Source organism: Salvia splendens, chromosome 9 (assembly GCF_004379255.2).
Source record: "Salvia splendens isolate huo1 chromosome 9, SspV2, whole genome shotgun sequence".
Lineage (NCBI taxonomy): Eukaryota > Viridiplantae > Streptophyta > Magnoliopsida > Lamiales > Lamiaceae > Salvia > Salvia splendens.
In genome coordinates, this window is record NC_056040.1 from 29989958 (window position 1) to 30062046 (window position 72089).

At 33.0% G+C, this 72089-nt stretch overlaps 5 protein-coding genes and 2 long non-coding RNA genes across 9 annotated transcripts; 3 read left to right on the forward strand and 4 right to left on the reverse strand.

Moving 5' to 3' along the window:
• Positions 1-9955: 9955 nt before the first annotated feature.
• LOC121747316 lies at positions 9956-13713 on the reverse strand. Its single transcript, XM_042141334.1, has 4 exons — positions 13559-13713; positions 10594-10802; positions 10208-10342; positions 9956-10112 (listed from the first exon to the last, which is right to left on the reverse strand). Exons 2-4 carry the CDS (start codon positions 10772-10774, stop codon positions 10066-10068), a joined length of 363 nt encoding a protein of 120 aa, XP_041997268.1. The 5' UTR covers positions 10775-10802; positions 13559-13713; the 3' UTR covers positions 9956-10065.
• A 3263-nt stretch (positions 13714-16976) lies between these two features.
• LOC121747342 lies at positions 16977-21274 on the forward strand. The gene is made up of 3 exons (XM_042141376.1): positions 16977-17628; positions 19177-19379; positions 20910-21274. The coding sequence occupies exons 1-3, from the start codon at positions 17512-17514 to the stop codon at positions 20962-20964; spliced, it is 375 nt and encodes a 124-aa protein (XP_041997310.1). The 5' UTR covers positions 16977-17511; the 3' UTR covers positions 20965-21274.
• Positions 21275-22710: 1436 nt separating this feature from the next.
• On the forward strand, positions 22711-28054 carry LOC121746865. 2 transcript variants are annotated; one of them, XM_042140815.1, is made up of 3 exons: positions 22711-22865; positions 24415-24617; positions 26166-26530. In XM_042140815.1, exons 1-3 carry the CDS (start codon positions 22749-22751, stop codon positions 26218-26220), a joined length of 375 nt encoding a protein of 124 aa, XP_041996749.1. In that variant the 5' UTR covers positions 22711-22748; the 3' UTR covers positions 26221-26530. The 2 variants fall into 2 exon arrangements, with proteins under 2 accessions (XP_041996749.1, XP_041996748.1); XM_042140814.1 differs by lacking the exon at positions 22711-22865 and adding an exon at positions 27918-28054 and having other exon boundaries at positions 23864-24617; positions 26166-26368.
• A 1050-nt stretch (positions 28055-29104) lies between these two features.
• LOC121746866 lies at positions 29105-36296 on the reverse strand. 2 transcript variants are annotated; one of them, XR_006039081.1, is made up of 4 exons: positions 35843-36296; positions 35693-35760; positions 35577-35624; positions 29105-29442 (listed from the first exon to the last, which is right to left on the reverse strand). It is a non-coding gene; the product is annotated as an uncharacterized LOC121746866 (long non-coding RNA). The 2 variants fall into 2 exon arrangements; XR_006039080.1 differs by lacking the exon at positions 29105-29442 and having other exon boundaries at positions 35245-35624; positions 35843-36290.
• Positions 36297-40900: 4604 nt separating this feature from the next.
• On the reverse strand, positions 40901-43124 carry LOC121749401 (protein FAR1-RELATED SEQUENCE 5-like). The gene is made up of 4 exons (XM_042143973.1): positions 43115-43124; positions 42517-42686; positions 41925-42433; positions 40901-41798 (listed from the first exon to the last, which is right to left on the reverse strand). The coding sequence occupies exons 1-4, from the start codon at positions 43122-43124 to the stop codon at positions 40901-40903; spliced, it is 1587 nt and encodes a 528-aa protein (XP_041999907.1).
• A 14240-nt stretch (positions 43125-57364) lies between these two features.
• LOC121747069 lies at positions 57365-58831 on the forward strand. Its single transcript, XR_006039119.1, has 2 exons — positions 57365-57934; positions 58361-58831. It is a non-coding gene; the product is annotated as an uncharacterized LOC121747069 (long non-coding RNA).
• Positions 58832-63098: 4267 nt separating this feature from the next.
• Positions 63099-66727, reverse strand: LOC121749402 (GBF-interacting protein 1-like). The gene is made up of 9 exons (XM_042143974.1): positions 66568-66727; positions 66222-66286; positions 66083-66134; positions 65645-65726; positions 64958-65571; positions 64570-64849; positions 64191-64428; positions 63661-64104; positions 63099-63488 (listed from the first exon to the last, which is right to left on the reverse strand). The coding sequence occupies exons 1-9, from the start codon at positions 66725-66727 to the stop codon at positions 63228-63230; spliced, it is 2196 nt and encodes a 731-aa protein (XP_041999908.1). The 3' UTR covers positions 63099-63227.
• Between the last annotated feature and the right edge of the window lie 5362 nt (positions 66728-72089).

Here is a 72089-nt window from a genome sequence, read left to right on the forward strand (position 1 = left end):
AGAAAAGGCAGTCTTAAAATCTATAAGACTTATATTATAAAAAATTTCAACTTTTTCTTTAGGGATACTCCAATCTGAGTAATTAATGGGTGCACGAATCTCATTACTTGAAACAATATTTTTATCATATTTCTTTTCAGTTTTAGTTCTTAACAGATTTACAAATCTACTGGCCATGAACAAACAGAGAAATAAGGGTTTAAAAAGGAGTTGTTTTTAGTAGAAAGAAGCTGGTCTCAGGGGAACACTATACGTGGAACACCTAAATTCAAGGCTTATCAACCGATTTACAAGCTTATCAAACCTGAATTCCAACGCTTCTTTTACTAAATCTAGATCTATAATAGACCTCATCTACTCAGCTTTGAGTTATATGACAAGTGAATATATGAAACCGATTAATCTCCATTACCGCCACCAAAATGGCTGATCATCTACATAAAAGAGAAGCTCAACGTCAACTCAAGGATAGAAAAAAATAACGAGGATACATTTCTCAAAAAAGATCTTAAGAGTGCGATTCATGCAAGAATGGATATATATAAGATATATATATATAAAAAAAACTCTTAAGATCTGGACTACGACTCAAAAAAAACTTTATCGATAAAGTATTAAACATCGAAGGCTCAACACCACAACTCTTCGATGTTTAATACTTTATTGATACAAGTCTGGACTATGACTAAAAAAAACTCTGGAGTCTAGAACGGAACGAAACAATCCCTGCCTCTGATGCCAAACTGTTACAACCGCCCTTTCTAGGGTTAATAAATGCATGTGGTCGCGACTAATGAGACTTTAAGAAAGATAAATTTTATATGGTTTCAATAAAGAGTTTGACCAAAATATTTAATATTCAAATAACAGAGGAAAAATCAAAGTAATGCCTTACCATTTAAACCCAAAGACAACGGTTATTAAAATAAATAATCCAACAGTAAATGGGGTTTAAAAACACAATTGTGAAAGGTAATAATATCTCATTGGAAGCGTTCAAGGGAAATAGTGGCGTCATGTATGAAGACATGACGACAGTCTAAGTTCAAATAAAAAATCAACAAGACTTCAAATATAGCTCAACACCCCCCAGCTCGTCGCCGCCTAACCTGCACATAAGGAAAACACATGCAGGGCTGAGTACTATAAAATACTCAGTGGACTCTTGCCGATAACACAGTTTATCAAAATATTTATCATTCCATCATCAAATAACCCTCGAGGATTTAGCTTTAGTAAGGCCCGAAGCACTAAAACATTTCATTATTCAAAATCACGACTAGCCAGCCAATTTCCCATTAACATCAACCATATTTGCACATACATGATATGGAATGTGGCCACACTCCAAGTCATTAGGCCAACTAACTCCAAAGATAGCGCACGATCTACCATAGGTATACACTATTTCAAGTAGAGTTTGCGGTCATACAAGGATCTGAATTCGATTTAAACAATACATGGCAAAGCCACTTCAGATAGGTATGATAAAACCAAAAATACGGCATGATAAACATATTCTCATTTTCATTCTCATCGATAAAATAATTAGGATGTGGTCCTTATTTAAAAGAAAGCCCACCTCGAGTGCCTAATCCTTAATTATATTCTTTCTCTTGCGATCACGATTCGCTTGTGAGAAATCACTTTTAGAATTTAAAATAATACATCGATCAACACAAGGAATCGAATAAAAAAAATAAGATGCATGCATCCTATTACTTCAATTATTTTATCGATCATAATACAAATTTTCCCAATTATAAACTTAGATTCGATTAGTTTTGGCCGCCCAATGCGTCGCGGCAACGTAGGCTGGCCGCTCACGTCCCCAACAATTTCTGCAAAAAGATAACTCGGCTCAAGAGGATTTAATTAGTTCCAATCCAACCCCAAATAATTATTTTAAAACAGCCCAACTCAAATAAAATTGGTCCAAGGAATAAACACTGGTCCAACAAATTGAACACTTTCAGTCCACTCAATTATTAGCCAACTGGCCCAACACAATTCAAATAAAAGAACAAGGTCGAAAAGCAAATATATTAGTGGCCCAATAATAAACCCATTTGAAAAATTAAAGGAAATAAAGATTTAAAATGAAAAACACCCCAATACACTCTCGAATCCCAAAACGCGTAACTTCTCTCTTTCTCAACTTTCTTCCCCAAAGCATTACCCAACTCCCATCACTCTCTGTCCCTCGGTTTCACTCACAATTTCCGTCAGATTCCAGTTCCCGTCGGCGTCATACTTCGTCGGCGAATCCGTGAAAGTTAAGCAAGCTTCTGATTTCGAAAACTTAAATTGTTTGATGGATTACGGGATTTAATGGATTGATTGCAGATTGATAGGCGATAGCAGGGACGGAACTAGAAAATTAAATAAGCTAGTGTTGAATTATAAAAATTAATAGTATTTCAATATTCCTTCTTTATTTATTTTACATATTTATAATTTGATGAAAATACAAACACATAATGAATATCAAATATAAAATTTAATATTTTTTTTTGCGATTACCATCATTCAAATTATAAAATTTGATAAAATTTTGGTAAGTCTCATAAAGTTTGAAATTAAAATATTAAATCACAAATTTTTGGAAAATTACCATCATTCAAATTATAAAATTTGGTAAAATTTTGGTCAATATGTTAAAGTTTGAAATCAAAATATTAAATCACAAATTTCTGATTTTTCCAATTATAAAATGTTGTCTGTTTTGATGATATTTAAAATGAAAAAAATATATCCTAATGAAAAAATAAAAATTATAATATAATATTATATTTTCAAATAAATTAACTAGATTTTGACTAAATTTTATCCTTTAAAGGATTACCAAACGTTATATAGTATTAAAATAGATAAACATAAATTGCAATAATATAGATATGCAAAATAAGGAGAGTGATCATTGCTAACTCATCATTTAATTTCTAACTACAACTAATTTAAGACCATAAGATTCTAAATCTTATGGCCTACAATTTGCATGTGTAATTTCGTTTTTCATTTTTTAATATTAAAAAGATAATAGCAACTATCAAATTTAAGGTTTATAAACACAATGTCAATATAGTGTATGAAATACATCAACACAAAGACATGACAATGTCAATACAATTTCATATTGACATTCTACAAGCATTGTATTGACATATTATGTGTCATGTATTGATATAAAGCTGTTAACGAAATTTATGAAATTTTTTGAATTTTTTTTCAAATTTTGACATCAGAACATATGCAAGTGAGATATCGTTAGAATCCTTATGAAATCCTTATGAAATTATCTTTAATGTGATATATGTTGTGCGAAAAAATAATTTAAATCGAGAAAGTTATATGTGTTTTAAAGTTATATGTGTTTTAAAGTTATGAGATATTTTTCAAAAGTTGGTTACAACCAATTTGTTGTAAATTGACCTTAATACCCTTATTGACATTTTTAGTTGATCGTATTGACCTTCCGTGGCTGATGATCTAGGCTCTTGATTTGAATATCTAATGACTATTATTTAATTATAGTTAGCAATTAAGTATTGAGTTAACAGTATAACACTCCCCTCACTGCAAAACAATTAGTTAAATATAAATTTAGTATTAAACTATAAACGAAAAAAATAGCATATAGAAGTAGTATTCCACATATAAAATAGGGCACAAATTCGGTTATATCACTATATTGTAAATATGTAATCTATTCCCAAATCAACTGAATTAAACATATCCATATTCTACAAATAACTTAAATATACAAAAAAGTAAATGTAAAACAAAAGAGGACCCGAGAAAAAATTCAGTGGTCTCAGTATATCACGGTGGAAAGCATACGTGGTATACCTTATCAATAGTATTTTGACATTTGGAAATATATATTTCTCCAATTCCAACTAGATCAATAATTTATGTAAACACTCTAAATATAACTCCACACTATTAATTATATGGAAAGTTTATACATATTCCATAGATAATACATGCACTTACACACTGAGGAGTGTTATATTAGTAACCCAGTACTTAATTGCTAACTACAACTAAATAACAGCCATTAGATATTCAAATTAAAGGCCTATATCATAAGCCCCGGAATGTCAATACGATCTACAAAAAACGTCAATAAGGGTATTAAGGTCAATTTACAACAAATTAGTTGTAACTAACTTTTGAAAAATATCCCATAATTTTAAAACGCATATAACTTTCTCGATTTAAATTATTTTTTTCGCACAACATATATCAAATTAAAGATAATTTCATAAGGATTCTAACGAAATCTCACTTGCATATGTTCCAATGTTAAATTTTGAAAAATTTTTAGAAAATTTTCAATTTTTTCGTACAACAACAAATGTCAACATGATATATAAAATTTGTCAATATAATACACGTAGAATGTCAATATAAGCAATGTGTTAACATTCTCAAAGCATTGTGTTGACATTCTCACAGCATTGTGTTGATATTTTCGAAACACTATATTGACATTTTCATCCAAAACCCTAATTTGATAGTTTTTTTTATCTTTTCGATTTAATTAATAAAAACGAAAATTACACGTGGCAAATTGTAGACCACAAGTTTTCTAAAATCATATGGTCTTAAATTAGTTGTAGTTAGTCATTAAATGATGAGTTAGCAATTGATCACTCCCATATACACACTTATATCCATAATCCATTAACGTTCATGCATGCAATGACAAGTATTCATAGAATTAAACTACAATAAGGCTGCGTTTGGTACACGGAAATGGAGGTGTGGAGTTGGAATTGAAGCCTTTAATTCCAAATCTAGTGTTTGGAATTATAAAAATTCTTAGATTTGAAATTGAATTCCAATTCCAGATCCTCCAATTCCACAATTTGAATTTCATATCGAAAGTAGTGGAATTCCAAATATTCACACACACATGCACCATACACTACACATATTTCACACATTTCACACACTACACATTTCACACACTACACACATTTCACATATTTCACACACTACACACACTTCACACATTTAACACACTACACATATTTCACACATTACACACAATTCACGCACTACACAATTTCACATACTTCACACACAACACACACTTCACACATTATACACATTTCACACACTATACACACTTCACACACTACACAATTTTCACATATTTCACACACTACACAATTTCACATATTTCACAAACTACACACTACCCATATTTCACACACTACACACGTTTTATCACACAATACACACACTACGCACATTTCACATATTTCACCCATTTCATACACTACACACACTTCACACATTTCACACATTTCACAAACTATACACACTACACATATTTCACACACTACATACACTTCACACACTATACACACTACACACACTTCACTCACTACACACATTTCACACACTACGCACAGTTCAAATGTGTGGTGTGTGAAATGTGTGTAGTGTATGAAATGTGTGAAGTGTATGTAGTGTGTATAGTGTGTGAAGTGTGTGTAGTGTATGAAATGTGTGTAGTGTGTGTGTGTAGTGTGTGTAGTGTGTGAAGTGTGTGCAGTGTGTGTAGTGTGTAGTGTGTGTAGTGTGTGAAGTGTGTGAAGTATGTGAAATGTGTGTAGTGTGTGCACTATGTATATATTTATCAAACATGTCAATTCAATTTCATATCAATTCTCTTTTTACCAAACATAGGATTTGGAATTGAATTATAATTCAATTCCTTCCAATTCAATTCCATAGAATTCCGATTCCAATTCAATTCCAAATCCAATTCCAATTCCAATTCCATGTACCAAAAGTAGCCTAATAAAATTTTAACTAATGTATACCGCTACTTGTTTTATTTTATTTTACTAGAACTATTTCTAATTTTTAATGTGCAAATAATACTATTAGAACTATTACGTAATATATATTTTATAAACTTGTCATTGTTTTGAAGAGAGTTTATACACATAATATATATTTTTTATTATTGTTTGGAAGAGATTTTTTTTATATACCTTTTAATTAGAATTATTACTTGTTTTATTTTATTAAATTTTTTTGATTGAGGATCACTATCACTTATATTATAGGAGTCGTATTTTTTTATATATATAACTTTAAATTTAATTGCTATTTTAAGTTTTTTCATGATACATTTTACCAAGAAAATAAGGACTAATTTAATAAAATACTACTAGCTGTTTTGAGATTATCATATTACAACTATTATTATTATTAACTATTTCTATAATTTAACATAATAAATAATAATCATATAATTAATGTGTCAGTTTAACGATAAAACAAACCAAGAACTATATGAATACTATAAATTAAATTAACAAAAGCAAAGATTCAAAATGTAATATTGATTTATTTTATTATTACACATTAATTGTATTATATGAATCAATTTTATCATTGCATATATTATGTATGAACCGTTAATTGACTTATATTATGTGTATATATGTAGTGTTTATATATGGAATATACAAAAACTTTTCCTATAATAAATAAGGTGAAGTTATATTTAGATTGTTTGGGGCCATGTATATTTCCATATGTCAAAAATTTATTAGGGCGACATACCAAATAAGATTGACACATTGATATTTTGGGAATTTTTTTTTAGTAGACCCATACAGTTGTAAATTAAATGCTCATAATTATTTTCCATTCCTTCCCTCATTCATTCTGTAAAATAAAACTTAAAAGATGCAGCTTAGTCGCAGCAGGGGCGACCATGGTGGGTACCGGCACCGGCCAAGTCCCTGCTGGAGCTTGAGTTCGGTTACAATTAGATGATTTCAAAAGTTGTAGTGGAATAGAGAGAGGAAAGATTATGCGTACAAAATTACCGTCTATTTGATTGGATTGAAACAGGAGCTTGAGACATTGCAGCTTGTGTAGAATTAAAAGTGTATATGTACACATTTATTGGAAGGATTAATCGATAGGATTCAGGTGCAGATTATGGATTACCTTGGTTTGGTTGAGAGTTTTAAATAGTGGAGTGTGTGTTGTATGCGGCGACTGGGAGAGTGATTAGGGTAGTAGAGGAATGAAGCTGAATAAATTGGGTTTGATATACCGTGTTTTGTAAGTGCATACTTTGGGGAAAAAGATTAGGATTTTGATTGGAGAATAAATTGAGATTCATATACCGTGTTTAGTAATTGCATAATTTGGGAAAGATTTGGATTGATTTGAGACTTAAATTCCTGATTGTAATTTGGTGCAGATCTTTTTGAAAAGAGTCTTTGGGCTCAAAGAAAAGGATTTAGGTAGGGTGGTATGATTTAATTAAATTAATTTGAGTTCAAGACACCTTTGTATTCTATTTAAATTGTGTAGTCCCCAATTTGTATTCACAAGATTGGACTTCTATTATTTATTTAATGTATCGTACCAAACACTGAATTGAATTCAATAAATAATTCTCAAGGAAAGGGATAATTAAATTCAACTTTTGATTTCACTATCACAATTTCAAACTCGTAAAACAAGTTATCTAGTGTCTTGGTAATAATTCCAATCATTCGAATAAATTCACTAAGCACCAATTATTCAATACGCCACATCATGGAATAACGAAATTAATTCAGTCAACGCACAGTCAAACTCCAAATCAAATTAGGTCACAAAAATATCAAATAACCATTTCACTCGTCATTTAACTCACAGACTTCATGACATTAAAAACATTAAATGTAAAATAAGTTAAGGTTAAAAAATTAAGGTTCAAAAAGTGGGACGTTACAGAAGAAAATAATGGTCCTCAATGGGTTGTTACATAATGCAACATTAATCTCTTGTTTGATTTTGAATTGGAATATGGATGAACGTCAACAATGACTACTACTTTATCTATCCCTTAAATTTGATAACACTTTGACCAGACACGAGTTTAAGAAATGTAACAAAAAATGAGTTGAAAGTAGGGGTGTGCATTTGGATTTCGGTTCGGTTTTTTGTCAAAACCGAACCAAAACCGAAAAACCGAATTTAGTTCAAAATCCAAATCGAACCGAACCCGAAAAACCGAAAACCGAACTTAAAAAACTGAAAAACCCGAACAAAACCGAAAAAACCAAAAAACCCGAAAAAATAAATATAATATTAATATATATGTGTGTGTAATTTATTTTATTTTATATATACTAATAGAATATTTATATATAATATAAAATTAATAATACATATAATATATAATATAGTAGAATTTATTAAAAGAATATACTATATATATAATATAATATAATATAATAAATTAATAGAATATATATATAATTCGGTTATTCGGTTTTTCGGTTTTTTTCTTCGCCCGAACCGAACCGAATCGAAAAACCGAAATAACCGAACCGAATTTCAAAATTTCGGTTTGGTTCGGTTCGGATATTCGATTTCCGGTTTTTTTGCTCACCCCTAGTTGAAAGGTTAGTGGAGAGTGAGCCATACTTTATTTATTAGTTTTATAATAAAATGAGAGTTGAAATGAGTTAATGGAATATAAGGTCCACTACCAAAAATGGTAAAAATGTGAAATCTGACAAATTTTGTGGTACGCTCGATTTTGCACTATTTTAAGGCCATTATGTGGTCCCGTTTTGAGTGTCAAAGTTGCATTACATGTCCATTATTTGCATATTTTATCCATTTTGGTTTTTTTTACGTGTTTTCTGAGAAATGTGCAAAATTGAGATGAAAAGGGGCATAAAAAAAGTCAAAATCCGGAAGCTGGAGCTGAAGCACAACCCAGCGGTCGCTGAAAACCAGTCTAGAAAGCTAGAAAATGTCCAGCGGCAGCTGGACCTGTTCGCGCGCAGCAGTTCTAGTTCAAACTAATCGCGATGGTACCTTAAACATATCAATCGGAGCTTTGTGGAGAAAATTATGGCCATTCTACCAAAGTCGCGCAATGCCGTCAAAGTGCTGAATTTAGGCGGAAATTCTAGGAAAGAAAGAAACTATTACCTTATTAAGCCAAATCTTTTCTTTAACCTATGGAGCACGAAATTTCCAACTTGGAGGACACTTTTTACCATGTTTAAATCTTTTTCAAGGCTATATATACCACATAACCTAATTCATAATAGACACACATCCATAGCCTCCAAAGTTGGGGAGCCCCCAAGGCTCCTCCTCCATTCTTCAACTCTAATTCCTCCATCCATCATTCTATCCACCATTCTTGGAGATTGAAGCAAGGCAAGAGAAGACTAAAGATTACATAACACATCATCTTTTGGTTTTGTTTGCTTTTTCTTTATGTTTTGTACTTTAATTTGCAGGTTTTGTTATTTGTCTATGAGTAGCTAAACTATAAGAATTCTTGGGATGTGTTAATAACTAGTATTAGTTTATATAATTCCAGTTTTTGGTATCCGTTTTGTTCATTACTTGCTTCTATTCTAAGTGTTGGATGATTTCTTCATGTTTGAGTGACACATTCTATGATGATCTATTAACTTGCAACATAATCGTGAGAGAAGATTTGCGAGTTAGAAGAGCTTAGTTGACGTTAATTGAGAGCGAGAACATTAAGAGTCTTAGGAACTTTTAGGAGTTACAAATCTAGGATTGACGCCTCTAATGTCTGTGATCTACTTTGTGCCGCATAGGCAATATTTATGTGACTCGTTATAGTTAAGTATGAACTGTGCTACGGTATCATAACTGTGTTTTGTGTAAACCATAATTGTGAAAGCTCTATCCTTGGAATTCCACTCTTTGCCTAATTTACTTTGTTTATTTGCATGTTTTATTTATTTATTTTTGCCTAGTTAATTAATCCAACCCAAAACTCTTGTTTTTCTAAATAGTATTTGACGCTTAGTACATGATAGACAGTTGTAATTATATTTCCTGTGTTCGATATCCCAATACTGACTTTTAACTATACTATTTCTACCTTGTATACTGGCAAGTAGTTGTAGTGTTAAAAAATAGGGAATCACTAATATACAAACATTACTTGATGATGAGTTGGGAACTAGTACAAGAATACTCAATGTCAAAACACTTATGAGGATACAAAGGTATTGTCTCAGGAATCCGTAACATTTAACCAATAAAGAATCTCTTCCAGGATTGCCATGGCAGAAATCCACCTGCACCAGCAATTGTAATAACATTCTCTATTTAATAATATTTGGAAACTATATCTTCTAAAACCAATCAATATCCATGAATAATGAATTCATACCGCAAGCAGGGCATCGAAAATAATACTTATTGTCCCTCAATACAAGGCCAGAGCCTCTACACACCTTGCAATTTCTCTGTTCCACAATTCTCTTGCTGAACTCAACCCCGGCCACCACAAATGGAGCAACACCCGCTGCACACCACGCCCGCATAATTATTTTGTTTTGTTTTGTTTAAATACTACTCCTTTTGTTCTATGTTAATAGAGTTATTTTTCTATTTTAGAAAGTTTCAACACAATTGGGTCATTTGTATTTTTAGCAAAAAGTAATCATCCGTCTTACTTTATTCACCATCCACTTAACAAACTATTCTTAATCTTCAAGTCGAAAATAAATGTTTCAATTAACAAGGAACACAGATAGTAACAGAAAAGAGAGTTACCTATAGCTCCAACCACAATTTGCCATGTTAGCTTGGGGTCGGAAGTGATGGCATCGTTCACGGTCACAGCCCTTGATCGGATTCGGATAACGCTGCCCGGTTTGTTTGTGCAATGACGGTCGATCTTGGGATTGACGATCACGATGGTCGAACTTGGGAAAATGTTTTGAGCACCCAACATCTCTCAGTAATGTATCGCCTTCTCACGCCTATGTCATTTTCATGTTAACATTCAGAGCCATACAAATGCCTGACGTTAAGATTACTCCACGTCGTTCTACTAAATCTATTGTCAAATTTATTTGACTAGAGGCTAAAACTTTTATCTTATTCTAACTTTGCATATCAATTTTAAAATATATTTGGAAATTTTTTAATTATTGGGTTGTTTCTAATTTTGCAACCAAAGTATTAATTTGTTTTAGTTCTTCAACCAATTAAAATTATAAAGTTGGCATAACTTGATAACTTATTTAGCGATATCAATCAAAATGATATCACAATATAGTCATCAACAGGACGTCATGTTATATTAAAATGAAATAATTTTATATAGTCATCAACAGGATGTCATGTTATATTAAAATGAAATAATTTTATATGTTGAATTAGAGTTTGTATTAAGAAAGAATTAGATGGATAGTAGTACTACAACAAATGAAATTATTTCATTTGTTATATGCAACGTCGGTGTGTTGCCTTGTTCTGGATGACGTTGGATAGTATCACTATATATCACATGATAAAGCCATGAAAATGACAAAGCTAAAACCTTGATTGACTGAATAATCAGAACCTATCAATAATTTAGTAATTTAAAAATAGATTTTAAAACTGATATACGAAATCTATGACAAAAATTTATCAATTTACAAATACATACTCCTATTTTAGAGGGAAAATTACTGAAAAAATTATGAAATTTGGTTAAATTTTGGTTTAGTCTCACAACTTTAAAATCAATCAAGAAACCATGATGTTTGGGTTTGATATGGCACCAAAAAAATCAGATAAAAAAATTTGGTTAAAATAACCTAAAAAATTATATGTGGAAGACATCATCTATGAACTAAACAATGTAATCTATTCATAAGTAAAAGGAAATCATTTAAATAAAAAATAATACAATATATTACACATATACGACCATTTTTTTCACCATGGAATATTGAAAATAACCCACACTTCTTTTTTGTACTAGCTTATATTAAAATGAACTAAAATTAAACAAAACTCTTATTTTTATTATTTTTGTACTTGATTTTACAAGATTATTATTATTATTTTTCTGCAATTTATCTTATTTTAAATGAATTTTTTATATATATCCATTACTACCTTTATCCATAAAAAATAAGTTTGCAATTGTACAACATGGTTTTTAATAAAAAACATTAAATTAAGAGAAAGAGACAGAAGAAAAAGTAGTTCAAGTGTAGACACTAACGAATCTAAATGGAAAAACATAACTATCTTTTAAAGATGATGATAAAATTAAATAGACTTTCAAAACTTTCGTGGCGCATCATAATTCATTATAATATGGCAACAATTTAGGCCTGGGTAAACGGTTCCTCGATTATCGGTTAACCGATAGCCGAGGTTAACAGTGTTCGGTCGTTACCAATTTTGTATTTTGATTGAAGTTGGTTAGTATGGTAACCGATCAGTTCGATTAATAATACCTGATCTCTAATTCGGTTTTAAGTTAGAACCGATCAATTACCAGACTAACCGACATCAAATATCATTAGCTTAACTCAAATAAAGCCCAATGTCCAACTAATTAGTATCGAACACTTAGTATAAGAACTCTTGATATTAACATTATCAATCAGTAGCACATGAATCTATATTATATCATAGCAAAATGAATATATAATATTCACTCATATATATATATATATATATATATATATATATATATATATATATATATATATATGAGCGTTATTGATGATGTGGCGAATTTTTGATGGGAATAAATGCAAGTAATAAATGATCACAACACGGGAAATTACGTGGTTCGATTTACTGAGGTAAATCTACGTCCACGGGAAGAAGAGAGGGCAAATTTGTATTGCTTGGTCTCGCTTACAGATTACAATACTGATTTGCTATAAGATTCAGGATCTAGAGAGCTTAACCCTGGTCTATCTGATCTAAGTTCTATTTATACATTCGAACTAAGATCGTGGTTTGCAGCCCTGGTAGTGGGGTTGATAACTGCTTAATACCACTAAATAGATCGTGGGTGTAATGGAGGTCGTGGAGATCCTGCATGGGTCCACTATCTCCTTGTTCGGTCGAATACTGAGACCGAACTGCTGAACTTTGCCGATCAGCTTTTGCCGATCTGAGAGTTGAGCTCGATTGGTCGGCTTTTACCGAGCTATAGGCTGTGACCGGACTCTTTGGTTGTGCCGAACTGATATCAGCTTTTGCCGATCTGAGAGTTGAGCTCGATTGGTCGACTTTTACCGAGCTATAGGCTATGACCGAACTCTTTGGTTGTGCCGAACTGATACTCTTTCTTGGGTTTTGGGCTGATGGGCCGTCACTGCTATTGGGCTCGCAATTATTGTTTAGTTGTTTAGTCCGTATCCCATCAGTTATTCTCCTATTCATCCCTTAGATCTTTTATTCTTCTTAATATGGGCGTTAGATCTCATTCATCAACGGGTCCAGATGATGTGCATTATTAGTCGGTGTGCATTATTCAACTGAAAATCTGCATTATTAAATGACACGTGACACCAATCTAACCGTCGGATGACAAAATCGTGGGGCTGAGATTAAATAGAACAAAGAACAAAAGATAAAAAAGGAAAGGAATACATCCCTATATATCTCTATGTATGTATATATATATATATATTTAACATGTCCAAATCCTACCGAGCATAAAACTCAATATTTCATAAATTTTCTAACTTCAAAAAACTAACTAGGATAATAGTCATACCTTGATTCAGCAACGAACGACGATTACATGTTCGATTCTCCTTGAAACTTCACTTCATATTAACAATGTTTAGTGTACTCATTCTCGAAGGAAAATGCTTAGTGTGTATTTTATCTTTATTTTCTGTGTTAGGGACGATTCTTGCTGCCCAGAAATAAGAGAAGGAAAACTAGTCCACTCCCCTTATGATTAACCAATGACTTATTTGTATGGCTATCAAAAACACACGTTGCACCACTTAAATTAAAAGAATTTTTTGTCAATGTGACTTGTAAAAAAGCCTACTTATCTTTTCCTATGTGTTATATTTATTTCTTGGATAATTTTAATTATTTTGTATATTTTATTTATCATATTTAATTTAATGATATACTCCTATATTTTCTTATTCTTCGTGTAGCAAAATAAACATTAAGAATATATATGAGATCTAAATCATGATTCCTTACGTATATATTATTTTCTCCTCCCACAAGAATAAGCAAGACTCGCTTATTATACGCCCTCTCCCTAGATTGAAATGATACCCTTTTCCGCCTCTCGTTTGCTACTCGTTGCTTACTATACAGGTTCAAAGGCTTGCCCTCTTCTTCCTTGTTTTTTTGTGTTTACTTGGATACACTTTTTTGGGTATCTTCTTTGGGTGTTGTTCTGTGCCGTGCCCATCTATGCCTTGGTTGTTTTTTTGTTTTGTTTCGTTCTGTTTGAGTACACTGTTGTCTTGAGGCAGCTTGTCTTGAGCAGCTTGTTTGGGACAGGTTTTCTGTCGTTGTTGCTCTTTAGTTCATCATTCTTCAATGTTTTAAGCATTTTTGTTTTATGAAAAAAAAGCATATGCACTTTGTGTTGGACACAGATTTTAATGCATAATTGATAAAATAAGAGAATTGTAGAAAGAAAAATTAATTAAAGTATTGTTTGTTGAAAATGAGTCTCCCTAATAAGATAAAAAAAGAGATCCAAAAAATGTTCTTGTCGGACAGACTAAAAATGAAATAATGCATATTCTTGTGGGACGGATGAAGTATATAAGTATATAACTTTTGCACTTATATATTTTAATTAAAATTAATTTATTGATATTTTAGTATGTTTAATTGATTTATAAAAAAGGTTAATTATAACAAAAATAGATGAAATCATTATTATTTATTATATACTAATATTTAGAAGAATAATATTATGAAAAATATAATTATGTATTTATGTCAGACCATATTTGTAGTTTACTTTATACTTAAACATATACATTATGATATGTTTGAATATTTATTCTTATTTTATCATAAAAATTTAAATTTATATAAATATAATTCACCACTTCTGTATGAGACTATAGACTAGATATACATCTGTCTATTGTTATTAGTAGCGCTCCGCTGACGCTGATACCGCAATGAAATTCTATATAGAATAAAGAAATATATCAAACAATTAACTTTTAAAAAAATAAAGATTAGTATAATTTTTAAATTAAATTTATTTATATTTTATGATTTTTAACACATTTAACTTTATTAATATCCACAAATATTTTCAATTAATCATTTCATTATCAGGATAATAAAAAGTTTGAAAGTGAATTATAATATTAAAATAAAAATTACATTAATTAGCGGGGTGTGAATAAAAAAAAATCAATTTACATGGATATAGGAGTAATACTAATCTTACACATCATTCTAGATATGGACTCCACAATCTAGTAACACTTATTATTTCTCTACTTTTTCCCTCCCTTTCTCTTACTTTCCTATCTCTCTTTTACTTTACCAATTATACATGGTAAATATCAAAACACTTATGAAGATACAAAGGTATTGTCTCATGAATCCATGACATTTAACCAGTAAAGAATCTCCTACCAGATTGCCATGGCAGAAAGCCACCTGCACCACCAATTATATCAACATTCTCGATTTAATTATAAAACTACATAAAAAACAATCAATGTCCATGAATGATAAATTCATACCACAAGCAGGGCATCAAAAATAATACTTCTTGTCCCTCAACCCAAGACCAGAGCCTTGATGTGAATGAAATTTTAGTCCTTCATTGCATTATCTTAACATACTTTTTAAGGTGAAAAATGGACCTATTTTGATATATTGTAGGACAAAAGATCAAGTTTTAAGAGAGAGAGGAGAAAGGAAAAAGGTCCAAATCTGATCAGTAATCAATCCTTCAAGATTAATTTAAAATGCTTCTACAAGTCCACCATTGCATTCACCTTCGAAAAAGCTTCGCGTGGATACCTCGCACGCCTCAATCGGAGCCCATCTATGCCTTGGTTGCTTACTCGTTGCTTACTATACAGGTTCAAAGGCTTGCCCTCTTCTTCCTTGTTTTTTTGTGTTTACTTGGATACACTTTTTTGGGTATCTTCTTTGGGTGTTGTTCTGTGCCGTGCCCATCTATGCCTTGGTTGTTTTTTTGTTTTGTTTCGTTCTGTTTGAGTACACTGTTGTCTTGAGGCAGCTTGTCTTGAGCAGCTTGTTTGGGACAGGTTTTCTGTCGTTGTTGCTCTTTAGTTCATCATTCTTCAATGTTTTAAGCATTTTTGTTTTATGAAAAAAAAGCATATGCACTTTGTGTTGGACACAGATTTTAATGCATAATTGATAAAATAAGAGAATTGTAGAAAGAAAAATTAATTAAAGTATTGTTTGTTGAAAATGAGTCTCCCTAATAAGATAAAAAAAGAGATCCAAAAAATGTTCTTGTCGGACAGACTAAAAATGAAATAATGCATATTCTTGTGGGACGGATGAAGTATATAAGTATATAACTTTTGCACTTATATATTTTAATTAAAATTAATTTATTGATATTTTAGTATGTTTAATTGATTTATAAAAAGGTTAATTATAACAAAAATAGATGAAATCATTATTATTTATTATATACTAATATTTAGAAGAATAATATTATGAAAAATATAATTATGTATTTATGTCAGACCATATTTGTAGTTTACTTTATACTTAAACATATACATTATGATATGTTTGAATATTTATTCTTATTTTATCATAAAAATTTAAATTTATATAAATATAATTCACCACTTCTGTATGAGACTATAGACTAGATATACATCTGTCTATTGTTATTAGTAGCGCTCCGCTGACGCTGATACCGCAATGAAATTCTATATAGAATAAAGAAATATATCAAACAATTAACTTTTAAAAAAATAAAGATTAGTATAATTTTTAAATTAAATTTATTTATATTTTATGATTTTTAACACATTTAACTTTATTAATATCCACAAATATTTTCAATTAATCATTTCATTATCAGGATAATAAAAGGTTTGAAAGTGAATTATAATATTAAAATAAAAATTACATTAATTAGCGGGGTGTGAATAAAAAAAAATCAATTTACATGGATATAGGAGTATTACTAATCTTACACATCATTCTAGATATGGACTCCACAATCTAGTAACACTTATTATTTCACTACTTTTTCCCTCCCTTTCTCTTACTTTCCTATCTCTCTTTTACTTTACCAATTATACATGGTAAATATCAAAACACTTATGAAGATACAAAGGTATTGTCTCATGAATCCATGACATTTAACCAGTAAAGAATCTCCTACCAGATTGCCATGGCAGAAAGCCACCTGCACCACCAATTATATCAACATTCTCGATTTAATTATAAAACTACATAAAAAACAATCAATGTCCATGAATGATAAATTCATACCACAAGCAGGGCATCAAAAATAATACTTCTTGTCCCTCAACCCAAGACCAGAGCCTTGATGTGAATGAAATTTTAGTCCTTCATTGCATTATCTTAACATACTTTTTAAGGTGAAAAATGGACCTATTTTGATATATTGTAGGACAAAAGATCAAGTTTTAAGAGAGAGAGGAGAAAGGAAAAAGGTCCAAATCTGATCAGTAATCAATCCTTCAAGATTAATTTAAAATGCTTCTACAAGTCCACCATTGCATTCACCTTCGAAAGAGCTTCGCGTGGATACCTCGCACGCCTCAATCGGAGCCCATCTATGCCTTGGTTGCTTACTCGTTGCTTACTATACAGGTTCAAAGGCTTGCCCTCTTCTTCCTTGTTTTTTTGTGTTTACTTGGATACACTTTTTTGGGTATCTTCTTTGGGTGTTGTTCTGTGCCGTGCCCATCTATGCCTTGGTTGTTTTTTTGTTTTGTTTCGTTCTGTTTGAGTACACTGTTGTCTTGAGGCAGCTTGTCTTGAGCAGCTTGTTTGGGACAGGTTTTCTGTCGTTGTTGCTCTTTAGTTCATCATTCTTCAATGTTTTAAGCATTTTTGTTTTATGAAAAAAAAGCATATGCACTTTGTGTTGGACACAGATTTTAATGCATAATTGATAAAATAAGAGAATTGTAGAAAGAAAAATTAATTAAAGTATTGTTTGTTGAAAATGAGTCTCCCTAATAAGATAAAAAAAGAGATCCAAAAAATGTTCTTGTCGGACAGACTAAAAATGAAATAATGCATATTCTTGTGGGACGGATGAAGTATATAAGTATATAACTTTTGCACTTATATATTTTAATTAAAATTAATTTATTGATATTTTAGTATGTTTAATTGATTTATAAAAAAGGTTAATTATAACAAAAATAGATGAAATCATTATTATTTATTATATACTAATATTTAGAAGAATAATATTATGAAAAATATAATTATGTATTTATGTCCGACCATATTTGTAGTTTACTTTATACTTAAACATATACATTATGATATGTTTGAATATTTATTCTTATTTTATCATAAAAATTTAAATTTATATAAATATAATTCACCACTTCTGTATGAGACTATAGACTAGATATACATCTGTCTATTGTTATTAGTAGCGCTCCGCTGACGCTGATACCGCAATGAAATTCTATATAGAATAAAGAAATATATCAAACAATTAACTTTTAAAAAAATAAAGATTAGTATAATTTTTAAATTAAATTTATTTATATTTTATGATTTTTAACACATTTAACTTTATTAATATCCACAAATATTTTCAATTAATCATTTCATTATCAGGATAATAAAAAGTTTGAAAGTGAATTATAATATTAAAATAAAAATTACATTAATTAGCGGGGTGTGAATAAAAAAAAATCAATTTACATGGATATAGGAGTAATACTAATCTTACACATCATTCTAGATATGGACTCCACAATCTAGTAACACTTATTATTTCTCTACTTTTTCCCTCCCTTTCTCTTACTTTCCTATCTCTCTTTTACTTTACCAATTATACATGGTAAATATCAAAACACTTATGAAGATACAAAGGTATTGTCTCATGAATCCATGACATTTAACCAGTAAAGAATCTCCTACCAGATTGCCATGGCAGAAAGCCACCTGCACCACCAATTATATCAACATTCTCGATTTAATTATAAAACTACATAAAAAACAATCAATGTCCATGAATGATAAATTCATACCACAAGCATGGCATCAAAAATAATACTTCTTGTCCCTCAACCCAAGACCAGAGCCTTGATGTGAATGAAATTTTAGTCCTTCATTGCATTATCTTAACATACTTTTTAAGGTGAAAAATGGACCTATTTTGATATATTGTAGGACAAAAGATCAAGTTTTAAGAGAGAGAGGAGAAAGGAAAAAGGTCCAAATCTGATCAGTAATCAATCCTTCAAGATTAATTTAAAATGCTTCTACAAGTCCACCATTGCATTCACCTTCGAAAGAGCTTCGCGTGGATACCTCGCACGCCTCAATCGGAGCCCATCTATGCCTTGGTTGCTTACTCGTTGCTTACTATACAGGTTCAAAGGCTTGCCCTCTTCTTCCTTGTTTTTTTGTGTTTACTTGGATACACTTTTTTGGGTATCTTCTTTGGGTGTTGTTCTGTGCCGTGCCCATCTATGCCTTGGTTGTTTTTTTGTTTTGTTTCGTTCTGTTTGAGTACACTGTTGTCTTGAGGCAGCTTGTCTTGAGCAGCTTGTTTGGGACAGGTTTTCTGTCGTTGTTGCTCTTTAGTTCATCATTCTTCAATGTTTTAAGCATTTTTGTTTTATGAAAAAAAAGCATATGCACTTTGTGTTGGACACAGATTTTAATGCATAATTGATAAAATAAGAGAATTGTAGAAAGAAAAATTAATTAAAGTATTGTTTGTTGAAAATGAGTCTCCCTAATAAGATAAAAAAAGAGATCCAAAAAATGTTCTTGTCGGACAGACTAAAAATGAAATAATGCATATTCTTGTGGGACGGATGAAGTATGTAAGTATATAACTTTTGCACTTATATATTTTAATTAAAATTAATTTATTGATATTTTAGTATGTTTAATTGATTTATAAAAAAGGTTAATTATAACAAAAATAGATGAAATCATTATTATTTATTATATACTAATATTTAGAAGAATAATATTATGAAAAATATAATTATGTATTTATGTCCGACCATATTTGTAGTTTACTTTATACTTAAACATATACATTATGATATGTTTGAATATTTATTCTTATTTTATCATAAAAATTTAAATTTATATAAATATAATTCACCACTTCTGTATGACACTATAGACTAGATATACATCTGTCTATTGTTATTAGTAGCGCTCCGCTGACGCTGATACCGCAATGAAATTCTATATAGAATAAAGAAATATATCAAACAATTAACTTTTAAAAAAATAAAGATTAGTATAATTTTTAAATTAAATTTATTTATATTTTATGATTTTTAATACATTTAACTTTATTAATATACACAAATATTTTCAATTAATCATTTCATTATCAGGATAATAAAAAGTTTGAAAGTGAATTATAATATTAAAATAAAAATTACATTAATTAGCGGGGTGTGAATAAAAAAAAAATCAATTTACATGGATATAGGAGTAATACTAATCTTACACATCATTCTAGATATGGACTCCACAATCTAGTAACACTTATTATTTCACTACTTTTTCCCTCCCTTTCTTTTACTTTACCAATTATACATGGTAAATATCAAAACACTTATGAAGATACAAAGGTATTGTCTCATGAATCCATGACATTTAACCAGTAAAGAATCTCCTACCAGATTGCCATGGCAGAAAGCCACCTGCACCACCAATTATATCAACATTCTCGATTTAATTATAAAACTACATAAAAAACAATCAATGTCCATGAATGATAAATTCATACCACAAGCAGGGCATCAAAAATAATACTTCTTGTCCCTCAACCCAAGACCAGAGCCTTGATGTGAATGAAATTTTAGTCCTTCATTGCATTATCTTAACATACTTTTTAAGGTGAAAAATGGACCTATTTTGATATATTGTAGGACAAAAGATCAAGTTTTAAGAGAGAGAGGAGAAAGGAAAAAGGTCCAAATCTGATCAGTAATCAATCCTTCAAGATTAATTTAAAATGCTTCTACAAGTCCACCATTGCATTCACCTTCGAAAGAGCTTCGCGTGGATACCTCGCACGCCTCAATCGGAGCCCATCTATGCCTTGGTTGCTTACTCGTTGCTTACTATACAGGTTCAAAGGCTTGCCCTCTTCTTCCTTGTTTTTTTGTGTTTACTTGGATACACTTTTTTGGGTATCTTCTTTGGGTGTTGTTCTGTGCCGTGCCCATCTATGCCTTGGTTGTTTTTTTGTTTTGTTTCGTTCTGTTTGAGTACACTGTTGTCTTGAGGCAGCTTGTCTTGAGCAGCTTGTTTGGGACAGGTTTTCTGTCGTTGTTGCTCTTTAGTTCATCATTCTTCAATGTTTTAAGCATTTTTGTTTTATGAAAAGAAAGCATATGCACTTTGTGTTGGACACAGATTTTAATGCATAATTGATAAAATAAGAGAATTGTAGAAAGAAAAATTAATTAAAGTATTGTTTGTTGAAAATGAGTCTCCCTAATAAGATAAAAAAAGAGATCCAAAAAATGTTCTTGTCGGACAGACTAAAAATGAAATAATGCATATTCTTGTGGGACGGATGAAGTATATAAGTATATAACTTTTGCACTTATATATTTTAATTAAAATTAATTTATTGATATTTTAGTATGTTTAATTGATTTATAAAAAAGGTTAATTATAACAAAAATAGATGAAATCATTATTATTTATTATATACTAATATTTAGAAGAATAATATTATGAAAAATATAATTATGTATTTATGTCAGACCATATTTGTAGTTTACTTTATACTTAAACATATACATTATGATATGTTTGAATATTTATTCTTATTTTATCATAAAAATTTAAATTTATATAAATATAATTCACCACTTCTGTATGAGACTATAGACTAGATATACATCTGTCTATTGTTATTAGTAGCGCTCCGCTGACGCTGATACCGCAATGAAATTCTATATAGAATAAAGAAATATATCAAACAATTAACTTTTAAAAAAATAAAGATTAGTATAATTTTTAAATTAAATTTATTTATATTTTATGATTTTTAACACATTTAACTTTATTAATATCCACAAATATTTTCAATTAATCATTTCATTATCAGGATAATAAAAAGTTTGAAAGTGAATTATAATATTAAAATAAAAATTACATTAATTAGCGGGGTGTGAATAAAAAAAAATCAATTTACATGGATATAGGAGTAATACTAATCTTACACATCATTCTAGATATGGACTCCACAATCTAGTAACACTTATTATTTCTCTACTTTTTCCCTCTCTTTCTCTTACTTTCCTATCTCTCTTTTACTTTACCAATTATACATGGTAAATATCAAAACACTTATGAAGATACAAAGGTATTGTCTCATGAATCCATGACATTTAACCAGTAAAGAATCTCCTACCAGATTGCCATGGCAGAAAGCCACCTGCACCACCAATTATATCAACATTCTCGATTTAATTATAAAACTACATAAAAAACAATCAATGTCCATGAATGATAAATTCATACCACAAGCAGGGCATCAAAAATAATACTTCTTGTCCCTCAACCCAAGACCAGAGCCTTGATGTGAATGAAATTTTAGTCCTTCATTGCATTATCTTAACATACTTTTTAAGGTGAAAAATGGACCTATTTTGATATATTGTAGGACAAAAGATCAAGTTTTAAGAGAGAGAGAGGAGAAAGGAAAAAGGTCCAAATCTGATCAGTAATCAATCCTTCAAGATTAATTTAAAATGCTTCTACAAGTCCACCATTGCATTCACCTTCGAAAGAGCTTCGCGTGGATACCTCGCACGCCTCAATCGGAGCCCATCTATGCCTTGGTTGCTTACTCGTTGCTTACTATACAGGTTCAAAGGCTTGCCCTCTTCTTCCTTGTTTTTTTGTGTTTACTTGGATACACTTTTTTGGGTATCTTCTTTGGGTGTTGTTCTGTGCCGTGCCCATCTATGCCTTGGTTGTTTTTTTGTTTTGTTTCGTTCTGTTTGAGTACACTGTTGTCTTGAGGCAGCTTGTCTTGAGCAGCTTGTTTGGGACAGGTTTTCTGTCGTTGTTGCTCTTTAGTTCATCATTCTTCAATGTTTTAAGCATTTTTGTTTTATGAAAAAAAAGCATATGCACTTTGTGTTGGACACAGATTTTAATGCATAATTGATAAAATAAGAGAATTGTAGAAAGAAAAATTAATTAAAGTATTGTTTGTTGAAAATGAGTCTCCCTAATAAGATAAAAAAAGAGATCCAAAAAATGTTCTTGTCGGACAGACTAAAAATGAAATAATGCATATTCTTGTGGGACGGATGAAGTATATAAGTATATAACTTTTGCACTTATATATTTTAATTAAAATTAATTTATTGATATTTTAGTATGTTTAATTGATTTATAAAAAAGGTTAATTATAACAAAAATAGATGAAATCATTATTATTTATTATATACTAATATTTAGAAGAATAATATTATGAAAAATATAATTATGTATTTATGTCCGACCATATTTGTAGTTTACTTTATACTTAAACATATACATTATGATATGTTTGAATATTTATTCTTATTTTATCATAAAAATTTAAATTTATATAAATATAATTCACCACTTCTGTATGACACTATAGACTAGATATACATCTGTCTATTGTTATTAGTAGCGCTCCGCTGACGCTGATACCGCAATGAAATTCTATATAGAATAAAGAAATATATCAAACAATTAACTTTTAAAAAAATAAAGATTAGTATAATTTTTAAATTAAATTTATTTATATTTTATGATTTTTAACACATTTAACTTTATTAATATACACAAATATTTTCAATTAATCATTTCATTATCAGGATAATAAAAAGTTTGAAAGTGAATTATAATATTAAAATAAAAATTACATTAATTAGCGGGGTGTGAATAAAAAAAAAATCAATTTACATGGATATAGGAGTAATACTAATCTTACACATCATTCTAGATATGGACTCCACAATCTAGTAACACTTATTATTTCACTACTTTTTCCCTCCCTTTCTCTTACTTTCCTATCTCTCTTTTACTTTACCAATTATACATGGTAAATATCAAAACACTTATGAAGATACAAAGGTATTGTCTCATGAATCCATGACATTTAACCAGTAAAGAATCTCCTACCAGATTGCCATGGCAGAAAGCCACCTGCACCACCAATTATATCAACATTCTCGATTTAATTATAAAACTACATAAAAAACAATCAATGTCCATGAATGATAAATTCATACCACAAGCAGGGCATCAAAAATAATACTTCTTGTCCCTCAACCCAAGACCAGAGCCTTGATGTGAATGAAATTTTAGTCCTTCATTGCATTATCTTAACATACTTTTTAAGGTGAAAAATGGACCTATTTTGATATATTGTAGGACAAAAGATCAAGTTTTAAGAGAGAGAGGAGAAAGGAAAAAGGTCCAAATCTGATCAGTAATCAATCCTTCAAGATTAATTTAAAATGCTTCTACAAGTCCACCATTGCATTCACCTTCGAAAGAGCTTCGCGTGGATACCTCGCACGCCTCAATCGGAGCCCATCTATGCCTTGGTTGCTTACTCGTTGCTTACTATACAGGTTCAAAGGCTTGCCCTCTTCTTCCTTGTTTTTTTGTGTTTACTTGGATACACTTTTTTGGGTATCTTCTTTGGGTGTTGTTCTGTGCCGTGCCCATCTATGCCTTGGTTGTTTTTTTGTTTTGTTTCGTTCTGTTTGAGTACACTGTTGTCTTGAGGCAGCTTGTCTTGAGCAGCTTGTTTGGGACAGGTTTTCTGTCGTTGTTGCTCTTTAGTTCATCATTCTTCAATGTTTTAAGCATTTTTGTTTTATGAAAAAAAAGCATATGCACTTTGTGTTGGACACAGATTTTAATGCATAATTGATAAAATAAGAGAATTGTAGAAAGAAAAATTAATTAAAGTATTGTTTGTTGAAAATGAGTCTCCCTAATAAGATAAAAAAAGAGATCCAAAAAATGTTCTTGTCGGACAGACTAAAAATGAAATAATGCATATTCTTGTGGGACGGATGAAGTATATAAGTATATAACTTTTGCACTTATATATTTTAATTAAAATTAATTTATTGATATTTTAGTATGTTTAATTGATTTATAAAAAAGGTTAATTATAACAAAAATAGATGAAATCATTATTATTTATTATATACTAATATTTAGAAGAATAATATTATGAAAAATATAATTATGTATTTATGTCAGACCATATTTGTAGTTTACTTTATACTTAAACATATACATTATGATATGTTTGAATATTTATTCTTATTTTATCATAAAAATTTAAATTTATATAAATATAATTCACCACTTCTGTATGAGACTATAGACTAGATATACATCTGTCTATTGTTATTAGTAGCGCTCCGCTGACGCTGATACCGCAATGAAATTCTATATAGAATAAAGAAATATATCAAACAATTAACTTTTAAAAAAATAAAGATTAGTATAATTTTTAAATTAAATTTATTTATATTTTATGATTTTTAACACATTTAACTTTATTAATATCCACAAATATTTTCAATTAATCATTTCATTATCAGGATAATAAAAAGTTTGAAAGTGAATTATAATATTAAAATAAAAATTACATTAATTAGCGGGGTGTGAATAAAAAAAAATCAATTTACATGGATATAGGAGTAATACTAATCTTACACATCATTCTAGATATGGACTCCACAATCTAGTAACACTTATTATTTCTCTACTTTTTCCCTCCCTTTCTCTTACTTTCCTATCTCTCTTTTACTTTACCAATTATACATGGTAAATATCAAAACACTTATGAAGATACAAAGGTATTGTCTCATGAATCCATGACATTTAACCAGTAAAGAATCTCCTACCAGATTGCCATGGCAGAAAGCCACCTGCACCACCAATTATATCAACATTCTCGATTTAATTATAAAACTACATAAAAAACAATCAATGTCCATGAATGATAAATTCATACCACAAGCAGGGCATCAAAAATAATACTTCTTGTCCCTCAACCCAAGACCAGAGCCTTGATGTGAATGAAATTTTAGTCCTTCATTGCATTATCTTAACATACTTTTTAAGGTGAAAAATGGACCTATTTTGATATATTGTAGGACAAAAGATCAAGTTTTAAGAGAGAGAGGAGAAAGGAAAAAGGTCCAAATCTGATCAGTAATCAATCCTTCAAGATTAATTTAAAATGCTTCTACAAGTCCACCATTGCATTCACCTTCGAAAGAGCTTCGCGTGGATACCTCGCACGCCTCAATCGGAGCCCATCTATGCCTTGGTTGCTTACTCGTTGCTTACTATACAGGTTCAAAGGCTTGCCCTCTTCTTCCTTGTTTTTTTGTGTTTACTTGGATACACTTTTTTGGGTATCTTCTTTGGGTGTTGTTCTGTGCCGTGCCCATCTATGCCTTGGTTGTTTTTTTGTTTTGTTTCGTTCTGTTTGAGTACACTGTTGTCTTGAGGCAGCTTGTCTTGAGCAGCTTGTTTGGGACAGGTTTTCTGTCGTTGTTGCTCTTTAGTTCATCATTCTTCAATGTTTTAAGCATTTTTGTTTTATGAAAAAAAAGCATATGCACTTTGTGTTGGACACAGATTTTAATGCATAATTGATAAAATAAGAGAATTGTAGAAAGAAAAATTAATTAAAGTATTGTTTGTTGAAAATGAGTCTCCCTAATAAGATAAAAAAAGAGATCCAAAAAATGTTCTTGTCGGACAGACTAAAAATGAAATAATGCATATTCTTGTGGGACGGATGAAGAATATAAGTATATAACTTTTGCACTTATATATTTTAATTAAAATTAATTTATTGATATTTTAGTATGTTTAATTGATTTATAAAAAAGGTTAATTATAACAAAAATAGATGAAATCATTATTATTTATTATATACTAATATTTAGAAGAATAATATTATGAAAAATATAATTATGTATTTATGTCCGACCATATTTGTAGTTTACTTTATACTTAAACATATACATTATGATATGTTTGAATATTTATTCTTATTTTATCATAAAAATTTAAATTTATATAAATATAATTCACCACTTCTGTATGACACTATAGACTAGATATACATCTGTCTATTGTTATTAGTAGCGCTCCGCTGACGCTGATACCGCAATGAAATTCTATATAGAATAAAGAAATATATCAAACAATTAACTTTTAAAAAAATAAAGATTAGTATAATTTTTAAATTAAATTTATTTATATTTTATGATTTTTAACACATTTAACTTTATTAATATACACAAATATTTTCAATTAATCATTTCATTATCAGGATAATAAAAAGTTTGAAAGTGAATTATAATATTAAAATAAAAATTACATTAATTAGCGGGGTGTGAATAAAAAAAAAATCAATTTACATGGATATAGGAGTAATACTAATCTTACACATCATTCTAGATATGGACTCCACAATCTAGTAACACTTATTATTTCACTACTTTTTCCCTCCCTTTCTCTTACTTTCCTATCTCTCTTTTACTTTACCAATTATACATGGTAAATATCAAAACACTTATGAAGATACAAAGGTATTGTCTCATGAATCCATGACATTTAACCAGTAAAGAATCTCCTACCAGATTGCCATGGCAGAAAGCCACCTGCACCACCAATTATATCAACATTCTCGATTTAATTATAAAACTACATAAAAAACAATCAATGTCCATGAATGATAAATTCATACCACAAGCAGGGCATCAAAAATAATACTTCTTGTCCCTCAACCCAAGACCAGAGCCTTGATGTGAATGAAATTTTAGTCCTTCATTGCATTATCTTAACATACTTTTTAAGGTGAAAAATGGACCTATTTTGATATATTGTAGGACAAAAGATCAAGTTTTAAGAGAGAGAGGAGAAAGGAAAAAGGTCCAAATCTGATCAGTAATCAATCCTTCAAGATTAATTTAAAATGCTTCTACAAGTCCACCATTGCATTCACCTTCGAAAGAGCTTCGCGTGGATACCTCGCACGCCTCAATCGGAGCCCATCTATGCCTTGGTTGCTTACTCGTTGCTTACTATACAGGTTCAAAGGCTTGCCCTCTTCTTCCTTGTTTTTTTGTGTTTACTTGGATACACTTTTTTGGGTATCTTCTTTGGGTGTTGTTCTGTGCCGTGCCCATCTATGCCTTGGTTGTTTTTTTGTTTTGTTTCGTTCTGTTTGAGTACACTGTTGTCTTGAGGCAGCTTGTCTTGAGCAGCTTGTTTGGGACAGGTTTTCTGTCGTTGTTGCTCTTTAGTTCATCATTCTTCAATGTTTTAAGCATTTTTGTTTTATGAAAAAAAAAGCATATGCACTTTGTGTTGGACACAGATTTTAATGCATAATTGATAAAATAAGAGAATTGTAGAAAGAAAAATTAATTAAAGTATTGTTTGTTGAAAATGAGTCTCCCTAATAAGATAAAAAAAGAGATCCAAAAAATGTTCTTGTCGGACAGACTAAAAATGAAATAATGCATATTCTTGTGGGACGGATGAAGTATATAAGTATATAACTTTTGCACTTATATATTTTAATTAAAATTAATTTATTGATATTTTAGTATGTTTAATTGATTTATAAAAAAGGTTAATTATAACAAAAATAGATGAAATCATTATTATTTATTATATACTAATATTTAGAAGAATAATATTATGAAAAATATAATTATGTATTTATGTCCGACCATATTTGTAGTTTACTTTATACTTAAACATATACATTATGATATGTTTGAATATTTATTCTTATTTTATCATAAAAATTTAAATTTATATAAATATAATTCACCACTTCTGTATGACACTATAGACTAGATATACATCTGTCTATTGTTATTAGTAGCGCTCCGCTGACGCTGATACCGCAATGAAATTCTATATAGAATAAAGAAATATATCAAACAATTAACTTTTAAAAAAATAAAGATTAGTATAATTTTTAAATTAAATTTATTTATATTTTATGATTTTTAACACATTTAACTTTATTAATATACACAAATATTTTCAATTAATCATTTCATTATCAGGATAATAAAAAGTTTGAAAGTGAATTATAATATTAAAATAAAAATTACATTAATTAGCGGGGTGTGAATAAAAAAAAAATCAATTTACATGGATATAGGAGTAATACTAATCTTACACATCATTCTAGATATGGACTCCACAATCTAGTAACACTTATTATTTCACTACTTTTTCCCTCCCTTTCTCTTACTTTCCTATCTCTCTTTTACTTTACCAATTATACATGGTAAATATCAAAACACTTATGAAGATACAAAGGTATTGTCTCATGAATCCATGACATTTAACCAGTAAAGAATCTCCTACCAGATTGCCATGGCAGAAAGCCACCTGCACCACCAATTATATCAACATTCTCGATTTAATTATAAAACTACATAAAAAACAATCAATGTCCATGAATGATAAATTCATACCACAAGCAGGGCATCAAAAATAATACTTCTTGTCCCTCAACCCAAGACCAGAGCCTTGATGTGAATGAAATTTTAGTCCTTCATTGCATTATCTTAACATACTTTTTAAGGTGAAAAATGGACCTATTTTGATATATTGTAGGACAAAAGATCAAGTTTTAAGAGAGAGAGGAGAAAGGAAAAAGGTCAAAATCTGATCAGTAATCAATCCTTCAAGATTAATTTAAAATGCTTCTACAAGTCCACCATTGCATTCACCTTCGAAAGAGCTTCGCGTGGATACCTCGCACGCCTCAATCGGAGCCCAGTAGAAGAAGATAAGTTGCATATCGACTGACCGGGCAAATGTTACAGGGCCTGTTTTCGAGCCCTAACTATTTAAATAGCTAGGGCACGAATTCCAAAGCGACTTTTGGCAGCTGGAACGATTCTTGAGAGAGAATTGGAGCTTGGAAGCCACACTTGAAGAAGGAGAGCAAGATTCAAGCTTCATCCACCCAAGCCTTGTCCTCCATGGTATCTTTAGCTTGTTTCCTTGTTATTGTGACCACCATGGTTGGCTAGAGCTTGGGATTACTCCTAATTTATAGTAAGGTTGTTGAACATGAACTTTAATTGAATTTTTATGATTTTCTTTGCTTTTTAGTTCTTATCTTTGGTGATTATTCTTATCCTTGTTGAGTTGAGCATGTAAACTTAATTTGGGAATTGCCTTAATTCTAATGTCTCTTTAATTTAGAATAAGGAGCAAACAAAGATAAGGAACCTTCGAGTTAGAACCGATTAGGTGATAAACCGATGGTGGATCCTTTGGGTTGAATTGTGTTAGAAGCTAATCCTGAGCTTACTATGCGATTGTAGGAGTTAGGGGTTGGTGAGTACAGCCTAGGAGACGTGATCAGGCCTATCCTAGGTGTAATATTCATCGATCAGTGAACAGCTGCTAGCGAGCGTAAAATCAACACGATCCCTAAAAGCATTGGAAAAATAATTAGGAAACAAAAGTCATGTGAAAAAACAACCCTAACCAAATTAGGAGTAGTTCTCCCCTTTATTGTGTTAATCTTTCTTGATCTATTTGCTTGGGTCATTTGTCCAAACCTATAAAACTACAAATTTATCGCTTTTTAGTTAAATTTAATAGTTTTAGCAATTAATCTCCTCCCAGTGGATTCGATACCCTTTGTACTACATTGCACGTCTGTATGCTTGCAGAAGTAGTGTTTTTAGGGAATTAAAACTTGTTTTGTGAACTTAAATTACACCCTAAAAATCACAACAAGCCTCTACACACCTTGCAATTTCTCTATTCCACAATTCTCTTGCCGAACTCAACCCTAGAGCAACGCCCGCTGCATGCCGCGCCCACATAATTATTTTATTTTATTTTGTTCAAATACTCATCCCTCCGTTACATTTAATAGAGTTATGCTATTAAATTTTTCTGTGTTGGAAAGTTCCAACACAATGGAGTATTTTCTATTTTTTGCAAAAGTAATCATCGCTCTTGCTTAATTTACCATCAACTTAACAAGCTATTCTTAACCTCCGTGTCGAAAATAAATGTCTCAATTAACAAGGAACGAGGGGAAGGGAGTACGTAACAGAATAGAGAGTTACCTAGAGCTCCAACCACAATTTGCCAAGTTAGCTCGGGGTCGGAAGTGATGGCATTGTTCACGGTCACAGCCCTTGATCAGATTTGGATAACGTTGCCCGGTTTGTTTGTGCAACGATGGTCGATCTTGGGATTCACGATCACGATGGTCGAACTTGGGAAAATATTTTGAGCACACTCCACTTCATTCTACGAAACTTATTTTTTTTTAGGGTAAAACTTTTATCTTATTCTAACTTTTTGGAAATTTTCGAATTATTGATTTGTTTCTAATTTTGAAACCAAAGTATATATTTGTTTTAGTTCTGCAACCAATTAATATTATAACGTTGGCATAACTTGATAAATTACTTACACCAGGTTTTAATCTATGCAAAAATCAATCTTAATACAAAAATGCAGAATCAATCATACGAAGATCATATTTAGGTTATTGCTAGTATATTTTTAGGTCATTACAAGTAAGGATGAGCTAAAATAATCTTAACATGACCCCAAACCCGAAATCTATAAAATGACCTAAAATTGCTATACAATGACCCTCTGTATTTTTTACTCCCTCCGTCCCCGAATAAGAGTCGCTAATTTCCTTTTCGGGATGTCCCCCAATAAGAGTCACTCTTCCCACTTACCATTTTTGGACATCAAAATTACCCTCTATGTTTAGCAAATTTTACACAAAATGCCATTAATTACACTAAAAAAAAAAGAAAATGCAAACATTAGGGTTTGCAGTCCAACTCTCTCACTCTCGATTCAACTCTCTCACTCTCGACTCTCACTCTCACTCTCGACAACATCTCTCTCATTACTCCTCTCCCTCTCCGCCTCACTCAGTCTCCCTCCGCCTCCCTCCGAAACAATGGACACCGTCATCCCTGAAACACCGCCGGACTGGGTTGATTACGACGCAATTGGTCGTAGGTCCGTGGTTGAAGGGCCCGATTTGGTGTTTGACGTATCTGAAACTGAAGATCCGTCGGACGCCATGGACAGATCTGAAACCGAAGCGGCGGCAAAGGGTTTTGACAGATCTGAAACTGAAGATCCGTCGGAAGCCTTCGACGGATCTGAAACCGAAGCGGCGACAAAGGGTTTTGATGGATCTGAAACTCAGCCTCCGTCCGAGGGCTTCTACGTTCCTGACAGTCTATCTCCGTCCCCATTAACCGACGGATCTGAAACCGAAGATCCGGCTAAGGGTTTCGCCGGATCTGAAACTCAGCCTCCGTTTGGCCCCTTTGATTGGTCGGAGTTCAAGCCGCATTCAGGCTATGTTAATTTGGGGGAAAGCGAAGCACCTTCCATTGGTTTGGATGACATCGGGGAAGGCATAGATGGAGCAATGCAGCCGGCGGTGGAGCCAATCAGAGAGTACACCGACAATGAAAAAGCTATGCTATTAATCATGTTTCCTTGCATGAAGGATATCTTTTGATTTGTGAGTTTCTTTCTAATTCAGAGCCACCCCCTTTTTTAGGGTTTGGAGGCTTTTGACATTAGGAAAATGTAGCCTATTTCTGATGTACTCCATGCTTATGTGCATTGCTCCATGTTTATGCGATATTGGTCCATGTTTATGTGATATTTTGAGCCTGTGGGAGTTGCTCCTGACTGTTTATGCGATATTGGTCAATGTGTATGTGATATTGAGGCTGTGGGAATTGTTCCTGACTGTGGTATCTGTTCTGTAAATGGGAATAACCCTATTTTACCATCGAATATGATGTCTCCATCAGGCCCACAAAGTGGCCTACTCACAGCAGCCATGAACATCACTTTAGTGATGAATCTCTTGGACTTACAGGACCTGTATGACACATCTTCATCCGGCAACAGGTAGTATCTATCTGATGTCTTTGTCATTTAGAACCATTTCTCGTCAATATGAACAATGTTGTGCATTGAATGGTAAAGAAGTTTACCTTCAACGATTGTAGGCTGAATATGAGAAAGACACCATTTCATCCTTGCAATTTTGTTGGTTTCAGTAAGTGTAGGCTTGATAGCACTTGTATGAGGTTTCAATTGATTACTCTTAAGAAATCTACCAATTGTTGTCTTGCTTACTTCCATCTTAGAAGCAACCTTCCTTATGGTTGATCTCTCAAGCATGGACAGGTTTCTAAACTTGTCTTCATCTAACATGAGTTTGTCTTTGTGTTGATAACCTGTTACTTTGCCTTGCATCATGACAGGTTCCCCTCTGTCTATCTGCTGCTTACTGATGTGCCATATTCTCTCTGCTGTCCTTTTGTGGATGTTGAATTTATTGGCAGCCTCTGCACAAGAACTTCTTGGCAGCACTCCATCGGTACTTCGCTGTAGAAGAAACTGCGCAATGAGGTTTTTTTGTTGGCTAGTCAATGCTAATGTAGGCCGATGCCATCCACCTTGCCCCTGCCACTGCCCTTGCTGCTCCTGATCAGTGACCAACACTCTGACCACCTCATTCTCCATCAGGCCCGGTGATGAAAATTTTCTGAGGGTCTAATACAAAACCAATAGCTTTTCCTTTTTTTTTTGGTTGGTGGAACTAAATGGAGAGTAGAAATGAATGTATTTATAGGAGTTGGTGAACACTTTGAATTTGCTTGTATTTTTTCCCTCCTTGTAAGAATTCCCTCCATTAAATGAAAGTGGCCTTCCCTCTCAAGTTTTGGGAGGAGTTTGAATTGATATGCAACTTGCCTACTTAATCACAGCTTGTACGAATTCTTTGCATTGCATAGCTTTAATTTTGCATTTTTGGGGCAGTGAACATTGAATTTGGTTAATGAGTATACAATTAAATTTAATTGCATTGTTTTTGGCAGTAAACATTAAATGTAGATTGAACATTAAATTTAAATTAAACATTGAATTGATTAAATTACATTTATTACACCAAAAGTCAAAGAGGTCCCACATTCCACTACCTACCTCCATTTACTACACCAACCATTCAAACACTTCCTTAAAACCCATGCCGAGTCAAACAACGACTCCTAATCGGGGACGGAGGGAGTATTAATTATGAACCATTAGATTGTCAAATCTCATGGTCAGGATTTTGTATTGACAACGTACCACCAACTTCGTGCTTCCATGTGGCATGCTATCCAGCAATATTAGGGGCGTATACAGCAATATCATAGTAAGCGTTTTAGATGGATTTCTACAGATTGCATGATAGTACTACATGGATTACTGTGCGGAGTGCTGAGTATTGTTGTATTAGCTATACAGCAAAATAACGGTATAAAAAAAGCAATCTGTCTATATATATACTGCAACTGAAATATTCTATGCCTATACAACAATACTCAACAATCTACACAACAATCCATCTATTACTATCATGCAATCTGTAAACGCATACTAAATGAATATTGTTGGATATGTCTTTAATATTGCTGGATAACGTGCCACATGGCAGCACGAGATTGGTAGTACATTGTCACTTTAAAAAGGTTATCATCTTAACATAATCCTATATATATATATATATATATATATATATATATATATATATATATATATATATATATATATATAGGGGTGTGATAAAATACAAACTATACAAACTTTTATCATACTCACTTAATACAATTAATCAACGGTTAATATAAGAGATTTTTCTAATGTCAACATTTTGACATCGAAAAATCAGAATTTGGACACCCCCGTCGACAGAATTTGTACACTCCGTACATCCCCCGGTGACATAATTTGTACATTCCGTTGACATCGACCCCCGGTGACAGAATTTGTACAGTCCGTTGACATAATTTGTACACTCCGGTGACAGAATTTGTACACTCCGGTGACATAGTTTGTATTTTGAGAGTTTGTATTTGATCACACCTCTATATATATATTATTTTTGTACATGATTTTACAAGATTTTTATTATTTTTATTGCAATTTATCTTATTTTAAATGAAAGTATACAAGGTAAGGTAGATTTAGTATAGCTAAAGGTCAAAATCGGGATATCGGACACATGAAATAAGATTGCAACTGTCTATTTTATACTAAGCTTCATATATTATTTAGAGACAAGAGCAAGAGACTTTTGGTTTGATTAATTAAACTAAATAGAAAGAAATAAACAAATAATAAAAATAAATATAAAAATAAATAATATAGAGCATGCTCAAGGAATGCAAAGTTTTAGGAACCACAATCAAAAGCTAATCAACTTCCTTGAATTACGGTCTCTATAGTTACTAAGCTATCACAAATGTAAAACCATATCTTCTCTCAAAGCATATAATTTGTAGATTGCTACCTAGAACTGAACCGAAGTCTCCTTTAAGGCAACAACTCCTAATAGCTTCTAAGATAATTTGCTTCATTAAAAGACTCAAATATCTGATTTAATTGGCAAAGACGTCAATTTAATACAGAACAACAGTATGAAATTGGTGGGTGGGAGCAGAGTATACCTTGAATGAATAGGCAATAGTTCCCCTCTTGAATTTGGTTCTCGGTTTCTGACAGAGGTTACAATGAGTTGATTTCAAAACTTGTATAATAGAGATGAGACAGATTTAGCGCGTACAATTTGATTGATTGGATTGAAACAGGAGCTTGAGTTCGGTTCTGATCTTTGAACTTGAGAGATTGCAGCTTGTGTAGAATTAGAAGTTTATAAGTACAAAATCGTTGAAAGGATTAATCGATAGGATTCGGGCGACAGATTATGGATTACCTTAGTTGAGAGTAGGAATGGTACCGTCTTCTTCCTCAATTGGGAGTGTGTTGAGAGTTTTAAATAGTGGAGTGTGTGTTGTATGCGGCGGCTGGGAGAGTGATTAGGGTAGTAGAGGAATGAAGCAGAATAAATTGGGTTTGATATACCGTGTTTGGTAAGTGCATACTTTAGGGAAAAAGATTAGGTTTGATTGGAGAATAAATTGGGTAAAATAAATTGAGATTCATATACCGTGTTTAGTAATTGCATAATTTGGGAAAGATTTACGTTGTAGGAGTGAGAATAAAAGAAATGGTCGTGAATTGATTGGCATGGGAAATAAATGGGATTAAAGTTTGAGTTATGTATATGACCGACAATTGCAGAACTAATTTGGAATTTGATTTGCATAATAAAGAGATTACAACAAATCGCGTGAAGAGGGAAAGAGATTTGATTCTGGTGCAGTTCCTTTTGAAAAGAGTCTTTGGTCTCCCGCAAAAGGATTTAGGTAGTGTATGATTTAATTAAATAAATTTTGGCTCAAGATGCCTTTATATTTTATTTAAATTGTGTAGTACAACACGTAATTTGTATTTCACAGACTTCTATTATTTATTTAATTTATCATACCCAACACAAAATTGAGTCCAATAAATAATTCTCAAGGAAATTGATTATTAAATTCAACTTATGATTTCACCATTTCAATTTCAAACTCGTAAAACAAGTTATCTAGTGCCTTGGTAAGTATTCGAATCATTCGAATAAATTCACCAAGCACCAATTATTCAATACGACGTTATGGAATAAATGAAATTAATTTAGTCAACGTAAAGTGAAAACACCAAATAAAAATTAGGTCACAAAAATATCAAATAACCATTTCACTTGTCATTTCATTCATGACATTAAAAGCATTAAATAAAAAAAAATTAGGGTTCAAAAAGTGGAACATTACAGTAATGAAGAAAATAGTGGTCCTCGATGGATTGTTACATAATGCAACATTAATCTCTTGTTTGATTTTTAATTGGAATCTTGATGAACATCAACAATGACTACTACTCTCTCTGTCCCTTAAATTTTATCGAATACATGTTTAAGAAATGTAATGGAAAGTGATCCTATATTTATTTTATTAGTTTTATAATGAAATGTGAGTTGAAATGAGTTAATGAAATATGAGCTTCACTACCAAAATTGTTAGATGATGAGTTGGGAACTAGTACAAGAATCCTTAATGTCATAACACTTACGAGGATACAAAGGTATTGTCTCAGGAAATTATAACATTTAACCAGTAAAGAATCTCTTCCAGGATTGCCATGGCAGAAATCCACCTGCACCAGCAATTGTATTAACATTCTCTATTTAATAATATTTGGAAACTACATCTAAAAGCAATCAATATCCATGAATAATAAATTCATACCGCACGCAGGGCATCGAATAATACTTGTACCTCAATCAAGGCCAGAGCCTCTACACACCTTGCAATTTCTTTGTTCCACAATTCTCTTGCTGAACTCAACCCCGACCACAACAAATGGAGCAACTCCCGCTGCATGTCGCACTCACATAATTATTTTATTTTATTTTGTTAAAATACTACTCCCTCGATTCCATGGTAATGATATACTCAGATTTTGCACTATTTTAAGGTCATTATTTGGTCAGTTTTGGGTGTCAAAATTGCATTATTTGCATATTTTATACATTTTGGTATTTTGACGTGTTTTGTGAGAAATGTGCAAAATAGAGCTGAAAAAGGGCATAAAAACGTCAAATCTGGAAGTTGGAACTGAAGTGCAACCCAGCGGCCCGCTGGACCCGGTCGTGCATGATAGCCTCTGTTCAAATAAGATTGCAACTGTCTATTTTCTACACTAGTGTTCTGGAGCTGTCCAGCAGCCCGCAGGGCCCGGTCGTGCATGATAGCCTCTGTTCAAATTCGTTTTTCCGGCGATTCTGAAGTCTGATCCGGATGTGTTACATATCATTCTCTTTGTCTTTGAAAGAGCTTTGTGTTGGTACCTTGATCATCTCAATCGGAGTTCTGTGGAGAAGTTATGGTCGTTTTACCAAAGTCGCGCAAAGCTGTCAAGTGTAGAATTTAGGCGGAAATTCAAGGAAGGAGATAAGATATTACCTTGTGAAGCCAAATCTTTTCGTTAACCTATGAGGCACGAAATTTACCTTCTCCAAACCTTTTTCAAGCCTATAAATACCCCATAACCTAATTGATATTATTCACCACTCTTAGAGCCTTAATTCCATCCTCTACCTTACACATAAATTCCTCCATCTTCTACAAGGAGCATAGAATTCAAGGGAAATCAAGGAAGATTAATTCTTCCAGGTTTTATCTAGTTTTTGTTAGATTGAACATGTCGTATTTTGCTTATATTTATTTAGATTATTTGTCTATGGATAGCTAAATTTATAGAATCCTAGGTGATGAAAGTAATTGATTCTGTGTAGTTCTTTTTGTTTTGTTTAATGTTCAGAACTCGTTTTACTCTAATTATTCCTTGGTTTATATTTAACTGCTTGGTTGTTACTTTGACTATTGTTAATCTGTTATCGGTGATGACTTTGAGTGGTTTATATTTTATGTGTCAATGCAATATTTGTGACATGAGTGTTGATACACGATAGGAATAACTCCTTGTAGAGCTTGAGTCGGATGAACATAGAACTAAATAATTAGAATTACCAATGTGTTGATGAAATCACTACCCTAGGATTCCCTTGTCTCATCTGCTTTCTCAAACCAAGTTAACTGCAAACTGCGAAACTGTTTTACTATTTTCATTTAATTGCTTTCTTTACTTGCTTTTATTTACTGTTTTTCTTAGTTTAATCAAATCTCAACTGTGTGTCCAAATTGTATATGAAACTGAGTATGTGGTAGACAGTGTAAATTTATTCGCTATGTTCGATATCTGGTACTGACCTTTAGCTATACTAGATTTACCCTGTATACTTGCAGGTATTTTTAGTGCTAATAAAAAGTGCATCAAGTTTTTGGCGTCGTTGCCGGGGAATACTTTTACGCATAGATCGATATCATGGAAAGGAGGATAATACTAGTTTGGATTTTAGTGCTTTATTTTATTTTATTTTAGTCATTTTAATTTTAATTTTTCTTTTTTGTTTTAATTTTAATTTTTTTGTTTCCTTTTTATAGTTTATTTTGTTTGATTAGGAATGGAGGAATTGGCAGCAATGAGAATGAGGATCGAGAAGATCGGGTTATCAAGGAGAGAGAAAGTGAACCTTCTAATATGGAGGACATGCACTATAGCCATCAAGGATTCAATGAATATTATGGCCCTAGTCAGAAAGGACATAATTATAATAATTGTTCTGATTATTTTTATCCTCCGAATTTCCAAACAATAATAGTGATTTTTGCAAATCAAATGTAGGTGCAGAAGAGGAAATTAGCAAAAGGGAGCTGCTAATAATCGAATTCATGTTGGATAGGATGAAGGACGAGCGAAGGATCAATCAGATAGAAATCCAAATTGAGAAGCTTGAAGCCATAATACTCTCCTTACAAACAAAGCTTCTCAACATGGTTACACGTTTAGGAATCTTACTTCAGCCATGCCAAATTCAACATAGCCAGAATGGGGTTTCCATTGATTATCATCCTAAACAGGGGGACAATAGTTGTTTTCATTTTGGTAATCATCCTCATTTTTCATATTACAATTCTAACAATGCTTTGCAACCATGTTTAGGATTTCCAGTTGAACGCTAGAAGATCGATGAGCCCAAAAAGCAGATCATTGATGATCTATTGGCATATTCTATGGAGAACACCAAACAGATTAACAGGTTGCAGGCTACAGTTGCTATCATGAGCTCCACCGTTTTGTCCATGAACACCTAAATTGAGAAAATTTCCAACATGGCAAGCATGCAGTTTCAGCAAAAGGGATAACCCATAGCCCAAAGTGTTGAACCAAATAAAGAAGAGAGCCTGAAAGCTACCCAAATCTTGACTTCTCTACAACCACAGATTCCATTATCTTCACAGAAAAAGCCGAAGCTGAATAAGTGGTTTAAAAAATCATTTGATGTGTTTTGCAGGGCACACAGTAATTCCTAGTTAGCAGCAGCTCTACAACATGTTCCCAATTATGCTAACATGCTGAAGGATAAGGTTGATAAGAAAAGAAACTTGAATGATCTTGAAGAAATCCAATTGTCAGCTAATATTGGGGACATCATTTTAAACCATCGGGTTGTCAAACAAAAGTATAAAGAGCAGTTCATCATATGGTGTACACTTGGGGAAGCACCAACAGACAGGTAAGGCTTTGTGTGATTTACGTGAGAACGTTAATTTAATGTCTTTGTCTGTTTTTGTACAGTTTAACATAGGGAATCTAAAACCATCAACAATCAAGTTGAAAATGGGGGATGAAACAATTGTACATGCAGTTGGTATAGTTGAAGATGTCTTGGTAAGAGTTGATAATTTTATTTTTTCCTATAGATTTTTTGGTGGTTAACATGCAGGCTGACAAGAGTGTTCCACTTATCCTTGGGAAACCCTTTTTAGACATGTGTAAAGAAGTAATTGATAGAGTGCAAGAAGAGATTCCAATAAGTGAGAAAGAGGAAAAATACATTTGCCGCATTCAAAAGGTTATGATCGGACATGAAAAGATGCAAGAAGAAAGGATCTGGAAAGAGGATCAGAGACTACATCAGTCAAGGATTACAAATCCAATAAACTCTGACCCTTCACTAGTAGTTTTAAATGTTAACCACGATGTGCTTGAATTGAATGTTTCTAATAACTGTACTTCAATGCAGGAACCACCGAAGAAAAAGAGAAGGGCTAAGAAAAAGAGCAAAGCAAAGTTGCTAACAACTCTGGTGGGACAACATTTAGACATGGCTGAATGGTGGATGAAAAAGATTGAAGGAATAATGGGAGTGGTGATTGGAAAAATTCAAGAACACACATGCACTTCCACAAGACCACCTTGAGTAAGAAAGAGATGTCAAGCTAAATACATAAAACAAGCGCTTGCTGGGAAGCAACCCAACACTTTATCGTGTTTTATTTTGTTTTCTAACTTTTTTTAAACTTATGCATTTGCACGAGTATGAGTCATCAGTCTTATCGTGTCTCACAAAATGCGAATTGCGATTGCTGTCCCCAAGCTTGTAGGTGTCAACTATATCTGTAGATGAAAAACCAAGCACGCGGCATCTGTCATTACCCTCAACAACTTCTTCTTGTATTTTCTTGAACATACTATCGGTGTACAGCGTCAAAGCATGTTTCTCGAATGGCAAGGTAGTGGCCAATATAGGCAGGACAGTTGCATCGTGGTAGTCCAACTTTGTTCTAGCGTTCCGCTGGAATTCAACGGCATTGTTGAAATTCAAGTAGAATTCGGCAATGTTGGCTCGGGGCTTCAAAAAAAATTTGTAGAAGCTGTTCTCCGATTCAAATATGGACATAGTCCTAATCTTCGAACCCAGTGGAAAATCTCTGAAGTACGCTGATATCCAGAATTGCCTATAGTCGTACAATGTGTTGAACCAGTCAACTTCTTGCAGCCCATGACGTTCCACCACTCCATTCCACTCCTCTTCAAATTCGTTGGGTTCAAGCAGGTCCGACCAAACACAGGCATTGAATTCTTTCTTGAAATCTTCGTCCCTCAGCAACCTGTTTGGAACCTTGGTGGCCAACTTATGCATTATATGCCACATACACCATCGGTGTCGAGTGCCAACAAGAACCTCTTCAATAGCTGATCTCATTCCCAGGTCTTTATCTGTTACGGTCATTTTGGGTACAACACCCATGCATTCAACGAAATGTTTGAACAACCAAGCAAATGCCCCTGTTTTCTCATTGCACACCAATTCAACGGTGAAGGTTACAGGTCTTCCACAATTGTCCTTTCCCGTGAAAGGTGTGAAGATCATACAATACCTATGTATAACAAGAAAAGTAATGTATCATTAGCTACGAATAATGTATAGGACATGCGTTGTAATGCAGAGACAGTGCGTTGTAATGTAACTATAAGTAGTGGGTTAATAACAGAATAATGTATACCTGTTTGTGTTATACGTAGAGTCAAACCCATCAATATCACCAAACATATGATAATTCCTTTTCATCAAACCATCGCACCAAAAGAGAGCAACCAACTGGTTACTAGCGTTGACTTCATAGTGATATGTGAACGCATCGGACATTTCCTTCTTCTTAGCCATATCATCCCACACCATTTGCACGTCGAACCCATGTGCGTATGCTTTGATATCTCGAGAAGCGTTCCTTATATCCCCTACAGTGCAATCGACAAGTTCAAACCCACCGAGAATTTCCTTCAACACCTTAAAGGTAAGTGTGGGGCGTATATTAGCCTTGGAACAGTCAAGAATGAATTTATGGTGTACATCATCCAACTTTCGATTAAGTGCCATAAAATTCTGATGCTCAACCTCAACCATATAATGGTTATGAACCTCGTTGAACTCCTGAATAATATAACCTGGAAGTCCTCCTTCGGAGAAGAACTTGAGCGATATACTCGCTTTACAACCACAACGCTTGGATAACTGTCTGCATTTCATAGAAAACCAAAACGTGCATTCAATTGGTCATCCTCGTTCGACTTCTTGCTGCATTCCCTATTGCATACAACATAATACCAAGTAGTAACACCGCCCGTCTTCCTTATTCCTTGTTTGCGGGTATCAAAACCAACAGCGTGGGCATAAACATCGTAAAATGTGAAAACAAAATCTAGGGATTGGAACTTCTGACCGATGACGGGCTTCAATTCTAGAGAACATTCAAGTACAACCAACACTGTATAAAATCACAAAAAAAACGGCTCAGCAAACGTATACATTACAGTTCTTACATCGTCCATTACTGAGTCAATAACATCCATTACACAGAAATCTTTGTACATTATATTTATCAGTTAAAACTACTCCCTAGCCGAGCTGATATCTAAACCCTAGAGGAATGTCTGAAACTCGTGGACTTTGGCGACGGTTTTGTTACTTACTACATACTACACCCTAGCCCCAAGGATTGCTAAACCCTTGGGAAATACATGAAACGTGTGCCGAACAATCAAACACGACCAATCTTAAACTAAACCCTGAAATTGTATAACACATATAAACAAAAAGGCTCAGAAAACCTTATTGCAATGAACAATTACTCCACCAACGGTTTTTAAGTGAACAAATCAGTTTAATAATCAACAAAGGAACAAATTAAATTACCTTCTTCCATTGTTGCAGAAAACGAAAACAATGAACGACTGCTCCAACACAAACGATTTTGTAGGAGGAAAAAAATCGAATAAATTTTTGAGAGAATGACATCAACAACGTTTGTCTTCAACGACGACTGCTTCAACGGAGAAGAAAGTATGAAAGTTTGGAGAGAGAAGAAAGAATCGTGTAATTCCAGAAAAAAACTGCTGCAATCTTTTGATGGAGAAAATCAAGCAACTTACCATAACCACCTCAATTGTGTATACCAAAAAGACCCTTTTCGATTTATTTAATCAAGTAAATTAAATACATGTGACATTATTTTCAGCCATCAGCTCTTGAAATTGAATGGATGAGATTTAGTTGGATGATTGAACAAAACATAGAAAAATGATATGAATACATCCATATATATATATATATAGGGGTGCGTTAAAATGATAACCATATTTTTGGTGATAACCTAATAACCTATCATTTTATGGGTCAAAAATATCATTTTTTACTAAAAATGATATTTATACACTATATAATGATATTTTTTCAGTATGCATAGAATGATACTTTTAATCCATAAAACGATATTCTATTTTATAAAATGATATATTTCATCCATAGAATGATAGGTTATTAGGTTATCACCATAAATATGGGTTATCATATGATCACATCCTTATATATATATATATATATATATATATATATATATATATATAGGGACGATTCATATCCTTTTTCCATATTTTCTCAAATCTCCTTCTTCATCTCAGCCGTTTATTTCCAAGATCCTAGGGCCTAAATTATTGGCTTTTACAATTAAATTAAATACACTAAAAAACCGAAAAGGATAAAAGAGGGAATCACTAAATTGTTTGTTATGGTAACTTCCATGTTTTTCTCCTTTGAAGATCTTGACGGTTATCTTATAAAATCACACCCACCAAACGTGTTTCTCTCACTACTCCATCGCTAAACTCTTTCGCTCTCCCCATTCCACGCTGCAATGCTTAAATTATTTAGTGTACCATAGAGGAAGCCGATACACATAATGCACCAAATTGTACTACGTAATGCATGTTATGGGTTCTTTAATGCACGATGTGTGAACTGTAATGTATAAGTGTTCTGAGCCATTTTGTTTGTTTATGTTATACAATTTCACGAATAGTTTAAGATTGGCACTGTTTGCTTGTTTGGGGCACGTTTCACTCATTCCCCAAGGGTTTAGCAATCCTTTGGGCTAGGGTGTAGTATGGTTCAAGCAACGCAACCGTAACTAAAGTACACGAGTATCAGTCCTTCTTCTATGGTTTAGTTATCAGCGTCGCTAGGGTAGTAGTTTAAGCCGATACACATAATGCACCAAATTGTAGTAGGTAATGCATGTTATGGATTATATAATGCACGATGTGTGAACAGTAATGTATAAGTGTTCTGAGCCGTTTTGTTTGTTTATGTTATACAATTTCATGAACAGTTTAAGATTGACACTTTTTGCTTGTTTGGGGCACGTTTCAATCATTCCCCAAGGGTTTAGAAATCTTTGGGGCTAGGGTGTAGAATGGTTTAAGCAACGCAACCGTAAATAAATTACACGAGTATCAGTCCTTCTTCTATGGTTTAATTATCAGCGTCGCTAGGGTAGTAGTTTAAGCCGATACACATAATCCACCAAATTGTACTAGGTAATGCATGTTATGGATTATATTATGCACAATGTGTGAACTGTAATGTATAAGTGTTCTGAGCCGTTTTGTTTGTTTATGTTATACAATTTCATGAATAGTTTAAGATTAGCACTGTTTGCTTGTTTGGGGCACGTTTCAATCATTCCCCAAAGGTTTAGAAATCTTTGGGGCTAGGGTTTAAGCAACGCAACCGTAACTAAAGTACACGAGTATCAGTCCTTCTTCTATGGTTTAGTTATCAGCGTCGCTAGGGTAGTAGTTTAAGCCGATACACATAATGCACCAAATTGTACTAGGTAATGCATGTTATTGACTGTATAATGGACGATTTTTGAACTGCAATGTATATGTTTTCTGAACCGTTTTGTTTGTTTATATTATACAATTTCACGAATAGTTTAAGATTGGCACTGTTTGCTTGTTTGGGGCACGTTTCACTCATTCCCCAAGGGTTTAGCAATCCTTTGGGCTAGGGTGTAGTATGGTTCAAGCAACGCAACCGTAACTAAAGTACACGAGTATCAGTCCTTCTTCTATGGTTTAGTTATCAGCGTCGCTAAGGTAGTAGTTTAAGCCGATACACATAATGCACCAAATTGAAGTAGGTAATGCATGTTATGGATTATATAATGCACGATGTGTGAACTGTAATGTATAAGTGTTCTGAGCCGTTTTGTTTGTTTATGTTATACAATTTCATGAATAGTTTAAGATTGGCACTGTTTGCTTGTTTGGGGCACGTTTCAATCATTCCCCAAGGGTTTAGAAATCTTTGGGGCTAGGGTGTAGAATGGTTTAAGCAACACAACCGTAACTAAAGTACACGAGTATCAGTCCTTCTTCTATGGTTTAATTATCAGCGTCGCTAGGGTAGTAGTTTAAGCCGATACACATAATGCACCAAATTGTACTAGGTAATGCATGTTATGGATTATATTATGCACGATGTGTGAATTGTAATGTATAAGTGTTCTGAGCCGTTTTGTTTGTTTATGTTATACAATTTCGTGAATAGTTTAAGATTAGCACTGTTTGCTTGTTTGGGGTACGTTTCAATCATTCCCCAAGGGTTTAGAAATCTTTGGGGCTAGGGTGTAGAATGGTTTAAGCAACACAACCGTAACTAAAGTACACGAGTATCAGTCCTTCTTCTATGGTTTAGTTATCAGCGTCGCTAGGGTAGTAGTTTAAGCCGATACACATAATGCACCAAATTGTACTAGGTAATGCATGTTATTGACTATATAATGAACGATTTTTGAACTGGAATGTATATGTTTTCTGAACCGTTTTGTTAGTTTATGTTATACAATTTCACGAATAGTTTAAGATTGGCACTGGTTGCTTGTTTGGGGCACGTTTCACTCATTCCCCAAGGGTTAGCAATCCTTGAGGCTAGGGTGTAGTATGGTTTAAGCAACGCAACTGTAACTAAAGTCCACGAGTATCAGTCCTTATTCTATAGTTTAGTTATCAGCGTCGCTAGGGTAGTAGTTTAAGCCGATACACATAATGCACCAAATAATACTAGGTAATGCATGTTATTGACTATATAATGGACGATTTGTGAACTGCAATATATATGTTTTCTGAACCATTTTGTTTGTTTATGTTATACAATTTCATGAATAGTTTAAGATTGGCACAGGTTGCTTGTTTGGGGCACGTTTCAATTATTCCCCAAGGGTTTAGCAATCCTTGGGGCTAGGGTGTAGTATAGTTTAAGCAACGCAACCGTAACTAAAGTCCACGAGTATCAGTCCTTCCTCTGGGGTTTATTTATCATCTTGACTAGGGGGTAGTATTAATCGATAAATGTAATGTACAAATAATAATGTAAAATGTAATCTATCTAATCAATGATGTACAATGTATGTACTGTAATGTATAATTTTTCCTGATATGTTTTTGTTATGATTGTATACAGCAATTTAGTTTGCCCAGCACTTCCCCACCAGTGGCCATATCTGAGGCTGTATAGATGGTCGACCTTCCCCCCCTGGTTTCCTATGCTCAGGCTCTTTCTGAGCTGTACTTGTCCCGACCTCTGCTAATCTCTCCCGGAATTTATGGGCAATTCCAACTGGAATTACATCATCGACCGCTTCGTCGATATCCAATCTAAGCTGCTTCACTATTGTCCAACATACAACATTAGAACATGATTAAATGTATAATACTTGATGGTCGATGTATAATACTTGCTAGATAAAGTACAGAAGCAATCAGATAATGCATAACGGAATATTACATTCAACCAACTAGATTCATATACAGAAGCAGTCAAATAATGCATAATACTTGAGAATAATGTATAAAAATAGATAAATAATGTACAAAGACATTCAAATAATGCACAAAGGAATATGACATTCACCTATTCACCCATGTACACAAGCAGTCACATAATACCCAATACATGATAAATAATGTAAACTATTAGCTAAATAAAGTACAAATTCAATAAAATAATGCACACAAGAATATTGCATTCAGTCATTCACCCAAGTACACAAGCAGTCAAATAATGTTTAATACTTGATAACTAATGTAAACTTCTAGCTACATAATGTACAGATTCAATCAAAAAATGCACACATGAATAATGCATTCACCTATTCACTCATGTACACAAGCAATCGCAAAATGCTCAATACTTGACAAATAATGTAAATTACTAGCTAAATAATGTACAGATTCAATAAAATAATGCACACAGAAATATTGAATGTATAATACTTGATAAATAATGTATAATACTTGCTAAATAATGTACAGAAATAATCAGATAATGCAAAACGGAATATTACATTGCACCAACTAGATTCATATACACAAGCAGTCAAATAATGCATAATACTTGAGAAATAATGTATAAAAATAGATAAATAATGTACAAAGGCAATCAAATAATGCACAAAGGAATATGACATTCACCTATTCACCCATGTACACAAGCAATCACATAATACCCAATACTTGATAAATAATGTAAACTATTAGCTAAATAATGTACAGATTCAATAAAATAATGCACACAAGAATATTGCATTCAGCCATTCACCCAAGTACACAAGCAGTCAAATAATGTTTAATACTTGATAAATAATGTAAACTTCTAGCTACATAATGTACAAATTCAATCAAAAAATGCACACAGGAATAATGCATTCACCTATTCACTCATGTACACAAGCAATCACATAATGCTCAATACTTGACAAATAATGTAAATTACTAGCTAAATAATGTACAGATTCAATAAAATAATGAACACGGAAATATTGCATTCACCCATTCACCCATGTACACAAGCAGTCAAATAATACCTATTAATTGATAAATAATGAATACTAATAGTTAAATAATGTATAGATTCAATCAAATAATGCGCATAGGAATATTGCATTCACCCAATCACCCGTATACACAATCAGTCAAATAATGGATAATACTTGAAGAATAATGTGTAAACAGTGACTAATAATGTACCCAATCAATCAAGTAATGCACAACAAAAAAATTCGTTCACCTACCCCCTTTTACAAAAACACCGCCGACGAATGCACCAAGGAATACTAAATGATGTGCATCAATACCAGGAATTCTACATGCAAATGAAATAGATCCCTCACCTTCAGTCGGCGTTGGTTGAGATCTTGAAGGTCGGCCTCTCTTCATCATAATGTATCTGCGCGACGAAACAAATATCAAAACCCGCTAAGATTTCGTCGACAAAATCTGCAACTAAAGCATGGTAAACCAGAAAATAATTTCACACCCAATAATAGGCAGAACCCTAACAAAAAAAGGAAAACGAATTTATGATTTCAGCAAATCGAGACCAAGGTGAGTTTGAAAACAAAGACTTTTTTGGGGATAAATTATTGAATCGACGAGAAGGTGGGGTGGTAGGCGGCGGATATTGCCGATTCACGGTGAGTATTACAGAAAAATTAACCTTTTTGAAACCCTACCTTTTCGTCGCCTTCAACAAGATGGTCGCGCACTACGGGAATAATGTTTGTACGGAAAACCTTCCAAAAATCGCGGTCTCTCTGTAGATTCCCGGTTGCTTCAGGTGGCCGCTAGGGTTTAGAGAGTGGTGGGAATGTGGGGAGACAATTTGCAGTGATGAATTGAGGGAGTAGATGGAAGGTGATAGCAAAATCCCTCTTAAATTTCGCACATTCCGTTTTTGGGCGGTTTTAGTACTGTACTAATTTACCCATATAATGCACAAAAGGGCCCTAATAATGCAAGGACGGGTTCATTAGTAAGCTTCTCATCCGGATCGTCTATCCCTCAAATCTAACGGTTCCAATTAAGAAGGAACTTAAATCTAAGGGAGGAAAAGGAGATTAACACTACCATATATATATATATATATATAGGGATTTTTTCCTTTCCTTTTTGTATCTTTTGTTCTATTGTTCTTTTTAATTTCAGCCCCACGATTTTTTCATCCGACGGTTAGCTTGATGCCACGTGCCATTTAATAATGCAGATTTTCAGTTGAATAATGCACACCGACTAATAATGCAAATTTTTCATCAAATAATGCAGATCATCACAACCATCCAATTCAAGGATCCAATGGTTGTGATTAAAAAGAACATTGGACTGAAAAGCTGCGAAAGATATATATATATATAGAGAGAGAGAGAGAGTCTCATTATTCACAAATCCACTCTTAAAGACCGAACTAGAGACCAAATTAGGGCCCTTAGATCTAGGGTTTAATGGATGAGATTAGACCATGCTATATTAATTTCGCCCCTTCATTAGGTAGACAATTTACTTCAATACAGGGGTATTTCGGTCAAAACATATATGAGCCCATCTCCTATCCCATCTCACCTTCTCTTATTTCCACCGTATAAATCTCTCCTCCATCCATCTCTCTCTCTCTAAACAAAATTGAAATCCCTAGAACTCGTCGTCCTCATCCTTCGCGGTACCGCTGCCGTCGCCGGCGTGAGACGGCATGTGCTGCCGTCACTCTCACGGCTGTCACGCCCTTTCAGCGCCGTCACCTCACCATAGTCGCAGATGCATCGTACCAGCCACCATCAGTTTGCGCTCGGAGTTGTCTGGCTCCACCTCTGCCTATTTCCACTCGAAGCTACGTTGTCGTAATCTCCTTTGTGCTGCATCTGCTCACCGTGTTCATTGCTGCTCAGATCTTATCACCACAAAGGAGAACTGTACGGTGTTTCCATACTCTACCTTGTGAGAGAAGAACTCTTCTCTATCTATCACAAATCTAATACCAAAAGCTCTGCCGAAACTGCCTAGCATTACCATCCGAACCACTGCTGCAACTGGAAGCCTCATCTACAACCCAATACCATAACTTCATCAGTTTTTACAAGGGAAGGTGAAAGAGCCTCATGTGGCACAAATATTTTGGCATGTTAAATTTAAAAGCACAAATATAAATACACACACAGGTACATGCAGGTTATACATGTTGTAAATCTATTGAAAATCAGTTCATTCAATTAATCTTGTCAGTTGTCATCGCTAACTATTGAAATGTGCTTTACAGCTAAACCATGTGAAATTGTATGCATTATAAAATAATGTTCTGATTTATGAATGAATTATAAAACTCACATTGCTTGCTTGCTGTCGAGTGACCACTCTAGAGTGGATTCCGTGGACACTGCAAAAACAAAGTATTTGTAGAAGAATTTGGAGTCCTACTGGATGAAGTAAAAACCTAGTATAATGAAGTATTAACTTTTTGAAATGAAGTAATAGACCTACTGAAATAAAGTAAAAATATGTTCATTTCCAATTTATTACGTAATGGATGGAATGAAGTAATACACTTACTTGAATGAAGTATAAACGTACTAGAATGAAGTAAAAATATATTCATTTTAATTTATTACGTACTGGATTGAAGTAATAAACCTATTGGAATGAAGTAAACACCTACTAAAATGAAGTAATACCTACTGGAAATAAGTTCTGCACTGGTATTTTTCAATTTATTAGTACAATATGTTATACGTCAATATTAATAGTCATTTGGTTCTTTTCATTTCTAATATTATTCATTCATTATATATTAATTCATTTAACCAAGCTATTACTTAATTCAGATAGTTCCATCACTTCATCTATTAGTTTGTAATTTATTACTTCATTTATTTGTTTTCCGACAATATAATGATACATTTATTTGTTTGTAATTTGTTACTTTATTCCAGTAGTTTTGATACTTCATTTCAGTGGTTAATTACTTCATTACATGTGGTTATAACTTCATCAAGTACGTTATTTAGTTCATTACAAATATAATTTTTCGCAAACTATGCATACAACACGGTTCAATTCATATTACTTCATTACTTGATGTTATTACTCCAGCAAGTGCGTTATTTAGTTCATTAAAATTATAATTCTTCACAAACTATGCATATAATACAATTATGTTCATATCACTTCATTATTTGAGGTTATAACTTCATCAAGTTCGTTATTTAGTTCATTACAATATTAATTCTTCGCAAACTATACATACAACATAGTTCTCCAACTATTCTTTTCCACTCCCCAAAATTCCTTCAATCTACAGCGACGATTTCCACTAGAAATCCTTCTAAATCAAACCGGATGATGATAAATTGTTCTCGAAGCTTCTCTAGCCCGAATCAAGCAATATATGCATTTCTTTTTTGAATAATTCTCCCAAGTAGTATTTTTATTTTGCACTGTATGCATGCCAGTAATCTGCATCACAACTAAACAATACGAAACAAGAAGAAACACACACAAAGATTAACACAACCAATCATATAACTCAAAGGTCGTGGATTTGGCAGAATTATACTTGTTGCAAAATTATTATTATCATTATACTTGTTGGTTTGTCATTTTTGGATGATTTATTGTATTGGAAAAGTTTGTCTTTTTCTTTTTTGTAATTGAGAGTTTGTATTTGGTTATGAGATTTATATAGTGAGCATGGTGTGGTTTACCAACTTTCTCCTACTATGGAAATAGTTGGCTATCTTGGAGAAAATTCAAACGATTTTAGTTCACGCACACTAATAAATTACTGGAATGAAGTAATAAACTAGTGGAATGAAGTAATAAACTACGACAATGAAGCATTGAACATACAAGAATGATTAATAGGCAGGTACAAGAATGAGATATTGATAATAACAAATGGTACTAGGATGATGACGATGGGATTGAAGAAGAGGGTTGTAAGGTTTAGCATAAAGAATAAATACTTCATTAATAAAACACTTCATATAGTCTATTTGATTTAATGTGTGCCAAAAATTTAAATAAATTCAAATTCAAACTGTACTGAAGTAATAAACTACTGGAATGAAGTAAATAACTACATGAATGAAGTACAAAACCTACTAGAATGAATAATTTACTATAAGGAAATAAGCTCACCAGTTCTTCTTCTTATTCTTCTTCCATATCTTGTCGCAATTCCTTGAATCAAGCCGACCAACCTCGCCACATTTGACACATTTACAGTCAGGCTTGGACATATTCTTTATTTCTTTCTCAAGTCGTGAAACTTTCTGACTACTTCAACCCTTGGCGCTATTTGAATGAAGTAATAGAACACAAAACGAAGTAATAACCTAGTCAAATGAAGTAATAACCCAGGTGAATGAAGTAATAACCCAACTGAATGAAGTTATAGCCTAGGTGTTTGAAGTAATATATAAATCTAAATAATGACGATTTCCAGACTTTCTTCTCCACTCAGAAATGCCTCCAATCAATCGCAACAACTGAAGAAGGTGACGCTGCTCTGTAGCTTCTTCCTCTTCTCAGCCACTTACGGCAACTCGTCCAGCATCCCCTCCAGCCCATTCTCATAACCTCTTCAATTATCTTCTTATGTTATCTACCATCCTCCCCATCACCACCACCCATTACGCCGACGTCATCATATTCATATCGTACGCTGTCTGCACCACATCCTCGTTCATGCCCCATAGATGCGCGATGCAGCGAGAAACTGCCGTGAATCCGTTCCATGAATCTGTTCTGCTCTGCCATCAGCTTGTTCCATGACGTTATATGCCTCTTTCCTTGTGTAGTCGGAGAGCTTCTCCATCTCCACCATATCGAAGATCCACTCCGCAGAGTGGTGTTTCTTTCTCAACTCCGATGCGGTGGGGCGGGGGAGACTGCACGATGGAGGTGGTTGCGCCGGGGATAGGTGAGAGAGAAACGTAGAGATCGAGAGAAGTGGATTGGATTTGGGAAGAGAGAAACGTAGAGATCGGAGTCGACATATCCGTTCGGAGTCGGCCTAAAATGCCTCAACCCATATTTTAACATCAACTGCGATGCTTCCACTTACCCTTCACGGCGCAGTTGAAGCAGACCGGTGGAGTTGCAAGGCAGACGGCATGGGCGACGAGGCAGTGCGGAAGGAACGCCGATGAGACATGGCGGAAGGAGCGCCGATGCACACCGATGAGACATGGCTGGAGGGAGCGGTGGTTGTAGAAGCACCGATGAGGGAGAGATAGAGAAGAGGAAATGGTGGCAGGGATGATGAGAGAGAAGTTGGGTTGGATTTGGAAAGGGAAGAAGAGCTCACCTTCCTAAACTACCCTTTACCAATTTAATTGAATTAAAAAATAAGAAATTATTAATAACCATTAGATGTGATTAATGGATGGATGAGATTTGGTCTCTAGTTCGGTCTTTAAAAAGGGTTCGACATTGATCACAACTCTCTCTCTATATATATATATATTATAGTACATGATATTACAAGATTTTTATTACTCCCTCCGTCCCACAATAATTGTCACTCTTATTGTGGGCACGAGTTTTAAGAAATGTAAAGAAAAATTGGTTGGAAAAGTTAGTGGAATGTGAGACCCACTTTTTTATATTAGTTTTATAATAAAATGTGAGTGAAGTGAGTTATTAGAATGTGGGACCTACTTACCATTTATGGTAAAAATGAAGTGTGACAATTATTGTGGGATTGACCGAAATAGAAAAGAGTGACAATTATTGTGAGACAGAGGGAGTATTTTTTTTGCAATTTATCTTATTTTAAATGAAATTTTTTTATATATCCATTACTACCTTTATCCATAAAGAATAATTTTGCAATTGTACAACATGTTTTTTAATGAAAAACATTAAATTAAGAGAAATAGAAAGAAAAAGTAATTCTGGACACTAACTAACAGATCAAAATGGAGCATAACTATCTTTTATAGATAATGATGATATTAAATAGACTTTCAAAACCTTCGTGGTGCATCATATTTCATTATGAAGTGGCCACATTAGGCCTGTGTAAACGGTTCCCGATTATTGGTTAACCGATAGCCGAGGTTAACGGTGTTCGGGTCGTTACCAGTTTTGTATTTTGATTGAAGTTGGTTAGTATGGTAACCGATCAGTTCGGTTAATAATATAAATGACTCATCGGTTAACCGAACCCCAAAAAGGGTAAAAAAAAAATAACATCTCTGGTTACTTCACTAATCGATTCAATTTGAACCGGTCAATTACCAGACTAACCGAGGAACCAAATTGAATTCTCAATTAGAAAAAAAAAAACATAAAATAGCTTATGCTTGATTTGATTCTTGGTCTGGCGAGTGTATAGAAGACCGTTAAACTAGTTGCAGTACATAGATACCATTGAAAATAAAAATTAGATAATTAAATATTTTAACCATTAAGATAGCAAGTAGTTGCGCAAATAAATTCAACAATCATTCATTTCGTTAATACGTGTTGTTAATGAGCTATTTTAGGGTCAATTCATTTCTATGATAATGTAACTCTATTAATGATAATTAATCTAGGTATGCTTTTACACTAATATGAAAATATTATAAATATTTATTAGCTGAAAATTAAAATTACATCTAACTGCAGTTATTGATTAATAAAGTAACCATTCAGTAATAATCGTATCAGTTAGTTTCCAAGCCTAGACAGTATCAATCGTTTTATTTATCATAAATCCCCACTCTCAATAAAATATAATCTTAATAATTACTACTTCTATGATGTGATCATTCTCATCATTCTAGCAGCATAAGATGTCATTTGATTTTAAGAAGAATTGTAAAAATGAAATTTCAAGACTAGAAGAAGAAATTGAAGACGATGGAAGAAGAATCAAACGTCTCCTTATTACTCTTCAAAGGAGAGAAAGATTGCATTATTGACTAGAGAACTGATTGCATTATTGAAGCTCAAGAGAAGATCAAATGCACCAATCTCATCTTATCATCATAAAGTTAAGCCTTGAAGATAAGGATGCAAAACCAAATTTCAAACGGCAGAAGATTGATTGAAGAAAGTTTCAAAAAAGCAAGAAAGGACAAAAGAGATCAGAAGACTAGCAGCGGGAATCCTGCACCTATAGAGATATGTACAATATACTCCATTAAAAAAATGTAGAGTAAAGGCCAAAATTAGTCCTGAACATATAGCCATTTTACGATTTTGGTCCTAAACATTATCTTTTGGATTTTTTGGTCCTGCACATATGGACATTTGATCATTTTGGTCCTGCACATATGGAAATTTGATCATTTTGGTCCCCCGTTAACATTTTCGTTAAAAACTAACGGTCAACATTATCTTTTGGATTTTTTGGTCCTGCACATATGGATATTTGATCATTTTGGTCCTGCACATATGGAATTTTGATCATTTTGGTCCTCCGTCAACATTTTCGTTAAAAACTAACGGTCAACGGCCGATTTTTGACTAAAACAATGGGTTGGGTCGGGTCGTGTTTGGGTCGGGTTTGGGTTACACGTTAAGAAAAAAAATAATTATTTTTTATTAATTAAAAAATTATAAAACTTTAATTTTAGTTATTTTTGTTGATTAAAAATATTATAACGACTAAAACATGATGTTATTATACGATTTAAACATGATATTACACAATAAAATAAAAAATTACCAAATTAAAATAATCATTTTTTAATCAAAATAATAAAATTAAAGTATATTAATATTAAATCTATATAATAAAATTAAATAATTAAAAAATTATTTTTAATAAAATCTAAGCATAATATTTTCTTCAAATTCATGAAAAAATTAATTAAAAAATACTATACTTTAATTTTATTAATTAAAAAATATTAATTAATTTTTTAAGAATATTATGCTAAGATTTTAACGAAAATATTATGCTTAGATTTTAAGAAAATATTATTTTTTTCTTAACGTATAACCCAAACCCGACCCAAACACGAACCCATTGTTTTAGTCAAAAATCGGCCGTTGACCGTTAGTTTTTAACGAAAATGTTGACGGAGGACCAAAATGATCAAAATTCCATATGTGCAGGACCAAAAAATCCAAAAGATAATGTTGACCGTTAGTTTTTAACAGAAATATTGACGGAGGACCAAAATGATCAAATGTCCATATGTGCAGGACCAAAAAATCCAAAAGATAATGTTTATGACCAAAATCGTAAAATGACTATATGTTCAGGACCAATTTTGACCTTTACTCAAAAATGTAATAGTATAGTCATTTCAAATAGTGTAATAATGCAGCCGCTACAAATAATTTACTCCTTCTCTCCCATTAAAAATGAAACGTGTTAAATTCTCTAAATTCTGTCCCACATCGACTTGTTGAAGATCTCATCTAATCTATATAAGTGTGGATAATCCTCCCCCTTATGAGGCCTTTTAAGGGGTGAGTGGCCCATTTCTAATATGGTATCAGAGCGGGCCCAAGTCGATGATGGTTTTCTCTCTATCTCTTATCTACCTCACGAGTGGAAGACCGATGTCCTTTCCGGCCCACATCGATGATGGTTTCTCTTGCATTGCCTACCCACGTGATGGAAGACCTACCTCACGAGTGGAAGACCGATGTCCTTTCCGGCCCACATCGATGATGGTTTCTCCTGCATTGCCTACCCACGTGATGGAAGACCGATGTCCTTTCCGGCCCACACGTGAGGGGGCGTGTTAAATTCTCTAAATTCTGTCCCACATCGACTTGGTGAAGATCCCATCTAATCTATATAAGTGTGGATAACCCTCCCCCTTATGAGGCCTTTTAAGGGGTGAGTGACCCATTTCTAATAAAACGTTTTCCTTTTTGGTCCGTCCTATTAAAAATAAAACGTTTCTAAAAATAGAAATAATACTTTTTCTATTTTTTCTTCTCTCTTACTTTACTCTCTTTTCATTAACTCACAAAACAACACTATATAAAATTCCGTGACAAAAAGTAAATGTTGCATATTTAATGGGACGGAGGGAGTAGAGTGCATATGTTCTACGCAGTTTTTAAGATGTAATACTCCATCCGTCCCCCACTACTCGCACTTTTCCTTTTGGGCACGGAGATTAAGGAATGAGTGATAGACAAAGTCAACAATTACGGCTGTAGGTATAAATTGTTACTAAAAATTGAAAGAGTGCAAATAACTTGGGACGCCCAGAAAGGAAATAAGTGCAAGGAGTGCGAGACGGAGGGAGAAATAGTTAGGTAGTTTAGTCTATAAATAGGTAGTTTTTCAAGAAGAGACACACCGATTTTGTATTGACAAAATCTATGCTCTCTCCCTCCTTCCTCTTTAATCAACCCCTGTTTTGAAGCCAAAGTTAAGTAATTTGTTTTCAATCTCTCTTTTTATAATCCCGCTTTTAAATTAATTCCTTATCATTTAAATTTAAAGATGTCTTTGTTAGACTTTTTCAAATGATGTTTTCATCTGTGCAACATATCATATATTTCTAATATACTTAATAACATTCTGAACCTGATTGCCAGATATATTTTTAAAGAACAAAGTGTTTGTTAATAGTTTTTCTTTTGGAAGAATAAAGCTGGTCGCAAGGAACACAATGCGTTGAACACTAAGGGTTCGTTTGGTTGTACTGATAGTATTGTGTTTGATAGTATTGTGATATCTGATTGTATTCCATTGTGTGTTGAGATTTATATCTCAGTTGATGTTTGATTGCACTGATAGCATCTACCTTGATAAGTTCCACGGTGTTTGTTTGGGAATGAAGAAACTACTGATACAAATATGATGGACAAATATGACCTCACAAAATAACATATTGTCAATGATGCTACTGAAGAGTTGGAGAAGCATTTACACATGGTGATGGTATATGTTTGACCACAACTCTTTTCTTTTGTAGATTTATCATTTGAAACTATCATTTTATCGCCTCAAACTATCATTCTATGATGCAAAAGTATCATTTTATCATCCAAAAAATCTAAAACTATCATTATTAAACAAAAGTATCATTTTATCATTTGAAACTATCATTTTATCCCCTCAAACTATCATTTTACGATGCAAAAGTATCATTTTATCATCCAAAAAATCTAAAACTATCATTATTAAACAAAAGTATCATTTTATCATTTGAAACTATCATTTTATCCCCTCAAACTATCATTTTACGATGCAAAAGTATTATTTTATCAATTAAAAATTAGTCGAATAATCTTACAAAAATGAATGATTATCTTACAAAATTGAATCTGCAAATCAATTAAAAACGATGGTCGACCTTTCTCTCAGCAGCTTCGTGCTTAAAAATGGTGGAGTGAAGGGCTATAATGGTGACTTGGCCGAATTTCACCAACCGGGCTTTGCGAGATTGAGTATTATCGGAGGGGAGGTCCTGGGCAGGATTTTACGGTGGTTTGCAGTTAGCTATCATAAATGCATTCGGATCTTGATTTGTTTACCGGGTCGACGAGATAGTATATCAGTACAACCAAACACCTGATATACCTCCGATAGGCGGCCCTATCAAGGCCTATCAGTACAACCAAACGAGGCCTAAAAGGCTTACCAACCGACTTAGAAGTTTGCCAACCGACTTACAAGCTTTATAAGTAAAAAAGTACAACAATTACAAAAACAATTTGGTCGTTACCCATATATGGCAATCAGGGTAAAAAATTTATTAAAATTTAGAACTGAGAATAGAAATACCCCAAATGTTATCCAGAGTAATGAATTACATATGCCCATTGATTACTCAAATTGGACCATCCCTAATGTGCAAATTGAAAAAAAATTATAGTATAGGTCTTACAGATTAAGACTACTTTCTTCATCAAAACTCATGAAAAAACTAGGAGTATTCAACAAGAATATAAAAGTATTCTTCTTCTTATATAGATGACGTTTTAATTTTCACCCAAGATTTAGACCAGCACATAAACCATTTGAATATATTCTTAAACTCAGTATAAAAGAATGGTTTAGTTCTTTCCACTCCAAAAATGAAGTTGTTCCAACCCAGTATCCGATTTTTAGGATATGAGATTAGTAAAGGTACTTTCATACTTATTAGCAGATCCATATCTTTCACGGACAAGTTCCCTGGTGAAATTAAAGATAAATTACAAAGAATTTTAGGATGTTTAAACTGTATTTCTGATTTCTTTCCAGATCTAAGGAAGACTTGTACAATTTTATATCAAAGACTAAGAAGAACCTTGCTAATTGTTTTGAAGAACATACCAAAGTGGTAAGAACTACAAAACAACAGATAAAGACTCTTCCATGTTTAGGGATCCCTAATCCTAAAGCCTTTATGATTGTAGAAGTGAATGCCTCAAATATAGGATATGGAGGAATCTTGAAACAGAGAATTGATTCAAAAGAACAATTAGTTAGATATCATTCCAATATATTGAATGATGCACAAATGAATTATTCCACAATCAAAAAAGAAATTTTGTCAATAGTCTTATGTATTTCAAAATTCCAAGATGATCTCTATAATAAGAAATTTTTATTAAAAATCGATTGCAAATCAGCCAAAGAAATTCTTTTTAAAGATTTCCAAAATATAGTTTCAAAACAAATTTTTGCAAGATAGCAAGCCATTCTTTCTATTTTTTATTTTGAAATAGAATATATCAAAGGGAAAAATAATTCTCTTCCTGATTTTCTGACAAGAGAATTTTTCGAAGGTGCTAGCAATGGACCAAGAAAAGAAAAAGATCCATAGTGCAAAATATTATGAAATAATTGACTCAAAATCCATAGTCTCATCTTCACCCCCTATAACTCCTCAGAAGCATATTGTTTCAAACAAATTCTCCCATCTCCAAATAAGACCGGAAATTCATTTCAAAAGTGTCCTTGCCTCAAGTCATCCAAAACCAACAAATATCCAAATACCTATTAATCTAGACCAAACTAAAAAATACTTTGTCAAAGACTTGTTTGATGACATCGGAATGAATCCTTATGTTGACTATCCGGTTGAACTTACTCAAAAGAATTTCTTTCGTAACAGATTTCAAAGTCCATTTCATCTTTGGGAAACTGATAATACTGTGAGTGATCAAAGATTTTATGAGTTAATTCTAGTAGATTCTCACTCTGCAGAAATAACTTATACTTGTGCTGATTCAAAAGAAATTAATTATCAAAATGTGTTATAAAAAAAGTTCATACTATTTCAACATTTGAAGGGACTCTTGAATTCAAAAAATTTTCAGTCAGTCAATCAGCAAAAGGCTTCAACTTCAACTGTATGGACTATAAAAATGTCTGGTTTCGAGCCTTCTTTATCAGGCTTTTTGCCATTCATGGTTCTTTACCTTTCATTCTCATGTTCATAAACATTTTCCAATCTGGTTCTTTGATTGGTTGAGGAAATTCGGATCAAATCTTTAGATCACCTCACCTGCTGTTCAAGAGGGTTTTGAAGTTTATGTTCAATTTTCAAGTGATGACTCATTCAAGAAACTCATCATGTTCGATGCCAAGTTCAAAGTACCATGGATCTTTGCATGAGACTTTCAATTCAGAAAAATTTACCTAGACCCTGCAAAGATCATCAAGGTAAATTGATTTTTCTGAATTGAAAGTTTCATGCAAAGATACATGGTACTTTGAACTTAGCATGAAACATGATGGGTTTCTTGAAAGAAGCATCACTTGAAAATATTGAACATAAACTTCAAAACCCTCTTGAACAGCAGGTGGGGTGATCTAAAGATTTGACCTAAATTTCCACAACCAATCAAAGAACCAGATTGGAAAATGTTTATCAACATGAGAATGGAAGGTAAAGAACCATGAATGGCAAAAAGTCCTGATAAATAAGGCTCGAAACCAAGCATTTTTATAGTCTAGTAATTTCAATTGTGTTGTTTTTTTTACAAGAACAAGTCTTGGGCTAATTTTGGAGATTCACATCAATTACAGAACCTAAAACAACCATTATATAATATAAAATGTACATTATATGTATCAGTAAAAAACTACTACCTAGCCGATATGATTTCTAAACCCTAGATGAATGACTGAAACTCCTGTACTTTGATGACAGTTTTAAGACTTAGTACATACTACACCCTAGCCCCAAGGATTGTTAAACCCTTGGGGAAAAGACGAAACGTGCGGGGATCTATCAAACACGGCCAAATTTAAATTAAACTGGTCAGTAAAAATGTACATTACAGATCACAAATCATACATTATAGAACCTAAAACAACCTTTATATAATATAATATGTACATTATGTGTGTCAGTTTAAAACTACTCCCTACCCGAGATGATATCTAAACCCTCGTTGAATGACTGAAACACGTGGACATTGGTAATGATTTTGATACTTAGTACATACTATACCCTAGCCCCAAGGATTGCTAAACCCTTTGGGAAAATAATAAACGTGCGCCGAACAATTAAACACGACCAAACTTAAATTAAACTGGTGAGTAAAAATGTACATTATAGATCACAAATCGTGCATTACAGAACCTAAAATAACCATTATATAATATAATATGTACATTATGTGTATCAGTTAAAAAATACTACCTAGCGGATATGATTTCTAGACCCTAGATGAATGACTGAAACCCGTCTACTTTGACGACGGTTTGAAGACTTAGTACATACTACGCCTTAGCCCCAAGGATTGTTAACCCCTTGGGGAAAACAAGAAATGTACGCCGATCAATAAAAAACGACCAAATTTAAATTATACTGGTCAATAAAAATGTACATTACAAATCACAAAATCATGCATTACAGAACCTAAAACAACCATTATATAATATAATATGTACATTATGATGTGAGCCTGGTCGGCGCGGTTCAGAAAGAGATGGAAGAGGATTGAATCGCCGATCGGAAAACCCCCGCAAGCAACCCCCGCAAGCAAAAGGAAAACCAGGCGGCTTCTTCACCAGCAATGCAACCGACCACGGCGGAGCGGGTTTCACGTCGGTCTGCTAGGGTTCAGCAAAGGGTGGCGGCGTATGAGTCTTCGCCGTCAACTAGGGTTCCTGTAGAGATGTCAGCCAATGCTGCTGCTGTCAACGAGAGAAGAAAGAGGGAGAGAAGACAGATTGCACCGTGATATCATTGAGAATAACCGTTGAGATTTTGGAAGAGAAAATCAAGAAAGTTACCATAACAAACACATTTGTGTATACCAAATTTAGCCTTTTCGATTTTTAAATGATTTAATTTAAATTCATGTGGCATTATTTTGGGCCATTAGATTTTAAAGATGGAGGGACGAGATTAAAAAGAACAATAGAACAAAAGATGGGAAAATGATATGAATACATCCCTATCATAATATCGATGTCTTTTAGTGATATTGAAATTAAATTATTTTGATAATAAAAAAGAAAAAAAAAGTGACATTTTATATAAATATTTTGAAAAAAGTAAAATTTGACATATTTTATTTTTGTTAACAAAAATTAACATAATTAATTTGATTAAATATAGTAAAGAGAAAGTGCAGAAAATTATATTAGAAATAACTTTTCTTTCCACAAAATGAGATCTACTTGTCAAGTTTTTAATAGTGTAATAGGAAATGTAGTACAGTATGTATTAGGTGATCCATGCAATCTGATCCATAAACTATGTGCAAAAATAAATTAATAACAAATCTGTTTTTCTTTAAGCTAGCGTTTTCTTCATGACGAAAAAAAGTTGAATAACAATCGACAATTGAGAAATAACAAACAAATGAACCACGCAAATACATGTAAAGAGTCGAAGGGTAGGGATATTTTTTTTTAACTGAGAAAATTAAGTTCAGAGTTTGAGATTCTCTTTTATATTAATATCATTTCAAGAAATAAAACGTTTCACATTTCCAGATTAAAGAAAACTTAATTTTTCATAAGAGGAAAAAAACCACAAATTCATGCATACAGAAACAATACAAAAAGGAAAATAAGATTAGTCAGTTTGACTTAGAGTTATGAGTGTCTAGAAATATAAGTTCATTGTCTTTGCTACTTCATGGGGGAATGAATGCATTACATATTGAAGAAACAAAAACTAGGAAGAATAAAAACTAATTGCAAACTTATCATCCACTAAAATTAATTATTTGATAGCAATAATCTCATATCTTTGTTGGATAAATGTACACACACGGTCGAATCAAACGTTTTCTCTCCTATTCATCTGGCCGTAGTGTTGAGGCAGAGGGAGCAGCTGCTGTTGTGGTTGAGAAGAATAAGAAGTCAGAGCCACCTCACTGGTTGCCTGCTGAGGTTGATGCACTGACCGCGGCCCTGCCATGCTCTGATGGTATATACCACCAAATGAGCTGCTCCCTGCTGCTTGATACGCTTGTGGAACGTTGTACACCATATTCGTCTGCATACCTGATGGATCATGTAACAAGTGCATATCCTCGTTCTAGAAACAAATTAACAGACTCGTGATCAAACCATAATTTTCAAATAGTAATGCATATCAAGAAAGTAATTTCTGGTAATAATTTAGACCATCTGATCTGAGATAGATGGTACTGAAAATGCCCTTTTAACCAGTTTTTCCATTGATCTGTTTCATAGCCCGGAAGTTTCACCTGTTTGATTGTGGAGTAGATATTCTTGTCCTTTAGCTCTGTTCCTGCGTTATCATGAGCACCTGTGGAGCCATAACCCAATCCAGATATTCCATATGAGCCGTAGCCAGAAGATATTCCGTAGTGGGTTATGTTTCCCGGCTTGTAAGACGGTGGGACAGGGAGTTTAGCACCCGGAGCAGCAGAAGTTGGTGGCATGTAGATGTTGCCGGCTGAAGGTTGATGAGGGAACCCGCTGTGGCTCAGCAGCTGGTGCGCGTGCTGGGGTGGCATATACAGCTGTGAATAGTAAGGATTGTATGGTATGTAATTCGCAGGATATGTTTGGCGGAGGTAAGGATATATCTGTGGTGGCGATACGGCAGCAATAGATCCCTGAGGAATTCCTCTTGGTTGAGTCATAGTTGGAGTTGAAGATGTTGATAGAACCACTGAGTTTCCTCCCTAGATAAATATCAACAACGAAGAATAATGGCAAAAATTCAAAATAACCAACTCTGATGAGTATAATGATAATCTAAAATGGCAACATAACATGCCTGTGTTTCAAGTTGTACAGCAGGAGGTATGAGTTTCAGACCGTAGTCTGATGTAGCAGGTGGGTTGTGAGATCCTCCTACCGGTTGCAGAATTTCCTCTTTTGACTGGCCATATCTCTGCGACACCGCATTTTCTTGTGATGGTTTTATGTCTACGAGCACATGGGGTGGGGCAGGGGGGCGATCAAGATAGTTGCTGCATCCAGATACCGAGGAAGAAGACTGAGGTCTGCACCCAATGATGACTATAAATGTCATTTTCTATTTAACCTCAGTCTGCTGTTGACATATACGTATACAGTGCTTGCAAAATAAAGCAAGGAGACTGTAAAGCTCTACTTGTAAAGGAGAAAAATGTTTTCTAGCTTACATTACTGAAGGTTCCTTGGAAACCTCAATATCGATGCCATTTGATGCATCCGTATGACTGGAGCCGTTGCTCTCTTGTAGAGAAGACTCCAGACTTCCAAACATGATAGAATTTTTAAAAGCCTCAGGGACATATAGATTATTTGGGAAAATCACAGAATGTCTAGCCGAATGTGGCTTAACATCAACTTCGGAACTAGTTATGTCCGGACTAGGATCCTCCACAGTAGAAAGAGAATGAAGATTAGTTTCTGATGAAACCACCACAGCTTCAGACATCCCTGGGACATCGTTCGGAAGAATATGTCAATAATAAACAGAAAGCAAATTATCCGATGCTGACACAGCTATACTAGACCATGTTTACCCCATAAAGATGCAAAAAATACCTTTAGAAGGAGTGTTATCCGGTTGAACTAAGCAAGTTTCTTGATGACCCTTGGCATCAGCAGCAGTGGGGCGAGTAGTTGAAGACGGCAGTCTTGTAGATTCAGATTGACTACTTTCAACTCCCTTGTATTCTACAGGTTGCGTCTCACTGGTCACGTCGACAGATCCTTGGCCAAATGTCGCATTGTGAACACCGCTCATTTTGCTGTCTTCCAGGAGAGTAGCACTGATTTCAGAAGCATTGCGCTGATTACCCGTCTCACGCTGGATTATACCAACAGAGGCAGGGTTCCGTGGATTGAGAGATGGCACTAAGACAGGATCAGTTGCAGAAGAGTACAAGCCAACACTGTTCCCAACTTGATTACATTTCGGCTTCAAATTCCCACCTGGAGTTCTTGCAGTGGAGGCAATGGTAGGTGTCGAAGTAGGAGTCGGGCCGGGATCTATATTTGCAATATGCTTCACTGAAATAGCCCGCAGAGATGGCAATCTTTTCGACGTACCATCACAAACAGTTTTAGTTTGTTTAGCAGCACCTTTGATATTCTGCTCAGCTATTTGCGAGTTCCATTCATGGATCGGGCTTCCATTGTACAAAGCACTTGTGTAACTAAATAACGATTCCACAAACCGGTAGTTAGCCCGTATAAATAAATCAGAATAGCTGAGATAAGAATTTTTACCTATTTCTTTCTTTCTGCTCAACTGCCACAAAAGATTTAGAATCTCTCCCCATACTAACATTTGGTTGTCTCCTAGTCCTACCTACAACATCTCAAGAGTTTTAATGTAGGTAATGGAATAATACTTTTCTCACAAACAAGGATTAATAGGAAGACATAGACACCACTTTCCATCTCCAAACCACAAATTTTATATCCCACACTAAGCATCAGAGCAGTGAAAATTTGACTGTCCCTAATAAAAAGAATACAATATCTATCTTGTTAAATAGAAAATGGAAACCATTTATTTAGAATTTCTAACAAAGCCATATAGGGAGAGACACAAGTAGGTAGTTTCCCATACTATAATATTAAAATGAAAATTGTGAGGAATGACATCAAAATGATTTAAGCAGGCAGTGAGTTATCGATGTTTAGGCTACTCGGAAGGTATACCAGCAGAAGAGTAACGGCTTCCACCGCCCCTACTCCCTCGCCACTGAGTCACCTGGAAAGAAAAAAAATCAGTAGTAAATCCATATTTTAAAAAAAAATAAAAAAAGGCAGACGAGTGAAGAAAGTGTAGAAATGGAACATGCCCAATGAACTCAGGTACCACTTTCCTCCGGTCACGTTTCCTCTTAACCTCATGAAATGTATCTGCACAAAAGAAACAGTAAACATTGCAGTTTACTATAAACAAATTGAGTTCATAACAAATTCTTATAAAACAAGTTTTACAACAGAGAAGCAGCTTGTTTTATAGCTAGACAATAAAATTTCAAAACCGATTTAAACATCCAAAATTTTAAACTGTGATCAATCTCTCAGATCAGTTGATAATCGACAAAATTGATTAAAATAGTCACTTATATAAAAAAAAATAACATGCATAATAGAGTTGAGAAGAATTAATGAATGCATGGGATTATATAATATACCAAGATAGAGGAGTTTCTGAGCGGTTTCATTTGGATCCATGTTGCATTCTTTGAGCATGAGGTGGATGTCTTCATCGCTGTGTTGACCGGCAATCTCCTTGATATCCTCAATCGTCCTTCGCAGACTCTCCGATTCCGAAACCCTAGAAAACTCGCTCATCCTCTTTCGCTTCTTAGTTACTATTCGATTTGATTAAACACATATGTATATATAATTCAAGTAGAGATGACAACATGCACGCGTGATCGATCAAGGGAGATTGTGCTCGTGCAATTATTTTATTTATTTATTTATTTGAAATTATAGGGAAAACAAGCAAATAAAGCTTTCATTTTTTATGAATTTTATGAAATTAAATTTTTCAATAATATTTTTAATATATTAGAATCAAACTAAATATATATATCAAAACGAACAACACCAAATGTCGTGCGTCAAACTAGAATGATGAGGAGCTCACATAAAGTAAGTGGCATATCAATCTTCACTAGAACATGCAAAAGACAAAATGGTGAAATTTAAATGAGAAAACAAAAAAAAGTTTGTATAATTGATATGCATAGTTTAATTTAAATTTTAGGTTTATTATCACAAACAATGTTAATGTGTTATCTTATTTTATAAATATTATTTAATTTATTTTATGATTTAATATTTAGTTGTTAGAATTTGATTTATTTTCCATAGTAGTTAGTTAAGATTTGATTTATTTTTCCTAATTCATAGCAGATTTTTTTTATCATATATATTATAAAAATATATATATTTTTTCATTATTATTAAAAAGAATGAATTAAATAAAATATTGATCATTCTGTCTTAATTATTGAGAAAGGATATGCGTGCAGCGTGCGTGATAGCTACTTACGGAGGAGAGCCAAATTGCGACTGCATTGCAAGAACCTAAATTATTGAGTTTTCCGTCTATTTAAATGTCAATTCAGTCACTAGATTTTTCCATGTTAATTTTTTTTTACTTACGTGAAAAAAGTGGTCCATTTTTTTTATTAATATTTATTGTAGTTTTATTTCATTAGAACAAAAAAACTGGACATTCTTTAATACAGTTAACGATGCTAATTTAAGTTTATAAATATACTACCAACGCTTCAAAAAATGTCCTTATTATTAGTGTTCCAAATAAAATTAGATGACGCAAATGGAAGTGTCCTTAAAAAGCAAAAGACTAAGTTAATTTTTCCTTAATTTAGGAACACTTTTGCGTCATAAATTGTTGTTATTTTTTAAAATTTTCAAACGCAAGTAATTGTGTCTCGATTTTTACGTTCTTGAAAAAGTACTCTATTCATCCCATAAAATTATATTTCCATTTTTCAGAAAAAGTTATCTCTCACATTAATATAAAAATTATATTTTCTTTTTCCACTTATCACACAAAACAAAATCCCCTAAATTCCCGTGTCAAGTGTGTCATCTTTTATGGGACGAATGGAGTAAGTTTTTGTAGTGTTTGTATAATATGTTATATTTTATAATTCATTTTTCACTGTAATAATAATCTATAATAATAATAATAATAATAAATTCACATATTACTCTTTTTCCTTACGTGAAAAAAGTAGTCCATATTATTTTTTATCTATGGTATTTTTCTTAATTTAATGTGTTGTATTTCAGAATTCATTATTTTTATTGTAATTATATTCAAATTCTATAATTGTAAGTTCATTATTTTACACTCCATCCGTCACATAAAAAAATGTGCACTTTCCATTTTCGTTCGTCCCGTAAAAATATGAGGCATTTCCATTTATGGAAGTTATCCTAATTTATTACACTATACATCAAGTTATTTACAACATAATTCCCGTGACATATCATATGCCTATATTTATATGGGACGGAGGGAGTAGTAACTTTCTCTGTTGTATTTCAGAATTCATTTTCATTATAATAATATTCCAATGTTATGATTATAGTAAATTCACTAAATTTATAAATTCATTATGGTACTAAAAATTTATAATTCTAGATTTATAAGGTATTTTCAATTTATGTAAAAATGTATATTTATATGCAAAATATTTATAATATAAGTATGTCATAATTGTGAAACATTGAAAATAGTATGAAATATTGAATCATTTTGTGGGTATTATATTCAAACATATGAACTACTGAAAACTGTTGGAGCAATATAGAAAACTTAAATAACCAATGTAAATAACATTGAGGATCTTTTAATCACTCAAATAGTTTCTGAATAATATTCGTTGTATTACTATTAGAGGAAAGTAACATGATAGATAACAAATTCATAAAGACTGCATTTTTCGTAAGTCCTAGTTAATTTGAACAAAAGAGTAGATATGGAAATCAGGGAGCCAGAATTGTAATCAATGTTTGTTTAAAAGTGAAGTAAAGATGTTTTGTAAGCTGGATTGACCTCTTTTAGAGAAGGACAATGACGTACATGGCAATGCAACTTCTAAGTAAGAGATCTTGATCCAGTTAGGCTTTTGTTGTAGTGGGAGCTATTAATGCTCAACTATTGTTTTATGGTTGATGTTTAAGGCATCATAGTATTAAAACAATAATAGTGGGACAAGATTGAGTATTAAAACAACACATCAACTTCTTAAACAATGAATGATAAAGTATTTATGGCTCTTAGTCTTAAGGCAAAGAAAATACTTAGCAATTGTTCGAACTGTTCTAGACTATCAAGATTTTAACATTTTGTTAAATAGCTTGAGAGTTGAGAAAGTCTGTTTAATGCACTATGAGTTAGAATCATTTGATTTTTCAAGAGATTCAGAATACTTATAGAAGTGCGACATAAAAAGACTAGCAAATCTCAATGGTTTACACCATAAGGAAACGAGTTATGATCAGTAGTGGGAGTCTAATCTCCATTGACGAATCCAAGCATTCTTCTAATGAATGGGATAGTTATGTAAGATGGAATCGAAGTCTTTATAAGACAAGTTTGATTAAGTGATGACTTGTACTCATTAAAATCTTATCATTGATGAGATAAGCGTTAAAGAAACTACCAACACCAGTACCTTCTACAAAACACGAGTTGTGGACTAGAGCGTCTCTAGTCTAGTACATCTCAAGGTGTAATGTTGCTCCAACACGTGTTGGAAAGGTGTCCACGAAATTGGAGTTGACTACTGAGGCATGTTTTAAGGTTGTCCCAAATGACGTAAGGTTATAAGTTCTGTAATCTTGAACGATAGAATTCTTGTATGAAGATCAAGAGAGGAACTACAAGCTTAACAACGTGATAACTCTCAAGATAAAGAGAGAGATATCGGATTTTCCACATTACCAAAAAGTCATACCATTAGAAACTTTTGCACTAATAAAATCAACTTCAGTACCTAAGATTGTAAAAACCATGTCGTAGTGGGAGCGTTCCTGTGGAACACAACAAGTTCATGGGTCTAAGAGTGTCGTAAGACTCAGTCTTAGATTAACTTGAAGATAATCCCTTTAACTACAATGTTGCATTGGTTAATTTGGATAATCATCTTTGAAAAGGTGATAGATTCCATATTATAATCTAAGATAGACAACATGTTTTACAAGACTTGCAATATTACCTACAGGCTGTGTCAGTCAGTGGGAGCAAGTATCTTTGCAAGTGTAGATGTGGATCTCAAATGGCTAGACAATGAGAATGGGTTATGCCCAAAGAAAATTATCTTCTCGCTATCGTTGTGCCAGAATTTATTCGATCCTATTGTCTATTAGAACTTACATAAATTAGAATGTATGTATTATGATTGTCAAGACAACCTTCTATAAATAGAAGTCTTGAGGAAATCATCCACTAGAACATCCTAATGGATATGTAATTAAGGGCAAGAAATGCATGATTGGAAGCTTATAAAGACCTTCGTAGTCTTAGGCAAGCATCTAAATAAGAATATATGTGTTTGATCAAAATTGTCAAATGTTTGGAATTTGACTTGCATCCTTAACAGTGCAGTAAGCACAAGGAAGTTGAAAGTGCATCGAATATGGTATTATTGGTACTCTGGCGTAGGAAACTGGTTGTCTACCCAGTATACGATAAAGGATTAAAGAGAAACTAATTACATTCTAAGCATCTAAATCCTTTTAACATTGCTAGAAAGATTGTTAAGATTTTCTTAAGAATCTTATATTTATACATTGCTTGGAACATTTTATCATTAGAAATTCCATGAAAAGGTTTTTACCATTCTAGATGGAATTGTCTTGTCTCTAGTCAAGTGTCATTCGATACTTAGTGAGATCAAGAATAATGAGACTAGTTTTTGAGATAGTTGTCTCATGTATGCTATGATGTGTTCAAAGCTTGATATTAGTTGTGCTTATGCATAACAAGTGTATATCACATTAACCGTGACAAAGGGCTTTGATTGAGGTAAAGAATATACCATAGTACTTGAGAAAGACTAATCGCTATATTCTAGTTTACCAGTCATTCATGTAATGTCCTTGGAGTTACACTGACTTAGTTTTATGACTAATCAGTGATCGAGTGAGTCATCCTCTGAATATGTGTTTACCTTAGGAATATCTTCCTAATAGCTTTAATCGTAAGTTTTAGTATGCCTATGAGTATTATATTTTGTTATGATTACTCTAGTGCAGAATAACTCAAGGGACACACGAGCTAATAAAGCTAAGCAATCACATAGAGAGATGAAATTAATTAAAGATCAAGTACGTAGCAAGACATTATGGTGGACAACATATGATTAGAGAACAACCTAGCAGATTTTTCACAGATAATGCCTTTGTGGCAACATGTTTCAAACATGATGTGAAATGAATGGTGGTTCAATATATCTACCTCCAAGACCTGCTTTGTGTATGAGTGGGAGAGTTTTTGGCAGTGGGTATACTCGAAAGCATGTTTTGAGTCTAAGTGGGAGATTGTTAGGTTTGGTATACTGAAAGCATGTTTCGAGCAAGTTCGCACGAATAGAATCTTGCTTGTATACGAAAAACTCTACAATCCACTTTTAACCCGATTCAGTATTATTCGAGCAGTTTTGCATGAATAGGATCAGTATATTATTACATTGTGTTTGCTTGTGCATTTATACGATGTTTTATAAACATTTAAATGTATAAGAAGCAAACAAAGTCTAAGTCTTTTGCTTAGTAGACTGGTTTTGGGCGTCGTCTAATTTAAGGTAACACAGCCGGTTCTATGCAATGCTTTGCAAAAGAAAAAGAATAATTTCACAACCCAGATAGGCTTAGACTACCTATCGTGAAAGGTTGCAATGTCAGTCCGATTATTTCTAAGCCTTTCTGAAATAAGATAACGTTGGTGTGGTATAACACTGAATGGATCTAACAGCAAGACGTGTCTTTATGATATCTACTGAAAGACTAGGTCTTGATAAAAAATATTAGTTCTTAATCTACATACGTTAGCATTGAGCATACGATATTGATTATGCACTACTTTGACTTATCAAATGGTGCGGGTTTTTCGCAACCCAATAATCCTGATATATTGGGTAGTGGTGATTAATATCTAGCAGTGCAA

Coding starts and splice junctions, on each gene's coding strand:
- LOC121747316 (XM_042141334.1), bottom strand. CDS start 10,774: ATGTTGGGTGCTCAAAACATTTTCCCAAGTTCGACCATCGTGATCGTC. Junction 10,343..10,593: donor AATTGTGGTTGGAGCTATAG/GTAACTCTCTTT, acceptor CGTGGTGTGCAG/CGGGTGTTGCTCCATTTGTG. Junction 10,113..10,207: donor TTTTCGATGCCCTGCTTGCG/GTATGAATTCAT, acceptor TTGCTGGTGCAG/GTGGATTTCTGCCATGGCAA.
- LOC121747342 (XM_042141376.1), top strand. CDS start 17,512: ATGCTTCTACAAGTCCACCATTGCATTCACCTTCGAAAGAGCTTCGCG. Junction 17,629..19,176: donor ACTCGTTGCTTACTATACAG/GTTCAAAGGCTT, acceptor GATATATTGTAG/GACAAAAGATCAAGTTTTAA. Junction 19,380..20,909: donor ACTCGTTGCTTACTATACAG/GTTCAAAGGCTT, acceptor GATATATTGTAG/GACAAAAGATCAAGTTTTAA.
- LOC121746865 (XM_042140815.1), top strand. CDS start 22,749: ATGCTTCTACAAGTCCACCATTGCATTCACCTTCGAAAGAGCTTCGCG. Junction 22,866..24,414: donor ACTCGTTGCTTACTATACAG/GTTCAAAGGCTT, acceptor GATATATTGTAG/GACAAAAGATCAAGTTTTAA. Junction 24,618..26,165: donor ACTCGTTGCTTACTATACAG/GTTCAAAGGCTT, acceptor GATATATTGTAG/GACAAAAGATCAAGTTTTAA.
- LOC121749401 (XM_042143973.1), bottom strand. Junction 42,434..42,516: donor TTACTACTTGGTATTATGTT/GTATGCAATAGG, acceptor AAATGCAGACAG/TTATCCAAGCGTTGTGGTTG. Junction 41,799..41,924: donor TCTACGTATAACACAAACAG/GTATACATTATT, acceptor TGTTATACATAG/GTATTGTATGATCTTCACAC.
- LOC121749402 (XM_042143974.1), bottom strand. CDS start 66,727: ATGAGCGAGTTTTCTAGGGTTTCGGAATCGGAGAGTCTGCGAAGGACG. Junction 66,287..66,567: donor TCAGAAACTCCTCTATCTTG/GTATATTATATA, acceptor TCTTTTGTGCAG/ATACATTTCATGAGGTTAAG. Junction 65,727..66,082: donor AAGCCGTTACTCTTCTGCTG/GTATACCTTCCG, acceptor GAGATGTTGTAG/GTAGGACTAGGAGACAACCA.